At 36.6% G+C, this 72,089-nt stretch overlaps 2 protein-coding genes across 3 annotated transcripts; both read right to left on the bottom strand.

Moving 5' to 3' along the window:
* Nucleotides 1-5,106: 5,106 nt before the first annotated feature.
* Nucleotides 5,107-5,934, bottom strand: LOC117206892 (odorant receptor 22c-like). Its single transcript, XM_033446593.1, has 4 exons — nucleotides 5,827-5,934; nucleotides 5,662-5,763; nucleotides 5,434-5,589; nucleotides 5,107-5,347 (listed from the first exon to the last, which is right to left on the bottom strand). Exons 1-4 carry the CDS (start codon nucleotides 5,890-5,892, stop codon nucleotides 5,282-5,284), a joined length of 390 nt encoding a protein of 129 aa, XP_033302484.1. The 5' UTR covers nucleotides 5,893-5,934; the 3' UTR covers nucleotides 5,107-5,281.
* Nucleotides 5,935-14,634: 8,700 nt separating this feature from the next.
* LOC117206887 (SET domain-containing protein SmydA-8-like) lies at nucleotides 14,635-61,809 on the bottom strand. Of its 2 annotated transcripts, XM_033446587.1 has the most exons (8): nucleotides 61,627-61,809; nucleotides 57,980-58,234; nucleotides 54,273-54,509; nucleotides 51,133-51,286; nucleotides 43,471-43,627; nucleotides 28,059-28,411; nucleotides 20,998-21,098; nucleotides 14,640-15,339 (listed from the first exon to the last, which is right to left on the bottom strand). In XM_033446587.1, the coding sequence occupies exons 1-8, from the start codon at nucleotides 61,765-61,767 to the stop codon at nucleotides 15,196-15,198; spliced, it is 1,542 nt and encodes a 513-aa protein (XP_033302478.1). In that variant the 5' UTR covers nucleotides 61,768-61,809; the 3' UTR covers nucleotides 14,640-15,195. The 2 variants fall into 2 exon arrangements, with proteins under 2 accessions (XP_033302479.1, XP_033302478.1); XM_033446588.1 differs by lacking the exon at nucleotides 57,980-58,234 and having other exon boundaries at nucleotides 14,635-15,339.
* Between the last annotated feature and the right edge of the window lie 10,280 nt (nucleotides 61,810-72,089).

Here is a 72,089-nt window from a genome sequence, read left to right as displayed (position 1 = left end):
CTGCATATGCTGGTTGTCGGGGCGATTACTAACCGAAGGTAAGCGATTACATGACCAATTAGGTTGTCGTTCTTCTCGCAAGTAGCGTTCTACATCGGCTGCCTTTTTTTCAGCTTCCGGAAGATTCAAGGGTTCACTACTTAATAGTATTCGCCCTATGTCGCGTCTGAGTCCCTTTAGGTACACACGAACAGTCTTCTTCGTGATTTCTTCAGTCATAATTTTACGTGTTAGCGGTTGTGGGTACTCATTGGTTACTGCGTACAGCAAACGGTTGAGTATTCTTCTAAACCGAATATTAAAACTTTGCACTGATTCCTCGCGTCCCTGTCTCAACTCTCGTAATTGTTCTTGGTACTCATCCGAAGTCACTTGTGCTGCTAAGTTATTTCTCAGTGCGTCGTACAGATCACTGTAACACTCAATAGGAATGTTGCGAATACTTTGGGCTGCTTTCCCCACGATTTTTTCCACTTTTATTGCTTTTAGCCATAGATCTTGCTCCATACAGCGATCCTTCATACTTCTCACTTCTTTGATGAAGTCTTCAACTCCTACATCATCATCTCCGTTGAGCGTTGGGATGTAGCGTATTGCATCCTTAGCTCGTAGAGTGGGAGGAGCGGGCGGAAAATAGCCTCTTTCTTCCACCTCGGGTTGTTCGATGTCGAGGTGGACAGGTGGGGTGTCTGGAGCTGCTAACCCTGACAGTTTGCGTGCTTTTGCCATATTCACGGTGCGATTGATTGCTGTCGACGCACTTTCATTGTCTTCGGTGATAATGGAAGCAAATTCATCGTTCGCAGGGGATCCGAACCCAGTCCGTAGCGCTGCGACGGTTTTCCCGAGATTCTCAATTTCTGCTGCCCTGTGTCTGTTCTCTTCGTCATTTTGCATAGACAAACGTAACATTTCCTCTCGTAAAAGGGCAATGTTCTCGTTCTGTTTTTGAATACTGTCCCATATTGCTCGCAACATTGGATCAGTTGAGGTTGAAGTTTGAGATTCGTTTGCCTTAGACATTATTGCGCTGATTTATAATTTTCAGACGAAGACGAGTCTGGGCTACTGAAGCTAAATTTTCTTTCACGGTGACGTACAAAGGAATTCATTTTACCTTTTATTGTTACTTCACTTGGTTCGTGATAGTTACTTTGTTGTTGCGGATGACCGTAGTCCCAAATAATTCGATCGTCCGTAGATGATGAATGTCTTTTTGTTTCCGAACAAACACTTTTCACTATCCTGGCAGGATCGCCAAAATGTCACGTAAAATAAAAAAATAAAAAAGGAATTTGAGGTAAAAAATAAAAAAAGAAAACTTTATTTTTTTCTAACATCAATACACTTTACAATCTACTTCCGAATTCTAGGCGTGACTTTCTAAGACTGACTCTTATGATTTTACTTTCGATCGGATCCGATTACTTTCTTTTGTCATCCCTCAACATCCCCACCGTCCATGCATTTGCTAGGCGTCCGCGATCGTTGCCACGTGCTCTTTCTTCTAGAACCTTCGGTGGAAGGACCGTTGTGATGTTAATGGTTCATTAGGCACTTCAGCGATATACATTGTCGCCGAGTGCCGCCACATCTTTATCTCTATCGTCAGTCCGTCGGATTTGAAGTATGCCGGTCGTGACATCGGTATTGTCGAGCATACATTTCCTCTCCTAAATATCTTATAGTGCTACGTCCACTAATATATTAAATCCAATTATAAGAGCCCTGCTCTAACGTACATATATATCTTATCTTCGTGCGATAAGTGATTATCTATCTATCTATGCTCATCAGTGTAATCTAAGTGTTGGAAATATATAATTTATAATTCTGTGAATCACAGTGTTATACAAACTCAATCACCCCTATTATCTCACCGGAAATCAGGGGATCGATCAAGTCGTAGTGTCGATTGTTATAATCGTAACGGGAATTTACGACTCCCGTTGACGTCTCTCCTAGCGACTACGTCTCTCCGCGATTGGTCGAACAAACACGTAAAGTTGGTACTTGGGTTGTAGTAAGAACGCTGAGTCGTAACCCAACTACTAATTTCCCTTTATAAAACTTTATTATAAATGTTAACACTTACAAAATAACACCGAACCGGAGAAAAGGTGTTGTATGAGTACAGCAACTAGAAGAAGAACAAGAACTGCCCGAGCTGGGTGAAGTCTCGGTTTATATACGTTTTGGTTTTAGGATGTTGAGGGGCTAGGTGTGGGTTATGATGTGAAAAAGTGTCCGAAGGTCGGCGGTCGATGTCTTATCACTGATGTAGGTTGAGGTATGATTGATGTCACACGCTCGTCGATATATTGTATATGTTCCGTCGGGCAGATAAGACGATCTGCCTGCGACACTGTAGGACCGCGAGCGACGGTTAGAAATACAGCCTGTAGTAAGCCTCGTGGCGTAACACCTGTCAAGTTTGCAGAATGAAAACTAATCGAATTCTTTAGTTCGGCACATAACATTGAAATATCTGTAAGCATTCATTAAATCTGACACATATATGCATGTAATGATAGCAATCTGCCGCAATAAAATGGTAAACATGTTTATAACTTGATTAACAATACATTTCATAAAGCTTATTTATCCATGGTTCAGAACATGCATTACGTATTATAATACTTGAATTTATACTCACTTTCTTCAATTGAATCTCGTGCTCGAAGAGGAAAGCAATGCGCTCCTTGCGATTTAATTACGTTTTGTAATTGTATTTTAAATGTCTTTTAGAGGCTTTCATTAAATGTTTTGTTAAACTGATTAGTTAAATTATTACAAAGCGTTTAAGATGCATTTATATTCTTATTTACAATTACAATTCCGTGTCATTGATTTTTATTTAATAAAAAAAATTAGGAATATTCATCAGTCTTTAATACGATTTATCTTTGGTACGTGGCTAAATAAGCTTATTACGGCTACAGCAAAAAGCATCTTCGTATATACAGACACTCTTATAAAATTTAAATTATACTTAATAAAATTTGCAATCCAGATAGTTCATGCGATAGCGCTCGATGTAGCCTAGATCTTCGTAACCTGGGTGTAGACGAGGTTGTGTCATAACGGAGCCGCAAAAACCCATCGCGACGTAACAGGTAAAAGAGCTAAAGATACAATGGCTCATAATTATTAATGGTAGTTGATCGTTACTTAATCGGAGCTTTTACAAGCAATATTAAAAACCATGCAATCCAGTTATGCATTTATGAATTCAAAGATCTCATCGCTATAAAGAATACATATCTTTACTATTAATATGTATTACTATTATTGCATATATAATTAATAAAATATTATTTCATAAATTACATCCAAACAAAGTTAAGAGCTTTACACATTTCCGTTTACACATAATTTGACAAAATAATGTTTCGAACGAAAACTAATAAATTCTCAATCGGCTATAAATTTCAATGCATGAAATTTCCAAAAAATTGTTTTTTCGATAAAAGGTCAAGGTGACTTTATACTACGATCTTAAAATGACCTTGAATCTTGAAACATCCTGTAACAGCAACAGACATTTTATTCATCAATATTATAGGAGTTCTCAGTTGTTGTAACAAATATCGAATATTCAACGAATAGATACTATAACGATATTAAATCATTATTACAGTTAAATTTATATCGTAAATATATTATTTATTTTTAATACTTACTTAGGTTGTTCACAGTTTAAAGCTTATTCATGTTTTTGATTGAAGTGAACAATTTTGAAGATAAGAACGTCACTGAGTTGTACATGCATAATATATTATCTATACACGTTATTATACTATACATGCATTATTATATTATAGAATTGCTACCTACTTCAGCTTATTTGAATGATGAAAAAATGTTATTTGTAAATTATTCTTGATAAGTTCTCTTTTCTGCACAATACCTCTTATGAAACAACTAATTATTTATGTTACGATTTTCATACCTTTCATTCAATAAATATGCAAATAATATCAATATATGTATTATATTGTGAAATATAACTAATATTTAATAGTTTGGTATTTTTATATATTTCATGGTACCCTTTTTAATGTACGTCCTAAAATAACGTATTTCTGCGAAATTTTCATTAAATGGAATCTAAAATATCTCGAGAACACTTTTTAAGGAAGTTCATACGAATAATATTTCTTTCCATAACAACTCCACAGATATGGAACAGGAACAGATATTTTCTTAAACGGAGGTATAAGTTCGAACAGAATTTTTCAAGAAATGAAAGTTAACTGTTTACTTTGGTCCCTGTTCCCTATAGATATAAAAGCGCAATTTTACATTTTGCTAACAGAATAACTCAATTCATTACGAATATTTACTGTATCCTGTTACCTTTTAATGTTTCTGGTTATATAGTTGCATTTATTTGAATAACGACAATAATGATAATACACAACAAATAAATACAACAACAACATGTAAATAAGTTACAAAATGCATTTTCTTTAATAATAGCTTGTAAGAACCGTAAAGTAAATAGATTTTATTTCTACAAAACTTTACGAATAAGCTTAAAGCGTTTGATACAGAAATCAATCTTCTAGCACAATCTTATAATCCAAAAAGAAGGTACTACCACAAAGCGGTAATAAAAATTCAAATTATAATTTGAATACACATAATTTGATAAACACAATCTGCACACCATCAGTGCAGTATGTACTGTCACCCCAAATACATCCTCCGGAGGCACGGTGGACTGCGTCAATGTTGGAAGCTGCACTATTTTTATTCATCGACAATGTACTATTTCAAAGAAATGTAATATATATTTGGTGCAGGAGTATCGTAACAATATCATATAATGTAAACGGCCCTATCAGCTGCTACCTCTACTCTTACAGCTAAGGGTAATCCCTAAGCTTCACACTAAATGGTATATCAACCTTCAACATATACGCTCAGCTATAATAAATGTAAAGTATCCGATTGTTACGACGAACACTTTGTATTAATCATAATATTACGAATAATGGAACAAGAATTTTAACTAGTCATCAATCATGCAACTAATTATAAGTAATGTAACTGTTACAATATACAGAGTCACATTTTTTAACAGTGATTCCTGTTTATTCGCCTATTTGTGCATTACGCAACAAGTTCAAAGTTTGATATAAGTATTACAATTAGTTTTCACCGATATTATAGCGTTGACATTTTACTAATTGCGGAACTTACTTCGTAATCGTGATGCTAATCATAATCGTAACAAAAACTTCATTATATGATAAAATTAATACTCTGGATACGCTTATGTAGAATTATCTCCTATCGCGGCACGCAAAGCGGTGAAGATGGACATGGCATTGGATAGATACTGAAATGTCACCAATTTGTTATTCATATGTTATCCTTCGTTGATATATTTATCGCAATTGACATTTGAATATTAACTTGTCGTACCGAACAATAATAACGGAGAGAGAGCTCTGGTAACACGCAACTGACAGACAAAGTTACGGGTTCTTGAAATACTAATACGTTCAGTAAATTCTTTTGTATTTCTAACGTCTGTTTATACCATATCAAGTTGTATGCACTTCGTGAAACATTTGCGCTCTAAGAAATGTGATAGATCGATTGTAACAAATAAATTATATACAAATTACGATTACATAGAACATGACTTACCATTTCTCTTAAGTGGTCAGCAGGCCATGCGTACATGAAAACTTCCGTAAGTACAGTGAGAGATACGATTACGAACTGCAGTTTTAGAAGTAGTGGTGAATTCTATTTAGAAATAGTATTATCAAGTCGTTATATTATACGTAAAGTACAAGAAGTCTCACTTACCACAATTAATATAATTCCACCAAAAGTCAAGACAAGTGTGCTTATTATTATTGAAAAAAGTACCATAATACGGAAATTATTTAGCACTTCCTCTGCGTACCTAAAGGAATAGAACACTTACAACGAACGTAAATGTATCATTCGATCTATACTTTGTAAAATATTGGATAATTATATCGATCAGACTACAATTCATCGATTTCAATAATTTTCAAATAAGTTACCAGGGTTATTATTCTGACTAATTTCACTTATATATATAACTGTTGTTTAATTTTAGTTTTCGAAACATTTTTTGTTTTAATTAAAATTTAAAAATTTTATGTTCATTAAAATTATTTCGATACCTTTACTTTGTTGTAGATCAAATGTGCATTAAGTTTGGGTGAAATTTAGCCCTAGTCGCGAATTTGTGTTTTTGAATGATGTTTATTTGACCCAAAATACAATTTTAAATACATTTTGGTATTCACAATAAACTATGAATTTTGGTAATGATGTGTTAGGCAAGGGTACCGATACGCGACGGTACGACGTAGCCATACTATATTATGTGTCGGCGCTTTACATTTTTTGTGTTTAATACAAACTTTGGGTTTAAACCGCTGGAGAGCGGAGCTTTTATATGATTTTATTTTTTTTTTTTTTATTTTTTCTGTCCTGAAAACTTGGTCGCAAAACAGGACGCTTCGGTAGTCTGCTTTTTGGGTGCTGTGTAACTTTGGGGAGGGACGGGATGGGGGGAGGGAGAGGGGAGGGGTCGCGAACTTGTGTCCTTCCCTTCAAATGACTATGTCCTGCTGCGATGAAGCGTTGTTACGGACGATTCGGATAAGGACGGCGTGGCCGGAAAATATCATACAGTGTAGCATACCATAAGGGGAAGGCGTAAACCTCTCTAAGAATGATGGTCGATGACCGTAGTTCCTTTTCTTTTTAAACAGTGTTTTATTATCATGATAAATGTATATAATACATAACAATATTCAAACGTAGTTTCGAAAGACATCAATAATTGATTACGAAGTTTGAAAGAAATTTGAGAAGATAGATGGGAAGGAGGAGAAGGGTGGACCCAGAATTTTAACTTTAGGTATTTATTAGTTTCCGAGGTATTACTAAAAAAATGTCGGTATTACACATTGAATTCTGTCTATACTGTCTATACTATACAAATGAGAATTGAGAACACAGACTCTAAGAATTCAAGACCCGCGAAGAACTATTTCGCATAAATGTACTTTTGTTTGGTGACATCATATAACTACCCCCGTGATTATTACAATTACAGCGCAGAGATTAATTCTTGTTACCAATTTCCAATCTGCAAACTCGTCACTAATATAAGGCAGAAGGACGATAAAGAGTATCGACCTATTAAATAATTTACGATTTGGTGACGTAAAAATTCCTCAACAAGCAATACTAAGAATATTCAGCATTCGGTGCAACACTAAGAATATTCCCGACAGCAAAATTAATGGACGAATATCATACAAAAATGATAGATGATCACTATTGATCCACATTATTATATGTACATTATTGATTCAGTAGACGAGTTTCGCTAGATATGGAAAAAGATTACCCAACGATGTTATTTCTGCAAATGTAAATAAATGCAGCGAAATGTTGCATACAATAACGTTAACGTTAACTATCATTAATTATGTTACAACGAAACATAGCAATTTCTGATGGTTTGATGAACGGTCCAATGGGAATCGTAAAAAATTTATATCGTCAACATTTTGAAGAAATCAGCTGGAAAACGAAGCATTCCCTGACGCAGTGCTTATAAAATTTGACGACCAATCCATTGAAAGCAGATTCAAAGATATCAATGGCTACGTTCCGATATCTCTAATAGTGCAACATTGCAGGCGATGAACGGTTATGAAATTAACGTTAAACTAAGAATGTTATCCCTTATCTTATAAGCTGTAGTAACTGTATATAAATTACAAGAAACTACATTAACCAGGGCTATAATTGGTCTTGGCAGAAAGAATTCTTCAAAGGACAAAATCTACGTTGCTCTTAGTCGTGTTAAAACGTAAGATTGTCTAGCTACATCTGATTTAGCGCCTAACAAATTTCTCGATGACTCGCATGACGAAAAAGCACTTGCAGAAATGCAAAGATTACCAGGACTTCCTTCGGCAAAAAAGCACCTGAAGTATACTTCCTATGATCAATGTGTAAAGAAAAGACCCAAGTATCTTTGAAACGAGGAGTTAGTAATAAAATACGCGGAGCAAGTCAGCTTTGAGTAACAAGCCTATGTTTAGAAACGGGCGATGATAGGAAACTTTGTAAAGCAACCGCTTAATTTCATCACTTTCAGCGACGAGTTTGTGGAGAAACGCTGGGATAGAACCGAATGAAACGACGAATAATTCAGATTATTTGCAAGAACGATAGTTAAGAATAAAGAAGTTGAATAAATTTCACAAGCGAGAACAATCGTTGGACTATCCCTACAAGATGCAGGATGTTTCACGGTGACAGCTTCATCTAGCACAGAGAGATCGATGCGCATACATAAAAATTAAATGTTTGTTACAGACAGTAGTTGACAATAAACATGTGTGAAAAATTCTGTAATGGGATCAACAGAAGACATACTCTACACGAAGCAAATAGAATCATCTTGAGACGCAACAATTGCAGAGCTCTCACTGATCATACGTAACTGAAATTGACGATCAGCAAATTCTTTGCAATAATAGCAGTAAATAATAAATAAATTGGACAAAGTTTGCAAACGAGACTAATCTCAGCGCACTACCCCTACCAGGGATGCAATGCAAAAGGTTTTATCCTGATAACTCCATCGAATTCAAAGTAATCGATAAACGTACATAAAATTTGGATTTTTGCAAAAAATATAGTTTACAGAAAATTAAAACAAAAAGATTATATAACAAGGCCAACGGGAAAACATATTCTATGAGATGCAACAGGAATCGTTTTGGCTGATGAAGTCTTTCCATGAAAATCGATGAACATACACGAAATCAGTATAACATTCATCGGTGAAATTAGTGTTTTAAAACAGTTTAAAGTAAACAAATTGAAAAAGTTTACTTAACGAGATCAACGGCAGGATATGCCCTACAAGATGCGAAAAGGATCATCAAGATTAGCCAAGGTATTTCTTAGAAATTGACGAACATACATGAAAAAGAGGAAAGAAAATATCGATATAATAGAAATATCATTTAATCGGATAAAGATTTATTCCAATTAGAATATGTGTACTTGTTATATGTATTTAATTATATTATGTCGCAGATCGAGGAACATGTTTAATATACTGAATATAAAGTATTTTTTCATGCATTATTGTACATTTCTTTTCATATTGGCCTTTACAATGAACTTTCTTTCAAACGTTAAATATAAAAGTCTTTTGCTCTTTGGTAAATTTATCATTGACGCATAACTGAATAATCTCTCCCTGGGTGTAGGAGAAGAGATTGGTGTGTTATACCAAAGAAAATACACGTCGAATCAATGGGTAATACTTTAACATATGCAAATCACGACTTTCACGGAAGAAAAATTTTGTGACTTCCAATTCTGCATTAATAGAAACTCAATTATTGGTTTCAGGTTGTGATGATCCAAAATCGAAAAACTCATCATCTGCACTATCAATATCCTCTGACGGTCCCTAACGAACATAAGAAATGGAAGACAAGTTGCATAAAAAAATAATACTGCATACGTTATCACAATAATAATACGAAAATTTTGTCTATACGTACTTGTCAGCAACAATCGTTTGAAATTCTGCGTATAATTGTGGATGGTGACTCGTTTCGATGCAATTCAGCCATCCAGATTTAAATTTTGAAAGCGAGAACGTTATAACTGCAATTTGCTTAATCTCAATCGTGATAAAATAAAAAAATAATGCCAATCTTGTATAGAAACTCTTCAATAATCCTTGAACTAATGGCGCACAGTGCTTGTATTTCTTTTTTATTAATGTTGCTAACTTTTTCTAACATAAAATCTATAACACAATGCCATAATGTGGTTCTTTTTCTCCCAGGATGATATCTAAAACTTTTGTTAGTGGTGTTAGACATTGTAGATACTCTTCGATATATTGAAATCCAGTGCCTTTTGTAGTAGCTCTTTGAATGCTAATCACAATGACACTAATCTTGTTTCCTTTTGTTTTGTTGACGAAGGTACACCCGAGGACGTGTGATAGTCAGGATGGCCGTGTCGGAGATGAAAGGAAAGCCGAAGCCCTTCCTTGGAAATTTTGGGAACATCCTCTAGTACCTTATCCTAGATTTTATTATAGTTGTAATTGTTTAAGATTTGTAATAAGCGAGATTGGGTTCGAGGTGACAATCGGTCGCTGAACGTAGCCACGGTCACGGGATGGATGTTTTATCTAACGGAGGTCTGGGGTGGTTGTATGTGTTTTCCGAGAAGTGTGGTTGTGGCGGCATGCGGCCTCGAGAGCGGGCCGAGCCACGTGTGATGTTGCCTCGGAGGTGCCGATGCAATGGGACATACATTGTATTTAGTAACCAAAACTCCAGGCAGAAACTGCCTAGCAACGGCGTTTGGAACTCTCTCGATGCTTCCAACGAGTGTGCCTAGCAACGGCGTTTGGAACCTTCTCGATGCTTCCAAACGGGGATAGAAAACAAAATGCAATCGTACAGGGAGAAAAATCTCCACGAGGCTGGCATACTTGCGATTGCCTTGGAGAGTGATACATCGAGCGTTTTCGACGATCGCATTTGCGTCCAAGTTAGTTTCGCTTAGTAAGGAGTTATCCCGGTGACCGTGGATTCGTTTGAACTCAAACATTGCTAATAGTATTATTTAATTTAATTATTCGTAGATCGTATTATTTATTAGGCTTAGTGTTTGTTAGACTTATTATTAGTTGTACTTATTATTTGTTAAGCTTAGTGATAGACCTGTATATACGTGTAAATAAAATCTCGGCTTTGTGAAACGATGGCTAGTCCACATGAAGAGTCGTCGCGCGCCCACAATTCGAATCCTGATCCGACATATATATATATATATATATATATATACATATGTATGTATGTACTTCACCATAGATTTCCTGCGAAATTAAAAGATACTGACACGATAAAAAAATTATAATGCAGTGAGTTAGAATATGCAATAGTGAATACAATACATGTAAAATGAATTTATACCATATTTAGATTAACTAGTTATATTTATTGTTTTCTTGTGTATCATAATTACTTAGATGAAGTGAGAAGTGTTGTATAATATTAAATATTTATTTTGTATCTTTTATCTTAGGTATTTTACTCTACAATATGATAGTATTACATAATTTTTTTTACATTAAGATCTTATTAATAATATCATTGTATTACTGTAACACTAGTTACAAGAAAGTTATGATACAACTTTTTTTAAGAATTAAGGCATGATATCTTTATTATATTAGAAAATATGTTTAACCCTTTGCACTCCAAATTTTATTTCAATTTTGTTATCAGCAGCTCCTAACGCTTCTAAGTGTTTTATTTGAAATTTACTTTAACTAAAAAATAAGGCAATTTAAATAAATAAAGGAAGAAACAAATTCACTTAAATACCAGTTTTATTCACACTATTGTTGTATTTTGTAATTTTTAGGCGTATGATATATCTTGAAACAATTTCCAGGATGCAATCCTTGTTTTCTTTCACACATTTCACAAAAAAAGGTGGAACTGAAAGAATGTCGAGTGGGACTCAACAAAGCAGCTCCTGAAATAAAAACTGCTGTTGAGTCACACTCGACATAGGAGTGCAAAGGGTTAATACATTAATAAAAAATTAATAATACAAAATTTAACAAAGAAGAAATTAAAAGAAGACATTAAATTATATTTAAAATTTGTATTTCATATTGAATTTTTTGATCTCTGTTAAAAGTTTCTCATGGTAGTATTAAAGCTAGTAAGTATAAGTAAATAAAGATAATTAGTTTAAAAATTGTTATTTTAATGTTTGATCTCTGAATTAATTTTTTCATTTTGATGCTAATTTGAAATTTTATTAATTTTAAATGAAATCTTGTATTAGATTTAACTTTTGTTGAAAAATATAAGAGAACATTTTTTTCTATTGTAACTTTGGGAATATTTTGATTACAATTTTTTTCTATTTTCTTTTCAATATTATTTTTACTATCTGATATTAGTTATGAAAATCATTGTTAAAGCTTGGAAACGCGCACGTCGATTATATTAACTATTCGTTACAAACACGCACAAGGGCCGACTTCCGAAAATATGCATGCCTAACCGAATAGAATAGTGGAAAACCATAAATAAGGGAAGAGAATAAGAAGCGTATCAACGCTATGTTACAAACAGCACGCCAGCGACATCCATATACCCATTCATCAAACACGCACAAATGTCGAAGGACACTTGAATTCCTTTCTTTCTTTTTTTTTTATTTATTAAAATTTACAATCAATTCTCGCATTGAGAATTTTCAGTAATTTTTTCTGGCGTGGCGCAGTGACATGGCTAATTATTTATAATAAGTTAATGCTTATTATAGATAAGTATAATTTATAAGTAAGTATTATAAATAAGTAAATATTACTTAATTTAAATAACTAATTGAATCTAGCGTTTAGGTCTAGCGGGTAGTGTCTCTTCAGCCTGCGGATCTGATCCGACGTATCAAATAGTCTAGTGATTAGGGGTTTCGGTGTTTGTTGACTCTTTTGCTATATCTGTCGCTATATTTTTCTATTTCCTCTTTGACTGTTGGTATCTTGAGATCGTCATGTATTAGTTCGTTGGTGACATACCTGTTAATTGATGTAGGTTTGGGGTTGATAATTAATCGATTCACACAGATTCGATTTTCTCTATATATTTCTCCGCCTCGTACAACACGTCTTAACTCACAGGATACACTTGATCAATTAACACGTGGTCGACTTCTAAGACAAAAGAGCGTCGCTAGAAGTCGTACCAACTTAGCTTGTAGTAACTAGCGATCATACCAACCTAACTTTTCTCAACAATACCAGGGTGCATTTATAATGGATCTTAGCGTTTTCCATTGGAAGCGTTGAAGTATTTCAACGTTGGAATTATTTCTTGTTCCCTATAGTTGGATTCCGTAGGTCCAGACAGGTTTTATTATGGCCTTATAGAGGGTAATTTTATTCTGTGTGCTTAGTTTGGAGGATCGGCTAGTAAGCCAATAGAATTTTTTGAGTTTGTCCTTTAATTGCTTCGTTTTGTCTGTGATGTGATTTTTCCAGGTCAACCTCCTGTCCAGGATCATGCCCAGGTATCTGACTGTGTCCTTGCTAGGAATTGTTGTATTGTTGATGGTGACCTGGGGGCAGGTTTGCTTTGGGAGCGTGAACGTTACATGTATGGGTTTTTTTTCATTAATTTTGAAGCCCTATTTATGAAACCACTTTTCCATAGAGTCGAGATATCGTTGGAGAGTGGATAAAGCAATTATCGGGTTTGCGTCTATTGTCTAGAGCGTCAAGGAAGTTATCAAACTTTTCTTTGGCGATGGAGTGTCTGGGAGGGCAGTATACCGCTGAAGTGGTGATTGTACCATGGCAGTCTTCTATTGCTACGTTTGTTGCTTGAAGGTAGTCTTTCTGGAATGTTGGAAGTTCGTAGTGCTTAATGCTGGCTTTGATAATGACTCCGGTGCCGCCGAGGGCCTTTCCACAAAGACTGTTTGTCTGTTTGAAGGACTTTAGGTAATTAGATCGTAATGTTTATAACGGCCCTTAGGCTAGCTGAACATGTACTGTGGAGATGCATCGACATCTGGTAATTATCTCGCCCGAAGAATAGGGTCTGTGTGTGGCGAGCCACGGGACAGAAACCGTTGGAATATTTACTGTCGCGTACCGCTGCAAATATTTCTTTTAAGGAGAGCTATAGAATTACTTCATGCCTTTGTTAGTCAAAGCGTTCATCCCGTGACCGCGGCTACGTTCGGTGACTGGTTGCCGCCTCGAGCCCAAGCTCATTATCACAAATCTCGAACAAATACGTCTCCCACTAACAACTTTTCCTCGAGAGCGGCTAGCATCCTTTTCTAACCACCGATATGGAGATTGACCAATTAGCAGCAACGCCAAATTCCCTCACCTTCTGAACGAAGGCTATCCTCGACGAATCCAATGATCTCGTGTCCTCAGACACACCCCATCATAGCTTTCCTCTGCAGCATCATCGCGACGGAGAGTCATTCTCCGTGAGGTCGTATTAGCGAGTTACTTTGTGTCTGTACGCTCGGTGGATATTCCACGTTTTCGCAAAGAGTCCGACTTAGATTTTTGTGAGCACGTATATCTATCATCCCATTGACCGCGGCTTCGTTATTGAACCTAAGACCAACATCACTAGTATCGCGAGTGTCCAACCGCCGCGGTTGATTGTCGAGTCGGTAGTATCCATACTTGTATTAACAGACCGTACCTTCATTATAACCCAACGATGGCCAATTCCAATGAAGATTTATCAAACGCCCACAACCCTATTCCTGACGTTTCTCCGACATGTATATTATTTTACTATTTCATTAATAGTATTAGTAAATTATTAATAAATAATAAATTAAATATGAATTATATAAATTGTACACAAAATAGTAAATTATTATTTTATAATAATGATATTGTTGAATTTATTTATTTATTGAAATTACTTTTGAATTTACCAGAAACAATGATAGAAAGAACGAATTATTAATTAGATAAATAAATATTAGTCAAATTGTATCATGTTCGATCTCGCTTTCGTCGGAAAAGGTTCGTCAGTATCAAAATCTTTTTTCGCAGGGAACCGAAAAGAAAGAAGGTTTGCCGTTGCAACGGTGATATTCCCTGATACGTAAACTTTTAATCTTTTTCTATTGTTCCCGCCCTGTACTGTATTGTACCCCTACTGTATCCCTCTCTGTTGTACATTCGGTATTTTTTCAGTATTTTTCGCTACCGGCAAAACACAAAGCGTATGGAGAATTTATTCTATCGCCGTATCCCTTCCAGAAGAAGTAAGATTGGTGATTCGTTAGAAGTTTTTAAAATCACCTACCAAATTAAGAGAACAGGAATATAAATTATATCATTGATTCCATGTGTTAATTTTTCTAACATGCGCTAAAAATGAACCCCTCAATCAAAGAATGCTAATACATGATAACTACCGCTTGTAATCGTACTTATTAAAATTTTTTTAACAATTTTATTTCAATATGTTTGTTTGCTTACGAAGGCTATGTATATGTACAGTTTTGTTTTTCGTTTAATATTTACTCCCAAACGTAGAACTTACTGAGCAAACTACGTACTGATAAAGTTTATGTTACAGTGAATCGTTTTAAGAGCTTATTTATTTCGTGGAAATTTTGTTCTGCATGTTGAGCTATTTTTCCTTCCGGTAGAATTTTTGGTTCATACTTCAGCAATTGATAGCCATCAACTAAATACTTCTTTGACTCCTGCTGCAAAAAAAAAACAAACCGTCAAATATTTGTTAATGTAAAGTGCAAATAAATGATGGCAGAAATTTTTGTTCACAGTTTATATAATTGTCTGTTAATATTGTATAATTATCGTATTATGTAAAAAATGCTTCAGCCCCTTACCGCTCGCGTTAGAACTATAATTACCATTAGAACACGCGTATATTATCGAAAGGAATAGAAACAAGGGCGACCGAAGACAATACAAAAAATGTGTTTTGTAGATTAAATATGTTGAATATATGGTATATTTGTATTGTACGTGTAGAGTGAGGAAACGTAGAGAGAAACGATACACAAGTATAATATGTATCCCCTCCATAGTATGTATGATAGTGTTGCATGATGGCCTAGGACTCCGTTGAGAAAAAAGAGAGAAGTGCAATGTGAAATCTCGTGCCATAGGCCTCTGGCGAGTAGCCCACGCGGCGAGCAGAGTTATGTGAATATTCTAATATTCTAGTATTCTAATACTAGGGAGGGGATACATACTTGTTTGTGTTTTCGCTCTACGTTCTCTCTCCCTCGCACGTACAATACAAATATACTATATATTTAACAAAGACTAATGGTGTTGAATCTACTGATTAGTAATATTATAAAAAATTCCTTATTGACTATTTTTGACTAGTAGTTTTCAGAATCCACGAGTCAACAACTTATCGCAGATAACGTAATTTTTCACGTGCGGATCCATGATCTTAAAAATGATCAATTATTTATCAGTTATTTTGTTTATAAAAATAGTACTTACAAGTTGTTATACTCCAAATTTTTATAGAAAATTGCTCTGCGACGACAGTATCTTCAAAATGATTAATAAGTACAATATTCTACACTTATTACATTCGTTACGAAATAGTCGAATAAGTAGACAAATATCTTCGAACAATTGAATACTATACAACTTTTTGTAATGAACTTTGCAACGTACGGCAGTCAACTTGGATAAAATTTTAAGTATTTGAGGTCGTATTAACGTGTTAGTTTATTAAAGAGATAAGTGGTAAAAATGTAATAGTTAATTATATTAAAATCATTTTAGGTACAAGTACAGAGATAGTGTATGTCGGTTGTAACCGTCGCTCACTTGATTCTATCGTATGACTCGCTATGCTGCTCGCTATATTCTTCGCTATACTGATTCGCTCTAAAGACTCCTTTTCCTAGAGAGGATGTCCGTCTATTTATATTGTCCGGTGGATTTACAGAAGATCATATGTGGTTTCAGTTGACAATTATTCATAACGGCGATAATGTTTTTGCCCGGAGTTTGTTTATTCTTAAATCTCGCAAATTAAAACAGCGTTGATACTATAAGGCACAACAATATGAGTCACTCCCGATTCGAATCGTCCTATGACTCATGTGCCGCTACATATTCATGTTTATAAGAGCAGTAATAGGCCACATACTTAGCCTTATCAGAAATTATTTTAGCTTCTTTTCAAATTACAGACGATGAAATCAAGGTTTTCGAAAACTTTACATGATCTTTGAAACGGCATTTGAGATTTTGAGTGGCCGTCCGTTTATGGCTCGGATAGCACCTATCCCTTCTTTGGGAAATTTCGAACTACCTGTCCTCCCCGAGCTCTAAGTCTGATGATTCAGAGGTCAGGAAGAAACTCCAGGGAAAACCCCCGGTCGGGAAGGCATGATGGATGGAGGAGACCCAACGGCTGATGGGGGGAATCAGCGACATACTAGGACAGTCAACAGAGCGTCGTACCGTGTGGGTGAAATACTTCACTCTCAACAAAACATTACAACCGTCGTGTTCGGAACATCAAACTTTACTTTAATACAACAAGTGCAAATAAAGTGCCAAATTACACTAACACTCGATTTATTAAACCTCCTCCACCTTGAGCGTTAGTCGCTCTTTAGTTGATAACTTGCAACAAGCGGTCCGCAAGATAACATCACAGATACAGATTTTCAGAATGTTGTCTCAAAATTTTCATGTTATCTTAAAACTTGAAAATGAAATGACAACTAAATTATGGATACAATATTTCGATATGATTACAATAATAAAGCACTTCAATGAGGCTGAAAGAAGCGGTAACTGGAAATTACATTTCGGCGCTTTAAGAAGAATGAGTCCGCATTTTCATGTCAGTGGTTACTACCTTTATATAAAGCCTTGCCAATTATATTTGCAAGACATGCAGTAGCAAGAAACACAGACATACTCCATGTTGAAAAGTTTTCAAGCAAAAGATTTTTCACGGCTCGGCGGTTAAATAAATTTTGGTCGGGGATTACGTTTGATGTAACTATAGAATAAATCTTAATACGATCCGGAATGAAATGTGACATTCAGAAATGAGAGAAATGAAAAGTATGCCGAAAAAGGGGAATAAGAATGAAGCGACATAGACGATGAAGAATTTTAAGAAAAACCGAGATTATTGTAATCGAAATCAAATTTTAATTGATTTTTTTTGTGAATATCTCTAAACTTAAGACCGAGCGACGGTAATATATACGGAAAAGTTGTTTAGAACGACAACATATCTCAAGGTCACCGAAATCGATAAGGTGTAACCTTCTGTAAATAATTACCATAGTTTTTTCTGTACTTTTCTGCGACTATACTCCTCTTTTCTTAATATCCTTTCTTTTCTCAGACATTGATTTGTCGTCGATGATGACATCATGGGTAGTTATAAACGCTCCAGTCCCTTACCGCTCGCGTTAAAACTATAATTACTTAATTATAGGATATTACCGAAAAGAATAGAAACAAGAACGACCAAAGTTAAGACAAGAAAAGTGTTACGATTACCGAAGTCCCTTTCTACCATTTGTATCTTCCCGTGATCGGTAATTGCGTTCTTTATGCAAAGAATTTAGCGTTCCGCAACGTGTGCATTTATTATAAGTTATGCGAACAATATCATTATATCATATGTAAATAGTCGCACCCATCACATCGTGTTACCAATGGCGTTGTGTTCCGAATAAAATTCATTCGATTCGACCAGGATCGTGAATCATTTTGCTCTTCTCGCACAAACCTATGTGTTCTTCTCAGCATAGACTCCAACCTTTATACAGTCCGCTATAAAACTAAACATGTTTCAATGGAGATTTCTTTCCATATATTTCGCACATTTGTTCTCGGACAGAAATTCTTCGTGTTCTTCTTCGGACATTTCTTTATGAATTTTTGTATATTTAGAGTGAGTTCTACCGACCACTTTCCACACTTTAAGAAAGGATTTACCTTCTGAATATAATTTTGTAACAAGATCTCGTACTGGAATGTCACTTTACTTTCTCTCATTAGCCATGTTGGTGGTATGATCGCCAGGTTACGGACAAGAGTTAGTGTTTTATTTTTCGTTGCTTAACAATTGTTTTACGAATTATTTGAACACAATTTCGTCGGACTTCCTCCTCGATAACATCAATATTCAACAAATACATACTTGTATTATTTAAGTAAGTGTACTTTTACGTTTCTGTCAAAATACCCATAAATATTTATTTTATTAAAAAAATGTTTACAAATTACTTATTAAAATATATATGAAATATATGTAGAATGAGAGGACACGAATATGCCGAAAATTAACGTGAAGTAAAGAATATGAAAACATTAACTTAAATTTTATAAATGTTATTTTCTCAAATGTAGTAATTTTAGATGGTGTGACAACGTAATTTGGAAGTAAAGATATAAAGATTATCCTATTGTACATAGCACTATATATAAACGGATGTTCTATATAATATTATATATTTAAAAAGGGTGTTTGGCTACAGTTGTAACAAAATTTAAAGTGATTCTTGAAGCTAAAGTAAGATGAAAATCAAGAATAAAAAATTGCGTTTTCTTTGTTTTTTAGTTATTGTCAGTTAGAAACTAGCTGAAACATCCCTGTGCGCGAACAAACCTCTTTACATGAACGAAAGTAGTGTTATTAAATATAGTTTTGGGGTTGATATTTAATAGATTCACACAGATTGAATTTTACTTTCTATATTTCACCACCTCGTACAAAACGTCTGAACACACCGGATACACTCAGATAATTAACACATGGTCGACTCCTAAGACAAAAGAGCGTCGTTAGGAGTCGTACCAACTTAGCTTGTAGGAACTAACGATTATACCAACTTAACGTTTCTCAACAAGTAGGTCAATCTAAGTAGCGGACTGTACAGGAATTTTCGAATCGAACGATACATGGGCAGCAGCTTATCTTGTACAAGTTGTAGAGAAGAAAATTGTATATACGTATACAGAATGTTTTGTTTAACTGAAATTATTGTTCCAGTAGCGGGATAGGTTTTAAGGTCAACCATATATCTTTTAATACATTAATCGATCTATCTTATTATTTCCCATAAAAAGATATTAACTTATTTATGTCGAAAAACTCTTACATAATTTAATAGGTAGTTTAGCTTTAATTTATAAAATTTAACGTATGAAAGACAAGGAAGGATGTATAGCGGTATTTTTGTGTTTATAAAGTCATATCTTGTGTGAATCATTTCTACAAAGAATTTTTAAAATTAGAGAAATTTATTTTACCAAGAACATAGTTCCATAACATTTCTAATCTTGAGAGTTTATTAAGACTGTTTTGCCTTATCTTTAGCGATTTTGCTAATTCCTCGGTAATGAAATTCATACTAGATCCGATGTCCAGCAACGCTCGACAACGGATTGGTTGCTGTTTATCATTCAAAACGTTAATCTACGCTGTGATGACTAGATCATTGGATAATAATTCGGATGCTATTGGTCTGATATGTTCGGTCATCAACGGAGTCGTCGATCGTCGGCGTCATTGGTTATGTGTTCGTCTGTCACTGGGAGGTGGACTTGGAGACGCGGCTGTTCGTGGTGTTTCCGATCTGTGGTCTGTTGTGTGCTAAGCAGCACATGTCCTAGGTCCGGAAACAGTGTAAAGTCTTTAAATTTTGACGATAGACTCCGATTTTGCAGAAGCTAATCGTAATCGTGACTACATTTCCATCGAAATCGATTAATGTTGCTACGAGTTAGAAACAATGAAAAAAATTGTGAAAAATTGTCACAATTTTTGACCTGTAATTGTAACAAATCTAATGATTCTTACATTTTTCTAATGCCTATCACTTTTTTCTGTATCAATCGATTTTAGCGAAATATTCAGCATGCACGTGGCAGTAAACGTATTATTTAAATTTTCACTACAGACCCAGATAAAACTGTTGTAAAAAGGGAGTTTTACGACTTTTTTCGCAATTACACCTCATCGGCGTAAGAGTACAATTTGCATGCTTTTCATCGAAATCAATATTTCATAAACTACACATACCATATCATAATGCACATATCATAATAAAGAAGTTACATTTAAATTACAATACGTCCTCATAAATTATTAACTTTTTAAAGCTCTTGACTTTTGTCCCCTTTTTCTAGATGGTCTTTATCTCTTTCAAGCTCATTGTGTTTTTCCATTGTTCATATTAATGAAGAAATTAAAAATACCCCATTAAAATTTCTAACCAGGCATCTGTATTGTAATTTTATCAAAGATGGTAATTTTTTGTGTTTGTGTTATACATATTATTATTTAAATATGTAGTATTATTTAAGTACGTGTTAAATTTGATATTTCATCTTACCAATAATGGCACTAAAATCTCCATTTCTGTATGCCTCCTACTAAGGTCTGCGTGGGCTGCATGTAATTCGAAAAGAATCAGACCTCGAATTCGATTTTCAGCTGAAACAAAGACCTCAAATTATGCCTACTATTATTATCCGTACCATGTGGATGAGATACAATGAAATCGCAAAGTAAAGCATGACGTAAATAAGCGTACTAATTGATTTGATTGCAGATAGGATCGTGCTTATTTCGCACATACATACCTAGGCAACTGTATCAATTTTTGAAATTGCCAATTTTTATTGTTTTATGCAATTGACGATTTTTAAGAAAGCATACTACAGTTATATTTGAAATAAAAATAGAATTAAAATTAAAGATAATGTTTTTTCGTTACAGCTTTGCTTTCTGATAAATTTGTAAAAGTTTATCAATTGCATGTTTATTGTTTTCGCTTATATACACCTATCATGTATCCCTATAAGTGATATGCAGTGATATTTGTACCTATCATATCAAATTGCAAAGGAAGAAATATTAGTAGTAATATCATAATATCAACATATCTTCTATACAAGGATTATTGGTAATTATTTACAACGCGGACAAACTTGTCGATTTCACTGACCTTGAAATATGTCATCAAGGTCAACGTTCTGAGCAATTTTTCCCTATATACATGTCGAGTTATCATAAGGGTTAGGGATGTGTAACGAATCTTCAGTTGGATTACACATTGTTGTTATGCAATAGAGAAGACATTGACTAGTGCAAATATGATTATTACAGAATTTGACAAGTAACCCTGATAATTATATACTCGAGATGCCAATAGCAATGATCTTAGGCTCAATAACAAATTCACGGTCAACGGGTTAGACAATGTGCTTTCTTCCAAAGTCCAAGTCGAACTGAACTCACTGGCCCACAATTCAAGTGTAATTCCACTTACTCGTCCACAAGTAGAACTCCACTAACTTCTTCAGTCCAAATCGAACTACATCTATATACTCCTCTCCGTACCTCTCTGTACCCCTCGGGTCAATTATATTTTTAAGGAGAGCTATACAATTACTCCATACCTCTGTTAGATAAAAACGTCCATCCCGTGACCGTGGCTACGTTCAGCGACCCGTTGTATCACTTCGAGCCCAAGCCTATTGTCATAATTCTCGGGCACACATGATCGGATTAAATCATAAACAACTACTTCTAAGTTTTATTATTCAAGTACCGCTATAATGAAAGGTCTAAACTACAGTATTGGCAATCTTCCCAAAAATTCCAAAAGATAGGTCCTGATGTCCTTTTATCTCCGACATACATATATATCTGCAGTACGGCTTTAGTTTTCAAGTTACTCGTAAAAACGTATTCGATACTATATGTGATATTTTGCTGTTTACACATGTATGTTATTGGTCTGTGACACTCTACATTTCAGATAGTAATCAAAACAGTAATGCACATACAGAAAATATACAATGTATGTGGCAGGAAATCATAGCGATTATTCCACGGTATGGAACTTGCAAATTATATTGGCTACTTAGTTGAGTTTCTGTTTAGACGCCAGTATAATTTTGATAATCGAATATTCGCTTATTGTCAATATTGTGGCTGAAATATTCTCAATATTAACGGCAGTACCTAAAGCTTAATACGAATCTAAACTTATTTTACTCTTGCGTTACAGGCATATCTAATAGTTGTAACTGTTAAAGTAATAATCTGTAACGTTTTATTAAATATAAAAATTATATGTAACATAATAACAATTTTGTATGTAACAAAATAGCTAGAAGTATTAATGTACACCGCTCTTTTCTCTTATACATCTGAAACAGGAATGAATTTGTTTTATTGCACATTCATTCATTTAACACACACGCGATGCGTTCGTTTCATGGCGTTTTCCTTTTGTCTTCCTTTCCGTCATTCCTCGCAAAGTAACAAGTTATTAGATTTCTTTATTTGATTCTGCCATAGACGGCCTAGAATAAATCTTCCTGTTTCAACTCTCCATGAAATAATTTGATAAGGTTACATAAAAATGCGACCAATTAAACCATAAACAAACAACAAATTTAATAACTTGTTATAATATAGATACGAAAACATGCAAGTAAACAATACTAGAACTGTGTGTGTAGTGCGAAACACATCCTGTCAGAAGCAGTATATGACATAATATCTTGGAAACTAAAGCCGAGTGACGGTTGTACATATGTATAATGAAATAGTCTAAAATGTCGACCTTGAAAAACATTTCATGGAAATCGGTTATTACTGGTTCGAAATTGGTGATGATCGAAAATTTCTAAATTATTTGTCGTTAATGCAAACTTTTGCAAGTAATCACCATTTTTAAATATAATTGCATTCTGTACAAGATACGGCATTTAAATGAGAGCACTTGGATATCTCCGCTATTAAAGATCCTATGAAAAAGATTCTTAGGACAATGTTATTCAATGTTTCGACCATTCGCGGGGAGACGCGATCGCGAGAAAGCACGTCAACGGGAGTCGTAAATTCCCGTTAAGATTGGATAATCGACGCCACGAAATGATCGATCTCCTGATTTCTGTTGCGATAATAGGGGTGGTTGAATTGACTTTACACTGAATTAATAGATATAATTAATGTTTATTCCAACAACTTCTTAACTAGAAATGTACAATTAATTCGATTGATAGCTAGAATAACAAGGTGTTGTACGCGACGCACGCTTAGATGTTGAAGGTTCAAAAAATGTATGAAGACTGACTTTCGGTAACGATGATGCAGCGGAGGACACTTGCGATGGGTGGGTCTAATGATGCGAGAAAAGCTGATTTGTTAAGACCAAGTTCTTGTTGGGAGAGTGAGGGAAGGACTTCTCTGGTAATTGGTTAATTTTCTGAATTGGTGTGGAAGGGTGGAGGAAGGGTGTTAACCGCCCCGGAGACAAAGTTGCTAGTGTGAAACATCGTACATGAGAAAAACGAACTTCTTCTATCTTTCCGTAATAAACATTCCATAAAACATTCCATAATAAACATTAGAAATTCCTAAGATTTATGATCGGCTCTTAAGACTATTGAAGATACGCAGTGAAGGCGTGCGGACATCTGGTTGCCATCCTGTCAGCGGTGTGTGGCCTGGTCTAGGTAGAATGTCGCACGACGTAACAAGCTAAATGAACATTTTTATGAAATTTCCAAGTCAACGCAATTTTTTAATGATGGAACTATATATATGTCGGAGATGAAAGGACACCGGATCCTTCCCTTTGGAATTTTGGGAAAGTCCCTTAACACTTTAATCTAGATTCTACCATAGCCGTAATTAAGCAATTGTCGTCATTCAATCCGATTGTATTTGTTCGAGATTTATGATAGTGAGCTTGGGCTCGAGGCGACAACCAGTCACCGAACGTAGCCGCGGTCAAAGGATGAACGTTTTTACCTAACAGAGGTATGGAGTAGTTCTATAGCTCTCTTTAAAAGAAATAGTTGTAGCAGCACGCGACAGTAAACATTCCAACGGTTTCTGTCCCGTGGCTTACCACACACAGACCCTATTTTTCGGGCGAGATGATTACTAGATGTCGATGCATCTCCACAGTACATGTTCAGCTAGCCTGAGGGCCGTTATAAACATAACGATCTAATTACCTAAAATCCTTCAAACAGACAAACAGTCTTTGTCCCAACTACGGGAAGATAGGGGAAATTTTCTTTAACTACCAACATTGAAATTGACCAATTAACAACAACGTCACTTTCCCTCACTTTCTGAACGAAGGCTATCCTCGACGAATCCGATGATCTCGTGTCCTTGGACACACCCCATCATAGTTTTCCTCTGCAGCATCATCGTGGCGGAAAGTCATCTTCGTGATGTCGTATTAGCGAGTTACTTAGCGGCTTTACGTTCGATGGACATTCCACGTTTTAACAAAGAGTTAGTTTAGTAATACTTGTACCATAGCCAAGCAAGTCGAGTACGACTTGGGCTTTGGAAGAAAGCGCATTCTGTTATCCCGTTGACCGCGGATTCGTTATTGAACCTAGGATCATTGTCATTAGCTTCTCGAGTATCTAATTACCACGGTCACATTACTTGTCAAATTCTGTAATAATCGTATTTGCACTAGTCAATGTCTTCTCTATTGCATAACGACAATGTGTAATCCAAATGAAGATTCGTTGCACGCCCCTAACCCTAATCATAATGTGAACCCAACATATATATATATATATATATATATATATATATATATATATATATTTCATTTTTATATATCTTTTTCCTGTATAAAACAGGATTAAAGCATTTTAGGCCCAAAATTACTTGGTGTACAACGTAGTATACAAATGTAGTTTACGTATGACAGACAAGGTAGGGTATAAAATAGCACCGTGTTTATATTTTCTTCATTTTTCACACTGAATTTGATGATATTAAAATTGAAATACCTCTTAAACTAAGCATTTCTAAATAAAAATACTACATTAACACTTTTGTATGGAGGAGGGAGCATCAGGTCAATTGATATATAGAGAAATATAGAGTCCCATCTAAGAAAACATTTATGATCTCAGAATCTTAAAAATAAAATAACATTACTTTGTACATAACATTATTTTTAATTCTTCCGAGCCGAGGCTCCGAGCAACGCGAGAGACCAGCGAGGACATTCTATGGAATGATGCTGCGGTGTGCTAGCGGATATGAGAACGTACCTGATTCTAGGTCAGGGAGCCACACGAGAAGGAAGAAAGTTACGGCTCAGGGGATTTCGGAGCCCCCAGGCTCCGTCGGTGTTGCGGATAGTGCTTCTTCAGTCTCGCTCTGACGGTCATCACACGACTGGGTGAACAACGACGAGAGGATGGTCAGTCCCAGGGCCACCTCTCACGCGGTAAAAGCGACCAGGGATCAAGCGCTATTGGAGAGTGACACGGAGAGGAGATTAGAGGAGGCTTCGATTAGACTAATCGGAATGAAGGACAGCACTAAGGAGGAAGTTGGGTCAGGATAGTGAGATGGATCAAAGTAGCTACCTGACCCCCGATACGAACAGAACCAGAAAGGGGAAGCGCATTCATAAGATCGTCTACGGCCCACAGCACTGTATCGCATGCAGCGCCGTGCGTATTGGCGGGCACAATGCCGATTTACTACAAAGCGGAACTCCGGGCCAAGATGTATGAAGTAAAGGAGAATTACCAACAAGAACATTGTGAGAGTCGGCCTAGAGCAGGAATTGCCTCAAATTTCGTGGAAAGCATGAGGGCAGCGAAAGAACGTATAGACGACAAGTGGAGGGAAGAATGGAGCTCTTATAGAAATGACAATTGGACGAAGTAACTAAGAGGAGACGCTTGTACTTTCAAGAAGTGTAAGAAAAAATATTGATCATTGGACGATACAACTATTGACCGGACACGGGATATTCAACGTGTACCATAGGACGACCAGCATAGAGGTTCATTCCAGATGCTGGGATTGCGACACAGAAGGGAGGACACGGAGCATGCGTTGTTACACTGCCGTAGGTGGATCTTCGGCAGGACCAAATTGGGGAGCCATGTCGGCACGCCATTAACGACGGAAAATATTATTGAAGAGGTAATCAAGATGACAACTGGACTAAGTTCCAGGCATTCTACGAAAGAATTATTATGGGGAGACGAAAGCAGAAGATGGATATAGAAAAAAGACGAACAAGAGCCAATAGAAATGGAAATAATTGAAAAGATGTAACGAATGAGGGGTACATGCTAGGGTTAATCCTGAAGAATGCTGAAAGGCGCTTCCGGGGTTGGTACCTGTACGTTAAGAAGAGCGGTCAGACGAGGGGTTTTTAGTGGGTATGGCGTTCCACCTGCTGAGTCCCCCTTAACTCAGTGACGCGGGTCACTGGGTATGCATGCATTTTGCCCTCCTCGTGAAAAAAAGGCCAGGGAGCCACAGGATTATTGATTGCGGATGAGGATGAATATATAAGTAGGGTGTCACTAGAGTGAAGTCACTTGCGGTCCTTGACGTAAAGTCCGGGAGGTTCAAACTAGGAGAACCCAATGTGAAATCCGAAAGCCACTGGGAAAAACGGCGTAGATGAACTCAATGACGTGCTATTATTTATTAATTATTTATGGAGGGAAAGGATTAAAGGAAATATTAATACTTTGTACTCGAAAATTCTATGCGGTAACCAAAAAAAGTAGCTACGGTCAAGACATGTAGCTAAACCATGGGAGAAAGAGAACAAAGCTAAAGGCTAAAACATTATATACTGGTGGACACGGGAGATTGAGATGGGTGGGAAAGAACTGATCAAGAAAAGGCATATTTTGAAAACTTTGAAATAGAGAAGTACACTACACCTAGAAGAGTTTCGTAGTGCTGAGAGAAGGAATGGCTAAAAATGAGGGGAAATGACATGATGTACTCGGTTAAACTTCGGCCTAGCTAGGAAGTTAAAAGAGTTAGTTCGAAAGTAACTCTAGGTTATGCGCGCGCTCATGATCACGGTACCCGAGGAGGAGAGAGTGGAGAACGACGAATTGGAAATTGTACAATTACCCTCATCCCCCGGGGATCCCTGACGCCTAATCAACAAGAATTTGGTACTTTCTAGGCTGTGCAGTTTCTACGAATATTTACATTTTTTGAAAAAAAGAGAAATTCTCAACTGCTTCAGGCAATGCGCAATACGTACCCAGAAGAAAAAGTAAAGAAATACGAGGGTTTCTGTGAAAATGTTGGACGGACAGGTATACGATTGTATTAAATACATTATAATTTGTTAAAAAATACCCTGATCCCTCCATCACATGCCTATAACAATAACAACGGTGGCATCAGAAAATGTTAATCGAGTAAACAAATTAAATAACAAAACGTTCCCAGGAATTCCTTGAAATCCTACCATCATGTATTTGTATTTGAGTATTTTGCGTATCTGTGGTAAAGTTAATCAGCCAGTTTTAAAACATAGGACTCGTTGAATTCGTCAGAAATGAGTAAAGGTAATATGGAATAATTGTCGTTAGTTATCATTTCTTAAATAAAATACATTACCAGGAACGAGTGTCTTGAGCAATTTATCCAGTTTTTTGCATAATTCTATTTTCTCGATGAGAAGATCTGTTTCAACTGCTGCTAATCCTCCAGTTTGTTGTCCAATCAATTGAGCCAGAGCAATCGTTACATCAATATTGTAAAAATGATTTGGGTGGAGGGTACTTTCGTAACGACTTATAAATTCTTTACATGCAATAATGTCATTTTTCTTGATAGTTGAAAGGTATATACCAATATCTTCTAACATTTTTTCAATTTCCACATAAGGAACAATTGATTCACAAATTTTGCATATATAATCCTGTTCCTGTTCAAAAAATGTTTTGGGTAATATGTATCCTGGACAATTCCTGGAAAGAAGTAAACAGATCAAATCATTCTTGCATACAAATAATTTGAAAAATAATGTTCCCCAACTTTTCGTGGTATTTTTGTGTTAAAGAGAAAGAGTTTAAGACTTTAAAAGCTCATAGTACTTTTCAAGAGAATGTGTAATTATCATGGATTCTGAAAGCAACTCTTTTGTTGTAAAATTAACTTTTCTTATTTACAAGTATCTGACATTCTATTGACATCAGCCTCTTCGCAACATATTCCAAATAAGCCACAGTTTAGAGTTAGTTTAAAAGTACTAGGTAACGGAGTGAGTAACACCCTCACTCCTGGATCATCAACGTAAAAATGACTACTTTATGTTATTTTTATTTTTATTTATAAAAAATTGTATTTTAGTTTAAATGATGTATTTTTCTTTAGGTTTAATCACGATTATTATTGATATAAGCTAGCGTTCGTTTTTTTATATTTTTTTGTAAAAAATTAGCAACAAAATATATTCGAGGCCAGACACTGCGCATCCACGTGAGTGCACCACATAATCACGACTATCAAGCATAAATAGAGGGCTGGTAGTTCGATTCAGTTCCTCGATTAATGGCTTCAAGAACCAACTTAGAGATTAGATCTTTGAGAAACCAAGAGACTCACAGTCGGTTGGTTCGCTTTAAGTTTAATGAGCTCGCGAAGAGCTTAATCACCGAAACCCTAGAATTTACCTGATCCGGTTTTATCTGTCTGTGTAGAGCTCTCAAGATCAACTTGATTAAATTAGCCAGCGAAGGAACAATTTTAGTTCAAGGACACGCTCTGAGCTAAACCTAATGTTGATTTAAAGTTCATTCTACGTCTAATGATCTAGCGAGGAGCAGAGCTTCTTTGTAACGGTGTTGCTCAATAAAACTTACTGGGTTTACTGCGTTTGAGCTTTATCTACAAAGCTCGTCGGTCTAGCCTGCACATGTGCAGTCAATTTAATTAATAAGATAGATTTTAAGCATCTTAATTATCGTACATATTGAAAACGTTTCAGAATATTATAAACTTTCGTGTTCAAACTTTCAATATTATATCATAATCATTCAAATACTTGTCATTTTAGTTTATTATATTAGTACTATTGTATTTATTGTTTCACTATTATTGTTGATATTATTTTCATTGAATAAATCTCTGTTTAAAGATCTTAACTTTTGGATTTCTATTGTTAACAGTGCGCCACATGTACATTATTTCCACTCTTACGCCACTGATGCTAATAGTTCTTTTTATCAATAACAGATGCCATAACCTCTGGGAGCGTTTCTCCAAGATTATCGTTATAATATTTATTAATACCAACAAAAATTATTTCATAACAATCTAAATGAAGAAGCTAGAATTACAAGCTCTTTTGGATAGTAGAATTTCCATTATCCGAATTTATGGAGGAAATTAATGGAGTGATGACTGCTTGAATGAGGGAATTTGTGGATGGTGGAACACGCGTGTTTTATTATCATTATCGGTCCATTTTTCAAAAAGTATAATTCAAGAACAATTACAAAAAATACAATATAATATAAACGTAATATTTTTTTAATTCATTTATGGATTCCATATCTTTTTTACTGCTATATCAAATAAATTTGTTAATAGCTTGAGCTGCGTTAAATCATCCTATTTGTATCTGAAGACAGTGGTTTCCAACGTGGGAGGCGCGGAGTATTGCTACGGGAGGCAACAACATTTCTTAATAAAATATTAATTTTCATACCATAATATTTACAAATAAATAGAACTTCATATCGTAAAACACGTATATGTTATAGCAAAATCTTGTTATTATTCTGTTAATTGTAGTTTTCAGCTTTTTCTATTATTTAAAACGTGTTTATATTATTATATCTATAAAAAAGTAAAAGGTAGGGAGGCGCGGAAAGAAATTTTTTTCAGGGGAGGCGTAGTAGCATAAAGGTTGGAAACCGCTGTCTCGAAACACTTAGGTCCATTAATGTCATAAACGTTTCCAAATAAGAAGACTTTCTTATGTCTGAAGATTATTTTCTTGTGGACTTCCTTTTTCAGCATGCGAACTTAAAATGTGGGAAACAATATTTATCCAAATTTGAAAACTTCTTCGCATAATAACGTAGCTAGAATGAAAAACTGGCGTTTCCTTATTGCTGATTTATAGAAACAATTATTATACAGCAGAGTTTAGATACCTATTTCTCAATTCCTTTATAGTTTTTCTATACCTTGAAACACCTCAGTAGTTTTCAATTACATGTATCTGCTTTTTGACGTTATGAACTGTAGATCTAATCTAGACTGTAGTTTAATACTTAATACGACATGATTCCTGCTTGATATCATTATACGCGAAATACTAACGCGTTCTACCTCAAACATAATGTAATAGAAAGATATGAAATTATAGAAGGACATAAGTAGAAATATTGTGTAATTAATGACACGTTTGGGTAGTGGAACGTCTGAATAATAAAATATTCAGATAATAGGTCTTCAAATACTGGGAGTTTCACTATATTGACTTTTACCCAGAAAAGATACAAAAGTTGCGCACAGCTCGAACTTAGCTTACTATTTGGCTTTTTGTGTTTTATATTTAAACCAAAATTCGTCTGTGACTCCTGAATTAGATAGAATGGAGGTTATTAATCCGTTAGGAAGATACTTTCGTTTAGGTAAGAATCTGATGGAAGAATAAAAGATTTGTTGAATCCTCATGTCGGAAGTTGGCGAAAATACGGAAGAATTCTATAGAACAGTCGTCACAGGACCAGAAAAAAATATTAAGTCATCTAGTACATCGATGGAAGACATTTACAGGTAGATGGGAATAACCGATTTTTCTACTAAATACCATTCCGAAAATTCCTAATTTATAAATTTATTGGAAAAGCATAGGGAGAATTTAAATTACGGAATATGTATGTTATAAATACTATCTTGTGTTGGTAACCTTAAATGAATGTACAGATATACATTGAATGTAGTACTGTGTTACATGATGGCACAATAATGAAATTCATTTAAAATCGAACGAGTAAAAAGATTTGACTTTACATCAGGATTTTGATGTAAAGCATATATTATATAGGTAATACAAATATATTTATAGGTATACTATTTATATATTTATATATTTATAGGTATAGGCATATATTATATAGGTGATACAAATAAATAAGGAATTGCATATATATATGTCGAAGATGAAAGGACATCGGAGCCTTCCCTTTGGAACTTCGGGAAAAATCCCTTAATACTGAAATATAGATTCTATCATAGGCGTAATTAAACAATTGTCGTTATTCGACCCAATTATAATTGTTCGAGATTTGTGATAATGAGCTTGGGCTCGAGGCGACAACCAGTCGCCGAATGTAGCTGCGGTCAGGAGACGAACGTTTTTACCTAACAGGGGTTTGGAGTAATTCTATAGCTCTCCTTAAAAGAAATATTTGTAGTGGCACGCGACAGTAAACATTCCAACGGTTTCTGTCCCGTGGCTCGCCACACGCAGACCCTATTCTTCGGGTATGATGGTTACTAGATGCCGACGCATCTCCACAGTACATGTTCAGCTAGCCTGAGGATCCGTTATAAATCTCAAGATCTAATTAACTAAGGTCCTACAAACAGACAAACGTTTGTTTGTATTTTATATATGGGCAATGTCACGATTTGCTTTCTGTTGTCATTGTTATCTTGTGAACTGACGTTCACTGTAGCTAAAGCCGCTGGAGTACTTTCTGTGGGGTACATTAAAATAACATAACATGTTGTGAAAAACACCAGGGGATATGAACGAATAAATTCGCGAAGCATGCATTGGGTTCGATGCAGAGGCAATTCAGAGTGTAGCTCTCATGATTATTTATAAATCTCAAACGTCTATGATACTATGACAGTGAATACGATGCGAGTACTATGAGGTAAAATCTGTAGTATCGATAAACCGGTCTCTTACGAAAATCTTTGATGATGTTGAATTTCCAACCTGATATTACAAAAAGTATATTTTCAGGAAACAAAGCGAAATTATTCGTCGACTCGTATTTATGACTCATAAAGGTTAATTCCTCTTTACTCAGGATTCAATACTCTTTCGTATGTTCATATAAAAAATATAGCATTCCCATTAAAATATATAAATTGTCCTTGAAATCTTCAAAATGTCTTCACGTATTAAAAAAACAATACATGCACAATATAATGAGCCCCTCCAAACCCTGCAATTTTTGTATGTAAAATTATTTCATACGACGCATAGTGTTCGGAATTCGCCCAGCCGAATTTTTATAGAATGCACAGTGTGCTCCTTATCACTCTCCGGTTCTATCGGGTTCTTTTGCGCTGCGTCATTTAACACAGAACTGCCATGTGCTGACAAAGTAATGAGAATAATAGCGCACCTCTGCTAAAAGTCGCATCACCGATCCCGAGCCAATAAGGTGCGTAAGAGAGCGCAAACTAAATGCGCAATGAAAGTAAGAGTGATAGTTTTCCGAAACCGTTATCGAAAATAAATCGTTTAGCAGAAAGAACCATTAAATCATGCTGTTGCAATAAAGACGCGATAAAGTTACTGCAACTCGTATCCTCGATTTTCAAGTTTTCCAATAAGTTGTATCAGCCTACGATTCCCACTCAGAAACATTAAAAGTTATTGGAGGTGATCAAGATATTCAATTAGTAGAAAATTTGTTTATAAAATATGCGTTCATTGGTAGATTTAGTGTAACTGAAAGATATGCTTCAGACACTTTATTAGCACGATTAGAAGGGAGACATTTCTTAAGTAGAGTGATATTAAAAAGTGAAAAATATAGAGATCTAAGAAGGCGTGCTATTTGTACAAAGCGCGGGAAGAACAAAACTTCCTTATATCAATGCAGAGTATGCGATGTTAGCCTCTGTATAGATGAATGCTTTGAATTATATCATACAAAATTGAATCATTAGATATTAATTATTACTATTATTAGAAATATTATCTTTTTATATCCTTATTATAGTATCAGGGAGTTTGGACTTCAAATAAACTACTTTTCCAATTTTAATTGTAAGAAGTCTTGCATCTACACAGTCAGAATAATTATTACTTCATTACTATATCTGCGACTACCTGCCTTATATTGTTAACAATAATGATCAGACATATGTATAACATACATACAGTACAACATATATAATATATAATTTATAAAATATAATGTATACACATATCTAAGGAAATCCAATTGCAATAAAATCGCCCAATTCAGTTCAACTTAAATCGACTGTAGTTTATTATTCTCTTTGGGAGTACCAAAGATGGCGGCATGAAGAGCCGATGATGAGAAGATGAAGAGAAACCGAAATTATAGGGAAAATAAGGAAAGGCGACATAAGAAGTTGACTAGAGTATTGTGCCAGTGTATGAGTACAAAAATGCGCAAGAAGACTGGTAAAGGAAGGACAGAATGGGACAGGAAAGTGAGAAAATTCAACGTTGTCGACGAGGCAATAAGGAGGCCATATTGGGACTAGCGCCGAAAGCGCCACCGCACGGGTACTTCTCGAGGGCACGCATGGGTAGGCGCAGCCACCTTGCGACGCGCGCCTGCAGAGCCGTCACACGGAAACTGTGTCGGCACCTCACTATCACAGCCGTTCGGGAGTGGACAGCCAGGCCACCGAACGGGTTCCTGCGTCTGACGAGGATAATAATAGCAGGAGGGGGGGGGAGGAAGCAAGGAATGGAGTCTGCGTCAAAGGTGACCAGAAAATCCGAGAGGATTGCAGACAGGATGCACAGGCTAGAGGGTTCAGTCATGGACACGGTCTTGGCGCCAAGCGTCGGGTCATACAACGGAACAACCAGGGCGAGAATCTCGCAAGTAAGCGCGAGTTCTGACGTCGAAGAGCCGCTGACCTATGGGGCTTCGTCCTCATCAACGACGTCCAAGTTTTGAAGATGAGAACGTCCTCGACAGATAACATAGGGGCTGAACTAATTCAGCGGAACTAACACCTACATTAAGATCTTAAAGGAGGCAGCAAGCACCATTGCCGTTGGCACAATGGAGTAGATCAGGAGGACGAGGTCCGCCTGCGGCACTGGAGATGCTAAGCTGGATGAGATGCGTGTGGCGGTGATAGAGAAGGAAATCTAGGTCCTTCGGGAAGAGCAATCCGGAAGAGCAGTGTGCATGCGGCAGGAGAGTGCACGGCCCGACGCCTCCACTTCAGAGCTGGGGCGCCTCAAGAATAATGATGGGGACGGGAGGGGGGGGAAGTACCTCTCCGCCCTCGAGAAAAAATTTGCAGAGCTCGGGCCTTCGCTAATGAGGGCCCTAGAAGAACGCCTAAAAGACTGGTGACATAGCCCAGAAACACGGCCGAGGAATGCAATCATGGCTGCGTGTAACGCCACTCAATTATCTTCGTCCCCCGAGGGGTTAGGAGGGTGGTGAATGGAAGATTGTCGAGCCTAGGAAAAAGAAGAAGGGCATGGCGAGACCAGGTGCTGCCAAGGCGCCGGAGTTCTCGCCACTCCCCCAAAAGGAGGGCCGGTGCAGGCAAATAGGAAGGTGGTTCTCCCTCGCCTTGCGCGATCATCTGCGGTGACCCTAACGTTGGGCAAGGAGATGAAGACATCGTGCGCTGCTATGCTGGCGACGGCTAGACAGAAAGTCCCGCTAGCCGAAGTCGGCATTAAGCGAGGCGATAATTGGGGACATGACTCTGGAAGTTCCCGGGGATAAAGAGACAAGGCACCCGCGCTTGCAACACGGCTGGCCCCAGCCCTGGATCTGGCCACGGTAGGAGTCGCGGCTCCAACAAGAACGATGGAGATGAGGGTGACTGGGATCGACATCTCAGTCGGCAAGGAGGAGCTTCGGGACGCCCTATCTGTGTCCGGGTAATGTGGGGGCACTGGAGGTTCGAGTAAGAGACATCAGCACCTCCAGAAATGGCCATGGATCAGCCTGGATAACATAACGTGCTTACGACAAACTCAAGTGTTTCAGTAAGACGTCTATCTTATTAAAACTTGTGATTTCTATGGACTCGACCATTAATGTTCCAACTTACTGATGTAAACAATACGAATTATTCAAATTCATCCATCTTGAAATAGCTCCTCTCAACTCGAATTCTTTAAATTAACAATCTGACATTTAATTTATGATTAAAATCAAATCAATTCGTGAAACGCTGTTCTATTTAAATTATCGGTTACACTTTATTAATTGATGTTTCGGCACACTGTGTATGGAAACATCGCTATATTATGGTGGTATGCTAACTCTTCAAAATTGTAACAAGCTAGGATGCACTGTAATCCACCTCAGTAGATCTCTTTATGGGGTGTCCACTTCTTGGCAGATAAGACGGAAGGAGATGAGGCATCTCCCTTGCCAATAATCCTCCGACTCTTTTAAGGTAACCTTCAAACTCTTAGCACTCCCTTTCTGCAGTGCTGTACTACAACGAAACTATCTGGTGGAGATAGAAGGAACATTTCCTCTTCTGGATGAGATCTTTTCAAAAATCTTATCTTTTTTATCTATGTAATCTTTAAATTAATGGGCAAATTCTCGTACGCATGTTGCCATGGGCGAAAATTCTATATGCATTAGCAACTCTGTATATCGGAATTCGTTTCACCCTCCTCAGCTTTTTAGAATTGCGCTTTAGAACTCCCAAATATCTCACGAGTACTTTATACCTTATTATTGGTTATTATAATACGACTAGCTAAAAAATCGGAGACCAGCTGAATTCTCTTTCTAGTTAGCAAGAATATCTCCGCTTTTGTTTCGCTATATTCAGCTGGTATTCGTCGAATTAGTCAAAGATGCACGCAAAAGACGAATTTAGTTTTCTCCTTATTTTCTCAACGTTCTTGTCAGTGATCAGAAGGGTTTGTGGCAGCACTCGACAGCACAAATACCATCACTCGACACTAACTAGAGTCGGACGACGGCAACGCACTGGTTAGCGCCTTAGGTTACGAACGTTCGGGACCCGGGTTCAAATCCTGGCGCCCGTACTCCGATTTTTCTTCCACAATTCTTAAATAAGAAGAAAAATACAGCAGTACAGCTCCCTATGAACAGAAATTTTATTCATACCTGTTTTAAAATCAATTCAAATGTGTCTGTACTCAAATGTAGTGAAAACAATTCATCGAAACTGTTTTGATTACTTGTGAGAAATTCCTATTATCAGCTTCTCGTACCCTTAACCCTTAAACCCTTAAATAAATCGCAAGCTTAGCCACTTTGTGAAGATCGTCGATGGATCCTCTGCTTTTTCTAATACCGATCTGAAAGTTTGCAAGACTATGAGGCCCCAGAACGAGACAATTTGGTTTCAATTACACATTCCCATATCTACGTAATGCTTAAAAAGTTCTCTAATGGTCGGCAATCGGATGGGGAGGAAAGGACTCTTCCTCCTCTGTTTCTTAATAAGAACTAGGCAAACCTCTTTCTATTTTTGGGGAATCTTTCCATAAGTAAAAGTATTGTTATATAGAACGCAAAAGTCCTATGGCCTGTTATCAATCAGAAGTTTCACAATATTTCTGACTTCGGGCTAAATAGCAAAATAGCTGCTGTCTAAGGCGACTATCACGAATTGATCAACAGGAATTGCCGCAGTGTTCCATCATGTATCCGTTACGCCTCGATACGCAACGAAGAAGCGCCCAACCCATCTTAGTAAAATCACTTTTGCGATAACCGATCTATAAGGCGTTCCTCAGATCGTTGTCAATTAAACAGTAGAACTATTTCTGGAAATCTTGTTTACTTTTCAAGATATCTATGCGTAATTCATTCCTTTTGCCCTTAAATATAGGTTCCAAAGCAGTCACATCCTGGATTCTTTTCTTTTCGAGTCCTATGAACCCAACGTCTCGCGCTATTCGTTTCTTTTCTAAAGGTAGCAATTTCGTCACTTCACCAGTAATTCGCCCAGTTTACTCTTTTGAGATTAATGTCACATAAATCCTGTATTGCTATGTTGTATCTAACAAAATGATCCAATTTTTGTTCTTCATGGGTGCTCCACTCTGAGATCGTATTGTCGTAAAGAACAAGTAGAGCCTCGCTGTCGAGATTATTCAGATTATAACCATATTTCGAATTAAAATCCTCCGAAACAATTAATCGAAAATCGGATCTTCTAGCTTCGATAATGTCGACCTCCGATATGTACAAATATAATTGAAATATTGCCACAATCAAATGTTCGGTGAAGTGTAACAACTAAAAAATCTAGCGTTATCCGAAATTTCGAAGACAAACCCATTGTTACTTTTGGCAGAGCCCGCACCATAGTAAACATTATTATGTCTTGTTGCCTAAATTGCCATATTGCCGCCTTAGTCAGTGTGCCAGCCGTTACTTATGGAATGCGGTTTTATGGAAAGCTCAATTGCTGTCTTATACAGCAACTTGTGGGCTAACTTGTATCTATTACAGTTTACTTGGAAAAATTTTATTTTTGTATCATCAACGATGTTGTCTGATTAATTAATTCCCTATAAATAAGACAAGGCAGAGAGGCCGTTACATGATTTATTTTACCTTCATCCATGTTTCTCTTTTTACATATAACGCACCTTTGAGGCGTGGGCAGTTTTTCTGATGTATCCCTCGGCGCTACTTCTTCCACGTAACTCTTCTCCATTTAATATTTAATTAAATTTAAATTCAGCGCTCGTACGATCAAATCCGTAGCAACAGGAGCATCAAACGACTGGCGGTACAATCTGAATAGGAAAATTTATAAGGCCCATTTCAATCCTTTTACCTTCTTTTATTTTATCCCTAAATTCGCCTGAAATCTCGGCCAGAGCAGTTCGCGTACCATTGAAGCTTCTTCTTAACCCTTAGAGTGCTGAATACTCGAGGCCTATGCGGTCCGTACGGACGGCGCTCGGCCAGCGCTGACGATCGCTGTGGACGGAGTACTTTTCCGCTAGACTGAACTTTGTTGATTGACTATTCAAAGAGCAAATCGTAATAAGTTATAGTCATTCTTTTGCACGAGATTAAATGATTCGAGAGCGTTATTTTGTAGTATTAATTATTTATTATAAACATTGAAATTTACAATAAACTAGAATTTGGGTAATAAACTAGAAAACAATAAACTAGAAAACTAAATTTAGTAAATATAATACAAGTTAATAATTCAGTTGTCTGTGAAAAATTTTAAACAATTATCGATACATAATCCGACATCGCATTTTCTGCATTCGTATCGCGTGTCGCTCCTTCTCTTATTTTTCAAACAAACAACACATTTTCTTCTTGATAATTGTGTTGTGCCGGCACGATTAGGGCATTTTGATGGAAAATGTCTATCAATTAAACAAAATGGTAAATCCTCAGACTTTCCCTTTCCTCCTCCTACCATGTTCCTACGTTGGAAATATTTTCGTAAAATGTGTCTTATCAACACTAAATGAAATTCACTAAATTTTTGTTTCGAAGCAGTAGATTTTTGATATAAAATATTTATCTCACACAAACGTAATAGTATTACTTCTGCATAGGTGTACGGAAAAATTGACTAACGCATATATGTGTTCTTCTTCCACACCGATAGCTTTCGCTAAACGCATATATGCGTCCATAGCACTCTAAGGGTTAAGGCCCCCCAATTCAACGTCTTCCTCTTTGTCGGTACGTAGAGCGACCGTGGTATTATTGACTATTTCTCCTTTCTCAATGATAGAATCAAGATCTCTACACTGAAATGTAATCGTCTGATTCATTGCTTTAACCACAGTGTCTTCGCCCAGTACTCTCCTTATATCCTCATTCAAGGCAGTTATTCTTCTTCATCTCGATGAGAAGTGTTCCTATCCTTTTTCTATATTTTCCAGTATTTTCACCAATCTTTAAGGTGATAGCTCATTGTGAAGCTCAGTAAAATCTTTACCTTTATCGATTATAACAAGAATTGCATCGTTTTTCGTTCAAAGTCTTCTTCTGAACTGAGGTTCTCTTAGAGATCCCGTCGTAAGTCTATCAGAGTTGACTTTATCTCCCTTTTGGACGCTACTGTGTATTGTGAATTCGACTTTTTATGCAATTTCAATGCATAAAGAGAATGAATGAACGAAAAGAATATATGTACAGCGCCACTTAAAAGATTTAAATTCAGTGATAGAAAAATGCACTTTTAAAAGTTTCTGTTTACAGAAATATAATAAATCAATATAATAGATTCTCTGCTTATTATCAATGAAATTTAATTTAAAATATTTGTTTACTGACGAATAACAATTTATTGATATTATATACTACGTATTGAAGAATAAAATTGAACTGTTTATTTTGTTTTGACTCCTCTTAAAAGGGAAACAATGATCTGACCCAAATCTCTGATCTTCGCATTCTCTTGACTCATATGTTGAATTTTGATTAGTTATATCGAAGCGATCTTCCTCGTTTGTTAGTGATATTTGTTCTGTTGGCAGATAGAATAAGATATCATAGTAATAAAAATATTAACTGGGATATAACAAATTGAAATAGCAAAACACAGACGTCGGTCAAGAAGTGTGTGATGTAAAATATTTTCCGAATATATCTGACATACATCGGATACATTTCACAAATACAAACATTTGTTCTTACGTCAAATAAGGATAAAGTACTGATATATGCATCACAAGTTAAACGTCGAGATAAATAATTCTGTAAGCATTTCCCGTGACCATGAAATTGTATTATACAAGCTTTTCAACACTTCGGCAACCGAATAGGGAGATCTCCCTTTTTGACTTTAGCAACGCGTTTTATTTTTTTTTTTTTTTTTTTTAGTCCGTTACGACTAAATAAAGTTATAATCGAACGATATGACACTGTAAAAAAATATTGAAATGCATCATGAATTTTTAATTTCATGTTCAAGTTGTGTTATTTATCTTTAGTCGTCTTGAACGTTTTTAATATTACCTATATTTTTTTATACTTTTAAACACAATGTTTTGTATAAACATTGAAATCGTTAAATAAAATCATTACCACAAAATATAATTAACTACTTAGAGAATTTTTAGACTTTTTTGTTTTTTAAGTACTGAAAATTGGTCCTCGATACTTGAAGAAATGCGCAATGGAAACGTATAGCTCGCTGTGACGCGCGCTGGTTGGCTAAATGTTGAAAGATTTATATTCGAAATATAATGTAATAGTTTGAAACATCCTCTATATCTCCGCGAATACAGGAACAATTACGAAATTGTGCTTTCTTTCCTAAATTCTATTACAGTAGAGCCTTCTTTATCTGAACATCCATTATCCGAATACAGTATTATTCGAACGTTCTGCTATCCCAACATAGTACTTCTCAGTAATAAATATCTTTTTCCATTTCAGGTATGTACATATTGAATTGGTGTTCGTATACAATGTATTCTTTCCTTAATTCAATTGAGTGATTGCTAATTGTAAGAATTTGGTACAGAACTTGTTGCGATTTATCAACTAGACGGCGATGAGCCCGGTGCAAACTGTTATCTTGAGGTCGCGGTCCTTGAACGATATTACCGCTCAAGGTGGAGGTAGACTAACGATGCAGAGTAATCTTGTGTTTAGTTGGTTTATTTGCAGTTTAGTATACATTGCGATGGTCGGAGTTCGCGTGAGACCTCTACTTTGTGAGAAAAATTGAAAACAGTACTCCAAAATTAGGGTCAAAGCTGGCCCCGTCAGCTTTACTTAATATTTACAAATATCTGCAAATTGATATTGCCAAACTATTGTATATCAATGTATTAGTTGAAGCCCACGGAATTCATTGAACCTAACGGGAATCGTATAGTTCTTGTAATTTTCCTATAAATTGAGGTCAAAGTTAAAAAATTGCAATCGTGTTGAACAGTTTAATCTAACGCTGCGTCTCCCCACGAAGCAGACGGTGCATTCGGGCGCTGCCTTACAGAAAAAACCCTGAATATCGGCGCCAGTGTCAACGTGTTAATTTGCCTTGTTTGTGTTATGTGCGTGCCATTCAATTGGATATTTGGTGTTTTCAGTTTTCTTAGTGTAAATCTAATATGGTGGCATTTACTGGGGTTTGCTTTTATTTGTTTATCTTGTAGCCACTTTTCTATTTTTGTGATGTGTTCTTGTAGTAATTTGACTGCTGTTTCTGGGTTAGTGTGCCTGACTAGTACAACTGTGTCGTCCGCGAATGTCAGTATTTTGCTATTAGTAGTTGTTGGTATGTTGGCCGTGTATAGTGTATATAATGTTGGGCCCAAGATACTTCCTTGCAGTAGCCCTACCTTCATGTTTTTACTTCAGAATATACATCCTTTATTTTTACTACAAAGGTTGGGGTTAGGTTGGGTATGATTTGAGTAAGTAATGGATTTATTCCGGGAAGTGTTTTTTGATTGTTTGTAAGAGGCTTTCATGGTCCACTTTGTCAAATGCTTTCTCAATGTACATGAAAAGGGATGTACAGCATTGTTTCTTTTCTATTGCTAGTAAAATTTCGTTGACGAGCCTGTGCATTTGCTCTATAGTGGAGTGTTTGTTACTGAATCCAAATTGGTAATCTGGTACTAATTTTTTTTCTCTATTGTTGGTTTTAGGCGATCGCATATTATTTTCTCTAGTATTTTGGAAAGCACAGGAAGTAGTGATATTGGTCTGTAAAATGCAGTTTGGTGTGTGTCTTTGCCTGGCTTAGCTAACATTATGATCTGTGCTAGCTTCTAGAATTCTTAAAATTGCATTGAATATTATTGTGATTAAACGTATTGCTTTTGAAGGAAGGTTTTTAAAAATTTTACCATTGATTAGGTCGATTCCTGGTGTTTTATTGTATTTTGTTTTCTCGATTATGATTCTAACTTGTTGTGCTGTTGTATTAAATATGTCTTCGTCTCAGTGACATTTGGTTTTACTGTTGTTAGTATTATATGGAGTAAATGTGTTACAAAGGTGGTTGAAGAATTCTGCAGCTTGCTCTTCGTTGCTTCTGGCCTATGTGTTGTCTGCTTTTCTGATTGCTGGGATTAGTTTTATTGGCTTCCTTATTTTATTCGTCGCTTTTCATAGAGAGTAGTTGGCATTCGCGTGCACAGAGAGTGTTTCTATGAATTTTGAGAATTCGTTACTATTATGATCTTTTATTTTACTTTTTACTTTCTTTGCGAGTTTGTTTAGATGTTTTTTGTTTTCACGTGTTCTATGTTTTTGCCATTTTGCTTTCGCTTTCCTTTTTTCTCTGATTTTGTCAAGGATATTTGGTTTTGTTTGGTTTATAAATAATAGTTAGCCATGCTGCTTCTTGCATGATTTCTGTCAATGTTGTTACTGCCTGTTCGATGCGTTTGGGTGTTTTTAATGGAATATTGCAGTTGATTTCGCTCTTGATTAGTTCTTTAAATGTTTGCCATTTGGTACTCTTATTGCAAAGCGACTCTGATTTGTTATTAAATATTGGTTTGCTTGTATATTCTATTATTATCGGTGTATGATGGGAGCTAAGCTCCAGACTGGGTGTTACTTTTAATTTGTTTGCGTTTGCTCCTTTTATACCTGCAAAATTAAGGAAGTCAGCAATTTTGTTTAGATCTGTCTGCCAGTGTGTTGGTCTTCCTGTGGATAATATGTTGAGATTATTAGTTCTAATAAATTTTTCTAGTGTTCTACCTCGGGGCGTGTTAATTCTTGAGCCCTATAGCGTGTGCTTTGCATTGAAGTCTCCCGCTGCGATGTAATTACTTACGTTGAAAGAATTACGTGTCTTAGCAGCAAAAAAGATATGGATATTCAATATTTAGAGAAGCTATCGATTAATCTTAATTTGTATTTGAAATAAATGAAATTTCACACAAGAATAGTGATTGTTGTATTATGAGAAAATTCCATTATCCGAACAGTATGCCTGCTTATAAATTCTCATAAAGAAGACTCTACTGTACTTGCATCAGTTCTGTACAATATTGTAAAGTGGGAAAATATTTTTATTTATAGTAATCCATTCTTCGTGTTCATAATAATTTGTATAAGACTTGATTTTTAATTTAACTTACATTCGATTGCACCTTAAAGCGTTAAACATTGTTCCAAATTCTGTGGGATCCTTGCATCGATCACAAGTACATTCAAAAAATTTTGTTTTAAGAAGATGGTGTCTTCTGTTTGCAGTACCCCACAATGGATCCGTATAACATATAGAAATGTGGTCTCCTAAAATATTTCATACAAATTTATACAGTTATCTACAAGATTTAGGCTAAGAACAGACAATTTATTCGACGCGATTTTTGAAGAATTGGTCACATCGCCTTATACTCGATAGCTGAATTGCTTACAGAAAAAGACACAGAATTTCTTAATTACGCACAAAGATTTTCAATTCTACCATCGCAAGCGCTTTTATTCTTTACACCGTTGATTTATTTTCATCCATGGAAGGTACAAGTACACACAAGAAACAGTTCTTTAGCATAAATGTATGTATATATGTCCGGTTTACATTAGAATTAGGGTTAGGGGCGTGAAACGAATCTTCGTTTGGGTTACACGTTGTCGTTATGCAATAGAGAAGACATTGACTAGTGCAAATACGATTATTATAGAACAGGACAAGTAACCGCGGTAGTTCGGTACTCGAGAAACTAATGACAATGATCCTAGGCTCAATAACGAATCCGCGGTCGACGGGATGATAGATGAACGTACTCACAAAATCTAAGTCGGACGCGTAATACTCACTGGTCGCAAAGAGCTACTCCTTTCATCAATGAGATCGCGAGCGAGAATGTCTTTCCCGTCCCGATGATGCCACAGAGGAAAACTATAATGGGGTGTGTCTAAGGACACGAGATCATCGGATTCGTCGAGAAAAGCCTTCGTTCAGAAAGTAAGGGAAATTGGCGTTGCTGCTAATTGGTCAATCTCCATATCGGTGGTTAGAAAAAGATGCTAGCCGCCCTCGAGGGAAAGTTGCTAGTGGGAGACGCCGCTCGTTGAAAAATATGTCTCCCCTATCTTCCCGTAGTTGGGACAAAGACTGTTTGTCTGTTTGAAGGACTTTAGTTAACTAAACCTTAAGATTTATAACGGGCCCTCAGGCTAGCCGAACATGTACTGCGGAGACGCATCGACATCTGGCAATCATCTTACTCGAAGAATAGGGTCTGCGTGTGGCGAGCCACGGGACAGAAACCGTTGGAATGTTTACTGTCGCGTGTCGCCACGAATATTTCTTTTAAGGAGAGCTATAGAATTACTCCATACCTTTGTTAGGCAAAGCGTTCATCCCGTGACCGCGGCTACGTTCGGCGACTGACTGTCGCCTCGAGCCCAGGCTCATTATCACAACTCTCGAACAATTACAATCGGGTTGAATAACTACAATTGTTCAGTTACAGCTATAGTAGACTCTAGGTTACAATGTTGCGGGATTATCCAAAATTCCAAAGACTCCAGTGTTCTTTCATCTCCGACATATATATATACACGAACAGAGCATACAGCTGGAACCACTCCGATCACTGCATCTTCACTATTTCAGTGAAAAGTATTTCAGATAAAAGTTGAATGGTTTCAAGGAGGACAGAATTTGACGCGATTAGTGTCTTTGTAGGAGAATGCGTAAAATACATATGAAGGCCAGATCCGTCTTCTTAAATGAAATCATATAGCTTTTATTATGTTAGTCTATCCAACTCATAATTCTATATAAAAAAGAATTAACCTATTAATATTAAAAACCATTAGTTTATAAGTGGCATAACTGAAGCCACTGCAATAACTCTAAAAATAGTAACTTGAATTCAAGCAGTTGACAAAAATCAAAACTTGACCTTCTGCGCATCTTGAAACCATTCAACTTATATCTGAAAAATTTGTCACGAAAATCATGACATACACAGTGATCGAAGTGGTTCCGGTTACCTTCATTCCGTATATTAAATATTGTCAGTAGATGTCCATATTACGTATTCATAGGAAATTTTAAAGTGTAAAATTACACAAAGTGCGTATAGTGTGATAAAAGAATTTTCTACCGAGATTCCTCCCTACCTATATTCTCAAGAAGATGAATTTGCATAAAAACACTCAATCCAATTATTAGCAAATTTCTATCGTAACATATAAAGATGTCCACATAGTTGATGATTTGTTTATGTTTTGAAGAATGGCTGTAACAGAAGCTAATATTTTAAATTACTTATTGTCTTACTTAGAAAGAGAGGAAGAGATAAGCATGGATATTTACATAAATATTGGAAAATTATTTTGCTGTAATTTTCTTCAAATGACATTGTAATATTTTCAATCAACATGAACTTCACTACTCGTATATGTAATCAACAGTTTGTAATTGAAATCTATTTTGTAATAGTACTGTGACTAATTTCTATAAAATTTATTTGGTATTCTCAACGTCTTTTTGTCGACTCTCGTCGCCGACTTTCGTGAAAACTACCCTGTGTGTACAGTTAAGAAACAATTAAAAGAGCCTATTACTTCTTTAAAAATTGCTTTGCGTGTTCTTAGTCATAATGATGCTTCTATATGTATATATACAGGTCATTTATATGTCGGCGATGAAAGGACACCAGAGCCTACCCTTTGGAACTTTGGGAAAAACCCTTAAAATTATAATCTAGATTCTTTAGTCAATCCGATTGCATTTGTTCAATATTTGTAATAGTGAGCTTGGGTTCGAGGCGACAACCAGTCGCCGAACGTACCTGCGGTCAGGGGGATAAACGTTTTGTCTAACAAAGATATAGGGTAATAGTATAGCTTTCCTTAAAAGAAATACTTGTAGCAGCACTCGGCATTAAACATTCCAACGGTTTCTGTGCCGTGGCTCGCCACACGCAGGCCCTATTCTTCGGGCAAGACGATCATCATATGTCAACGCATCTCCACGGTACATGTTCAGCTAGCCCGAGGACCCGTTATAAATCTTAAGTCCTTCAAACAGACAAACAGTCTTTGTTCCAACTACGGGAAGATAGAGGAATTTTATTTTTTTCTCACGAACGACGCTTTCCGCTAGCAACTTTCCCTCAAGGGCGGCTAGCATCCTTCTCTAACCACCAACATGGAAATTGACCAATTAACAGCAACATCAATTTCCAACACTTTCCGAACGAAGGCCTCTCTCCACGAATCTGGTGATCTCATGCCCTTAGACACACCCCATTATAGTTTTCCTCTGCAACATCACCGTGACGGAGAGACACTCTCTCTCGCGCACTCTCAGCAACTAATTACACAGCGTTTTGATCAGTGAATTTCTCACGCTCTAACATAGAGTCCAACTTAGACTTTGACGAAACAATAAATTCGTTATCCCGTTGACCGCGGATATCGAACCCGAGGTTATTGTCATTAGAGTCGCGAGTGCCCAGTCGCCGTCGTTAATTGTCAAGTCTGTAGTATCCATACTTGTGTTAATAAACTGTATCTTTGTTATACCACAACGATGGCTAATTTTAATGAAGATTCATAAAAACAGCCACAACCCTACCCACAACGCCAACCCGACATATAAATATGTGATATCAAATTATTTGTAAATATCAAAACGGTAAAAAAGGTTAATATATAGAAATACTGGATAAATGATAAACAATTTAACTTTACACTACAAAATGTTTATGTAGACGTCAGCCGTTTTGCCTCAGCGTACACATTTGCCCGAATGACAGACAAAACGTTCAATAACATCATTTGTTAAGCAGAGTCGAAATGTTCAACACACATATGCACACGTGTAATATAGAGTATTCTAGTCACTCATCGTAAAACATTGCCAGCGTATTCTATAATTAAGAATAAAAGAACCATATAAACATAGGCTTATAAACTTTTTATTAAAAAGTTGTAATGATGATACGAAATTAGCGAAATTTTCGTTTAAATATAATAGGCAACGAGTACCAACAATGTCGCACCTCAACAACGTCGAGTAATTCTTTGGTTCAACCAGATTTTTAATTGCGGGCAATTGTAAACGACGAAATTCATGTAACAAGATTTAATGCACGCCAGGAATCAATATAAAGAAATCAATGAGAAGTTTGTAATATAACGAGTTTACGTTTTTTGCATTTCGACTGGAACAAATAAAGCTGATATAAATATCGTCAATCTGTATCTTTTATCGAACGAAAAATTAGTCGGTTGTTTCGCCTTTGTGTTCTAATTTTTTAGAAATGCATTAGCACAACATTTTTCCCCTTATTTTTAGTCATAGCATATGCCAACACCGTTTTGCACAAAAGACTGGAATATGCCGTACTATTTGTTGCTCAGAAAATGATATTTGAGACTGCAGAGTAGCAAGAGCATTACTCTGCTACTTCGCTCACCATCACACGATGCCGTATGGTCTTACTTGTAGATGCAAAGTTTTTAACCGACACGCATATCTATTTTTGTGATTGGGGCTATCCAAAACAACAAAAATGAAAGCTACATTCTTTCCAAGTGCCTTCTTCTGAACAACGAGTTATATACAGGGTGTTCGACTACAGATGTAGAAAAATTTAGGGGGTGATTATTAAAGCTAAAATAAGATGAAAATCAAGAATAAAAAGGTCGTTTTATGGAGTAATGTGTAATAATACAAATTGTTGAACTGAATCTCACTTCTAGGAAAACTCTACATCTTCTCTAGTGTTTAGTTTTTGGCACAACGATCCTCTTTACAGCGGCTTTTCTGGTTTCTATTATAGTGCCGCGGAAAGATCGCCGACATACGGATAATGTCGATGATAAAGCGCAAATGCCGACAAGTCGAAAAGGTCGGAAAACTTCAATAGGTCTAACGGCCATCGATATATTTTAGCACCGCAGCCATTGATGTTCAGTTCACCGGAAAGTCCAGAGTCAAGAGTCGTTAATCGAGAGTTGTCATATCATACTACTGCATTAAGTGCACGTTAAGTAATCATCGTTTGCGGTTTAATCCACTGTAATAAATCCATCTATCAATACATTATCATATCGAATAGAAACCATTGGAATTTCTAATTTCTAACATTTTTGAATAAAGCATTTCTATAATACATTAATTCACACGTTTGCTCTCTCTATTCCGATATATATACGTCGAATCATGACCGTAACACGGGTCCGGGTTGCTATCATAGTAAGGGTTTGGGGTATGTAACGAATCTTCACTGGAGCTATCCATCTTCTTACACCACTGAAGTGACGTTTATTGACACAAATAAAGATATTACAGAATTGGCGAAGAATCACGATGGTTAGACACTTGTGACATTGGTCTAAGACTCGATAAAGAATCCGCGGTCAACGGGTTAGTAGGCTTATTTCTTCGTGAAAGTCTAAGTTGGAATTGGCACCAAGCGTGGAGTAATCACAGATAACAAGGCGTAGTTAACTCGCCCAAGAGCTCGTACACCAGCAAGAGTGACTTTCCGTCACGGTGACGCTGTCGAGGAAAACTATGATGGGGCGTGTCTAAGAGCACGAGATCATCGGATTCGTGGAGAGACGTCTTCGTTCGAAAAGTGAGGGAAATTGATGTTGCTGTTAATTGGTCAATTTCCATGTTGGTGGTTAGAGATGGATGCTAGCCGCCCTTGAGGGAAAGTTGCTAGCGGGAAGCGTCGTTCGTGAGAAAAATAGATTTCCCCTATTTTCCCGTAGTTGGGACAAAGACTGTTTGTTTGTTTGAAGGACTTTAGTTAATTAAATCCTAAGATTTACAGCGGCTCCTCAGGCTAGCTAAACATGTACTGTGAAGATGCATTGACATCTGGTAATCATCTTGCTCGAAGAATAGGGTCTGCGTGTGGCGAGCCACAGGACAGAAACCGTTGGAATGTTTACTGTGGCGTGCCGCTACAGCTATTTCTTTTAAGGAGAGCTATAGAATTACTCCATCCCTATGTTACGTAAAAACGTTCATCCCGTAACCACGGCTACGTTCAGCGACTTGTTGTCGCCTCGAGCCCAAGCTCATTATCACAAATCTCGAACAATTATAATCGAGTTAAGTTATAGAGGCTAAAATATTGGGGGTTTTCCGAAGAATTCCGAAGAAAGGCTCCGGTGTCCTTTCATCTCCGACATATATAAAAACCTCAACACAAATTAATGTGCAGCAAAATAAAAAATTATACTTATAGTATTGAATAACTCTTTTAAGTTTCTGGTAAGTAGGTATACCCAACAATACTTTTGAAAGAAGCACCTCAGCTATCGTGCCTGACCCTGGTTAATTTCGAGAAAACTATACAAAGAAAATGAAAGCGTTGGTAAAGAATATCGTAAACTTTTTTCTGAACGAACTCTCCACTGCTACCTTGTTATGTAACATGTTGTAGTCAGGAGAATTGTATAAACATAAAGCTGGAGTTAATTGTAGATTCAATATAGGTTTAAGTTATTCCGCTGTAGATTTTTTCGGGCTTCTTCACTTTTAATTTTTTGAATATTTTTATTTCCTTTATTTTTTTATTCTTTTTATTTTTTGAATTTCTTTTGTTAGTTCCAACGCGAGTGATTTGGGTGTGTGATGAGTATGTAGTGTATACAGTGCGTGTTGTATGTACCGTGCTTATTGTGTATTTTGTTTCCAAGAAAATGGAGCATATATTGAACACGTACTGTAACATAAAACGATTGCTATTTTCGTTACAATTTTTCTATGTACAGGCTGAACACTTGTGGCGCGTGTGTGGTTTTTCTGTGTAACATGTAACAACAACAATAAACATTGTTTATATGTGTTACTATTTATTAATTTGAGGTGGTGTGTCGCGATAGGTGCGTAAGAAATACTCAGATGTTTTAACGAACAATTGCTTATTAAGAACGAATTAACAGTCAGAGTCAACAAATAACAATTAACAGATACGATTAACAAATAATTGGTAACAATTAACAAGTAACAATAGACACCAAGAGATCATTCGACGCGTTGCTATGCAATGGTACTGAGGAGTTATACATTTAACGGCGTAAGACAGACTGACTGCCCTTTTGTTCTGGATCGAACGGATTCTTCCCTTTGTTGCCCATCGATATCCCCCACTAACATGCATCCATTAGCTGTGCCGCCGCGGCTGGCATGTGTATGCTCCTTCGAGAATTGGGCGGAAAGAGCGTGAAGATATCGATGGTACATTGGGCATGTCGGTGTTGCGTTTTGACGGCGTCGCGCTTTGTATCCAGAGCCGTTGGAAAGTTCCGTGGCCCATGCCGCTACAAATTATTTATAAACACAAAAGATTAGAGAAGACGTTAATCTTTCTACTTGAAAATTTCATGAGTTTTATGTTGTTATGGATTTTAATTAGTAGACTGGTATAATACTTTTAATCTACGATTTTTCTCATAAAATGTTGCGCGGGATAGTTTACGTCTTCGAATGTCATGATCTTCCTCTCTACGACTTGTACCGGGTAAGCTGTTGCACACATATCGTTCGATTTGAGAATCGCTGTGCAGCCTGATGGCTGACCGGGCAGCTGACCTATTCTCGTCCATGTGAGGAGATTTGCATGCGTATAGGGGCATTTTAGGTAATTTTAACTAACAATAACTAAAAAACAAAGCCGAAAACGCAATTTCTTTATTCTTGATTTCCATCTTTACTGTTCTTCAAAAATCACCCCTTAAATTCTTTTACACCTGTAGCCGAACACCCTCTATATTACTATACTTTATAGAATATATATATATAATATAGTCACCTTTTGCAATAGGTACTGCAGCATGAATAATCAGCCCTCCAGTATCAGTGAAACTTTTCGAGCAATTTGCTTTACAGTTATGCTCAAGTAACGATGTCAGTTCGTAAACTGCTACGTATGGTGGATCAGTAAGCGGAACTTCATGTCCATTAACCTGCAATTTAAGTGTTTGTCATTCACTTATTCAGATATATTTCTAAACCGATAGAATATATGATATGTTTGTATTTGATCAAGATAATTAAAAGAATGCTAATTGAAAATAATATACGGTCGGATCCCGTATGAGACGATGCTTCTCTAACGTGGACTAAAAATTACGCCAATGCTTCCATATAACGCGATTAAGAAGCTGCAGGAAATGACTCTTTTCTAATATGAAAATATGTAAGTCTTTGAATTGACTCGATGCACGGTTTTGCATTAACTCTTGTGCGATAATGAGTTGGTATTGTGAACAGTTATTATTGTGGGTCGCATATTATTTTGTCATATTAAGAAAAGACTGCATATTTATTTAATTATATTCTTTTGCGCTCTTGAATTCTTGCGTTATAATTCTAGCGTTATAGGAGGTGCTATTGTACTACATTGTTCAGTTATATACACAGATTCATTGATCAATATCCGAAACAGGTCTTTACGTCTGAAAGTTTAAGCTTTCAAGCATTAACTCAAGGATCTGTCAGGTTAAACACGATGCGTAGACGAGAAGTCAAGCCACATTTTGTACTTTTGCTGCGAATTCGCCTCAAACCGAGGAGTAACGGGCACAAACCCGGCCATGATACTGAGACGCGATCTAATGCGGTGCAAATATCCATCGAGTACAACGTAGTAATTGAAGTCATTATCAAGCGATGAACTGCTTAATTCTGTATATGAGTCACCAATTCCCCAGTCTCGTCAAAGAAACGGGAAGTAGATAAGAAGTGTTTACGCAAAGCGACTAGTTCATAGTGTCGTATATTTGATTTCCCAGTGAGAGCGTGTCTATGATAGGAAACTTGCCGTTGGCAAGTCTATATAACAAATGGCACAGAAAAGAGCAGCAATTTGCAGTTGAAAATCATTGAAGCTAACGAAAAAATTTCTATCATTAACCGCAAGTGAACAACAATTTAACAGATCTTATAGAAGCTGGTACCCTTGCAGTTAGAAGTGTTGAGGTTATCTATTAGAGGAACGCGTGGACGAATGTGTAACATACACAATATACCTATGTTTCACAACAACTATCCATTGACGACTAACAAGGTGTTAATACAAATGCGGAGAACTTAGAAAATATGAACAAAGATAGGCACAAAACCAAATACCCCCCTCACGTTCAGAAATCACGTAAAAAGTACAAATTGGTTGAAGATACTAAATTACATCATAAAATTTAATTTCGGCACTGTGACAACGAAACCAAGTTATTGTGAAAGAACTATCCAACGCGGTAATTTAAATCTGTTTTCAATTGTGTGTTAATTTATAGTCGGCGAATTATAGCTTTAATATTATTTTGATAAATTAACTTTTATTATAATATAGTCAAATAAACTAATATTTTAATAATATTTCAATAAAAAAATAAATTACAATATAAATTAATAAACTAATTTTTCCTACCTTTTTCAGTTCTTCTCGTTTGTTACTTCGAGCTTGCGTTAGTATATGTGAACGTTATATGAACGTGCACTCTGTACAGCTGACACGCAGTGTACATTATGTTCATTATCTTCCTTTATTAAAATTGTTTAGTAATAAGCAACAATAGATAACGTAGACGACAATAAATAATAACTCAAAAATTGTTTAATACTGTTGTCTATACAGTATAGTGCAACATAATATAACACATTTTCGTTGGTCTTTGTACATTTGCTAAAAATATAGAGCTTAGAAATTAAAATTGTGCGGTGTGCGAATCCGCGGAAGCCGATAATTGCTTTTGTCGTTGTAAACACACACGCAGTTGGCGTAAAAAGTATTCGTACAATAACTAATTTCAACAAAAATTTTGTAGAACATCGTTTATTAATAAAATTTTAACAAATAAAAATTATATACGCATTCTTACAAGTCTGTAGAATATGTAGAATATATAGAAAATAAAGCTGGGATATCTATGCCCTCCGTGAAAATATTAACAAATATCTAAAAAATGGCAAAAATATATGCGTAATAAATATTCGTAGTTACAGTTTATGGGAAAAAATTATTAAGACGAGTATAATTATTTTAGTACTCAGCAGATTTCTTTTGATTTTATTATGACTTGAAGCCGTCGTGGCATTGAATTTGTCAAATTGACAAAGATCCTACTTACAATATTTTTCCATTCTTGTGAAAGTATCCTCATTGAATCATTTCCAGACGAAGTATGGTGACTCCGTATTTTGCGTTTTAGGTAGTCCCATATATTTTCAATAATGTTTATATTTGGGAATTGTGGAGGTATTTTAAGTGTTTCGGAACATTGTTCGTCTTTCAAACCTATTTTCTCTGCACTTTGATGCAGATTGTCTTTTATGCTATGAAGCGGTAACTGTAGAAATATTTATTACGCGTAGATATTTTCCTAGATATTTATTAATAGTTGAACAACAGAGATAGAAAATTATTTTGTGAAAAATCTTATTTTCTGAAAATTAGTTTGGAGGCTTCTAGGAATACGTATGTGGCGGCACTCGACAGCAAAATACCACGGCTCAACACTAACTAGAACCTGACAACGGCGACGCAGTGGTTAGCGCCTTAGATTACGAATATTCGGGACCTGGGTTGAAATCCTGACCGATTTTTCTTCCACGCATTTAAAAATGAGAAGAAAATACAGGGATACCCCAGCAGCGACATCTATAGCCAGCAACTACAATTATCACGGACACCTATATACCTCACATATATAATTTCTATTTGTTAAAATTTAGTTACTAAACGTTCTACGAAATGTATTACAAACGTGTACTAAATGTTCTACTATAATTTTGTTAAAGTTGGGTTCTATACAAATACTTTTCGTATTAACTGTATCTGGGAATATTATACGTTACGGAAACATGCTTTTCGAGAATATTTATTGAATATGTGACATTTCTATTCGTCTTAATATTTATAACGCAATTGTAATATATTGATTGAATTTCTACCTGCAAGATGCCGACGATTTTTGTCATTTCCTCCTCCGATATATCATCTGTTTTGAAAAATCTTTTAATAAAGCGAACAGTGTTTGACAGCTCATGGGAATTTATTCGATCGCAATGGCTTTCGAGCGATAGTAATTTCTTATAAGATTCTAAATTAACATCCTTCGATGCTAACGCTCTTATGACAGTTATACATTGATAACTTGGATGTGGATGGCCAAATTCAGTTATAGATACCTGAAACATTACATTATTATATCAGTATATATCGTTAACAGATCTCTTTCATACATCTATCGATATATAAAATAGCTATAGAGTTTCTTCTGACGTAAGAAATAGCAATAATCTAACAAGAAGCATCACCCGAGAATGACACGCCGATTTTGATGAAACTTTGCATATTTATTATGCAATCAAAAATATTCCACACAAATTTTTTATCGATGATCGATTTACCTGTAGAGACAGGAAACAGCTTTTAAAATTGTTTACTAAAAACATATTTTCTGGAATGTCTCTAAAATTATGAATTTTGTGCTTTTGGACGAGTATGGTTAAACTTTTGCTCGAAACTCGAAAGGAAACTCTCAGTCACTACCAATATTGGTTCGTAAATTGGTTCCGTAGCTCTTCTTGTTCTTTGTTAGGAAGTGTAAAGTGTTAGACTTTTAAATGGAGATAAAATATTTAATCCCAACTCCGAAACTATGATACCGTCAACGTCTCCAACGTTACTTCGGATTTGACGATCACGGCAAAAGTATTATAGTTTAGAAACCCTAAAAAAGTGGTTTTCGGAAGTGAAATTAGCTCAAATGAAGATGCTTGATTTTGAACTGTTGAAAAATGAGATCAATTATATTCAAGAAGAATTTTGTGTATTCAAGAATATTACGAAATCATATTTTCAAAGATGTAAATATAGATAAATTATTAGAATATAATTGAGGTGTATGTGTTGTCCGTGATGATTGTTGGTAGCTGCTGGCTGTAGATGTCGGTGCTGGGGTACTGCTGTATTTTTCTTCTTATTTAAGAATTGTGGAAGAAAAATATATGACTACGGGCGCCGGGATTCGAACCCGGGTTTCAAACGTTCGTAACCTAAGGAGCTAACCACTGCGCTACCGTTGTCCGGTAGAAGTTAGTGTCGAGTGGCGGTATTTGTTGTCGAGTGCCGCCACGTAATGTTTTTGTAAGTTGATTTGTGCATAAAATCATTTTACGCTAACTGTAAGACACGCGTCTCGTATACGCTAAATCGTCCAGAGTTGCTGCTACGCCCGACCGAAAAAGTCCTCGAGTGCGAAGGGTTAAATCAACCTCTTCAGTACGATGCGCCATTATAGTGGTTTTCGCGGATGTCATCTTATATTACGACGCGCCACTATAGTGGCTCACTCTACTGACTCATTCGCTCACCGTTTGAACTAAATGATCTATTTCACTTGTCTTGTTTCATACGCATTTGCCCTCACAACGTTTTATAACAGAATTAACAATGTAAAGACAGAATATATAGTCTTTGTTTTTGGTACGCCAGTGTCGGGTGTCAATTGTTGCTTTTCATGAAAATAAATTATTAGTTCATTATTAGTTGCTCTTTTTAACATGCCGATCCGTATCCTTATAATTTTTTAGAATCTTCAACCTCAAAATGTCGCTTCAAAATAGAAAACTAAGAGCAATTTGAAAGACACTATCGCGTTATGAGTGTGAAAATTGTGACGTGGTCTATGTGTCGTACCGTGCTTTAAAATATATCACACTCAACTGTATTATTAATTATTAAAGTAAATTATTAAAGTTACAGTATATGCATCATATCTTTAAGAAAAATTATAATTTAGTTATCCTTCCAAAACTTCGTTTCAATGCGCTTGCGTAGGGAGCAGCATTATCCGTCACACATTGCAGTGCTGTATCGTCCATTTATGTAGGATTGAAACAGTATAAAATACATTAATTGTAAGCTAGAAAATACTTTTTTAAAAGCAGGAGTAGCGTTCGCATCTTAAAAAACAACAAAATGCATTCTTTTAACGATTAATTCTGCAACATTCCCGATTCTGGATTATTCCAAAATGCTCTGCACAAGTAACGACCCCTTCTATACTTATTTGAATTGTATATTAAAAATCATTACTTTTTTTTTTAAATATTTTTTGTTAATACTTATTGATTTTCGTGTAAACGCATTGATCAGAATTTCGATTTTACTAAGATTTTACTTTGATTTTAAATTACAATTAGATCAATTTAAATTCAAATTGGATTAGGTTTGTTACTGCAGACAATTGCTACGCTTGGATTGAAAACTTAAGAAAAATTAACCAGTAGAAATGCGATATACAGGGTGTTTCACTTAAAACAGGCAATCTAAATATTTTCTCTGCCTATGCATAATACGAGACATATTCCTTACGTAATTTAAATGATTTTAAGTGGCGATTTAGATGGAAGAACATTTTTTAAATAAATATCCTTTCATATCTTCTTTTCCAGGTAACCCATGTTTTTCTACGTATACATAAATAATTTTTCATATTGTATGTTATAGCTAACATTACTGTATATTCACCCACGTACAATAGTACGATCTTCAAACGATCTCGGACTCTAATATTTTTTAATTAATGGAATTTAGTTTTTGTGAGATTGCAGGTTTCAGCGATAACAAAAGATCGATCGTCAATTTGAAATTGTACAGGAACAAATGTTATTTCTGTCTAGATATTCAAGGATTTGGTAGCTGTTAAATCTCTCATTGTATCGATAAACGATCTGCAATGCATTATTCAAAGCAGGAGGAAGTCACAATGGTTTTATCGTGATCTGTATACGCAAGTGTTGATGGAAACAAGCGTGCGAGACGTAAATCTGTTACTCGGAATAGAAGTCGGAGGAACATCATCACCAATTAATCAAATTACGAGGTTTGTGAGAATCACGTATCGGTATAAATTCAACATTAATTTGGTATTAGCGTGTCAAACATATTCCGGATGCCTGATTCATAAAAATGTTATCCTTTCCATCTATTTTTTCATCAAGGCCTCCACAGAAATCACATTTCAAATCGCATATTGTAGTATAGTGGACGAAAGGCCTAAGAGATATCGGGCGAACTACAAACAATAGTCTGTCCATCAATCGAATAGTTTCGCGGAAAAAGCTTGCGTGACCCTGACCACGAGCGGTTGCGGAACACGTGCGTGATGAGGCTAAGACGAAAGACAAAGGGATGCTAAGGGACAAAGACGAATTAGCAGTCAGTGTTGATTGAGAAGCCAGAGAGCGTGAATCGAGCGTTGTCGAGAGAATGTAGTCCGCGTGACAGAGAGCGATGGAACTGTAGTGACGAGAGTTGCAAATCAACTATTTAGTTGTTTTAATTATAATACGTTATTGTGATTAGTTCACGTTAAACAACCATCGTTTCCTGTTTAACCAACATCTGTTTAATCCATTTACTTTAAATAAACTAATTGTAGTAAAGATCCCGCAATATTTTTAAATGCTGTATACGATAAAAGTCGAGCTGCTGTTATATATAGAAAGAAGTTGTTTAGAATGTTGACATTTTAAAAAAAACCGATGGTTTCAAAAAGTGTGAGTATTGGAAGAAACGGTTTGCAGATTCGTGTTTAGCTTACAAAAATAAAAATAGTTAGGTTATGTTAACAATGAAGTAGTGTAATTACCTTATGATCTCTGCGAGAAGAAGAAAAATTACACTCTAATCCATGATCTTTGCAATCTTGACAAAGAGGCCAACCACATTTTTCACAAGCTACTGCAATGGTTTCGTTCAAGACCGTGTAACAGCGAAGGCACACAGGAGCGCAATTATACATAGGACCTGCTATCAGAGGTTCATCATCTTTCAAAACAATTTCCCCAACTTTGATATTTCGTGTGGCTATACAATGACGACCCAATAAGGAATCTTCTGCTAACTGTAAAACGAGGTACGTAATTAATTTCGAATTTTTCTTTGCAATTTGCTCAAAGTGGTGTAATAATTAACATTGGTAACTCGCAAATGACAATATTCATTGAGATGCTATTACGCCATGATTATAGTCCGTATACATGTTTATAATACTACTTCATAGATCAATTTCATATTCCTTGTATAATCTTCTAATAGTCCGAGTTTCGTAAAGCTTCGTCTTTCGTATCTCTACGATGTATTATATTATAGTTACATTTACTTTGCATAACGTTGAGCCTTTTATTACCCTCATTTTCATACACTGTTGGAATATCACATTTGTTATTTACGAAACTGAATATGTATCTAGTAAAGCTAGTATTATCAGCAAACACAAATACTTTAATGTCTACGAATGTTGAGATACCGACTGCGTATAACGTATATAAAATTACTCTTAAGACACTTTCTTAGAAAACTTCTACGTTTATGCCCGTCTATATTTTCTTATGGAAACATGCCCTAATGGTTTGTAACACAATCTTACATACCATATACTATCGAAGACTTTAGAAGTGCTGACCAGCATTACTTATTCTTTAGTGCGCGATTCGTTTTATTGGGTATTTCGTACATTTATTGAATGATTGGGGTTAGGTTGGGGTTATTTATTCCCTTACTTGAATTAGTATTATTACGGACTGTTATTCGTCTGCTTCGTTCTGAGGTGTTATGTTCATGCCTAGTACACGCATATATCGGCAATTAAAAAACGGAATTCCTCCTTGAACCTAATTCACTCTCCTTTGTGGGCAGTTATTCGTGAGTCACACGAACCATCCAGAAAGGTAAGATCGCTAATTGATTTGTTAATTAAGTAAACGTCCACACTGGTTATCTGATATAAAGAGACGAACACGTCTAACAATTCAGGTCTTTTTAATTACACTAAGGAGATTTTTCAAATAGAGATTTAGAGGTTTTTTACACAAGGTTTTTCATAAGCTTTTAAGCACTCTTGTGCCAATTCCGTGTCAGTTCCCCTATAACATTTATTTTTAAAACATTCATTTATAAAACTCATCTAGTAATTATCAGGCGTCATCCGACGAATATCTTCACCCCAATATAGTACCTTTGTCTCTAGTGGCATATTAGTGAATGGCGAATTACAAGTCTCGCAAAGTTAGATAAAATTATCTAAGCCGGACGATAGATTATTTGAATTTGATTCGAGACAGAACATTTTTTACTAAATATCTTTATAAACAACAAATTATATACAAATAATTGATTGAATATTTGAGTCATAATATAACATAATAATTATGTAATATTTTGCACTCCATTTTATTTTTACCGCATCGCGGCTTTGGATTCCGAGGTATGAAAGAAAAGATAAATTTTGATGATTTTTGAATCTATTATAAAGATCCACATTTTGCATAACTTTTTCCTGTATATGTAAATATCGGCCAATCACTTCCGAGATATTCGCAAAAAATTATCAGTGAATTTTGCCTACAATTGTGCGGCCGTAACAGCGCGCATGACACTATTAGTTGCCGGTCGTTTACAGGGTGGGTCGGAAATCGCAGTACGACGGGACAAGGATTGATTCTACACGAAAAGATAAGTAAGTGTAAGAAAGTGTTAAATGTTTGTAACTGGATCAGCGGGAGGACATGTCCTATAATATGCAAAAAACTCATCTCGATTGGTCATGCCGTTTCAGAGAAATCGGTCAACATACAAAAAGAAAAAAAAATATACCCATTGAATTGAGATATTTTTTTTCTTTCCCAAAGTCAGTATCAAGACTGACGCTTATGTTTATTATATGACTTTTCTTTATTATAAGTATTTCTAAAATTTATGATTCATGGTATGCTAAAGTGTGCAAGAATACAAGGTATACTAGCATATTAAGCTTTAGAGTCGAAAATTATATTTTACAAAAAAATTAAATAAAGAAGCACATTCTTTACAGATTTACAAAAAATTTTATCAAAGATACAGATTGTGCCAATACTTCCATTCGGCACTGTACCATGTTACAACTACATATTTCCTCATAGATATTATATTAGGATAAAAAATATTTTTCATTTTCGCCTGCATCATTTTCAACTTTCACTTGTAATTTTAAGTAATTTATAACGTATCAAACTATGAAAAAGTAGAAAGTACGATGTATACTTGAATTTCTTATAACTAGGTACTATAAAACACAGAAAATTTTAATTCAGCATATGTAAAAATGTTAAACTCAAAATTCGTTACGTTTAACATTCGCCTCTTTCCGTGGATCCTTTGAATGCTATATACTCGTATATATACTTTGTAAATCTTATAACAGTATCATTGTTAAAAATATGATAATAAAAATTTGTTTAAAATATGTAATGTCGTTAAAAATTTAGTAAAACTCTGACATTACAGTTCCAGAATTTATAATTAGAAAAGAAAATTAGTTAACTTGAGAAAATCGTACAAGAGTAATAAATAAATTAAAATCGGAAATATTTAATTATTTAATGTTTTATCTTCAAATTTCGAATAATTAATACGACTCAGACTTAATATAAATTTGAAACAATTGTACATTATATTTATACCAAACTATCCTTCGTACATAATTAGCTTCAATAAGGAAATGGTACATTTCAATGAATCGTCGCACGCTATTCAAACGTCTAAACATATCGTGCGATGTTGCCACATCAGCTGCACTGCGTAGCTTCTAAAAAATTTGCACGTAAACCTATCTTTTCATTAGCATATAAGAAATGGTTATTACATTCACAGGACAGTTTTACAGAAATTAATAAATACACCATCATATTTCGATATAATTTGGTGCCAATTTTGGTATGGTTCTTGAATATAGTTTTCCTGTTTCAGAAGAAAAAGAAGAACGAAGAGCCTCTTTTCTTAATTCCGCCACGTGTTACTGTGTTAAAATACATCAGATTTCTCGCAAGGTTCGTGTCTCAAGTCAAGTCTCGATAGTTTCGTTTCAAAATTGAGAGTAGTCTTGAATTTTGAGCTTTACCTAACAACTACTTCAGGCAGCACTGGAACTCGAATTTCTTTCAAATTTCGGTTAAGGTTCTAACCTTATAAATAAGATAATCTTAACCAAAATAACGCATTGACTTTAGACGATGAAAACCATACTTAAATCAAAAACTGTGTTCTAATTGTTCGATGGATATTGTGACAAATCATTTTCAAACATCGTGTACAAACTTTATAACGCATAAGAAACAATTTTACAAGGTATAATAAATTTGATTACATTAAAGTAATCTTGCTTTTTCTCCTAAGAACTAAGACTAAACTTAATATAATATAATTATATAATTGAATTCATAGGCTAGAAAATATTAGATTAGTACGAAAACTACTAACCTTAAAACTTTTGCAAGCTTTTGCGTGATTCCTCCAATCCTCTTTCTGATGTTGCTTACTGCAGTAATAAACATTTCCACAGGCACTACATTTATGAATTGCATTTTTCCCGCAAATCGCACAAGTAGTCTGAGATTCCATTGTTAAAACTTGTAACAATTTCGTTTACAAAAATGCATATATTACATATTACATATGTTCTTAATTATTTTAATATTATTTTATGTGCTAACATTTTTTATTTATAGTAACAGAGATTTAAATCATTAAATTATAATCTCTCGTTATTAAATAATAATTTGAAAATATAGAAATTCCAATAATATTTCGAATTAGTATGATATATTTAATACATACTATGACCAAAGAAAAAAACTTTAATATTGAAAGTACAACAAATTTTCCATAAAAATAATAGATATTTTTCCTTTTTCATCACAGTTTGATTGAGTTACATATTCACGTATAATATTGTTAATTGAGCGATTAAAATATATAGTCTAAAAAATAGATAAGCGAAAAATATAATTTAATTATACAAAAATTTATTAATTTGAAGTCGTTAGAAATGGGATATGAATATAAAAAAAATGTATTTAGAATATAAAAATGCACAAAATTTAATGAAACACACGGTATTGTGATTAGCCGTGCAATTAAATGCATCATCCTATTGAAAAAAAGAAATGAAGGAGGAAAAAAGTTTGCGATTTCAAAACTTACCTCAAATAACTTTTTAATCGTAAGAATTCGAACAAAAAATTTTTAAATATCTTCTTTCATTTAATGAATTTCATTCACTTATAACTGTTATGTACTTTTATAATAAGTTTTATATAATATAAAATTTAAATAGAAGTTTAGTTCACATATATTCTGTTATAAATTAAAAGTACGAAGTGATTCATTAAATTCTGAAAAAAGAGCTAATATTAAATTATGTGGGGCTTAAAAAGTATTAGTATTACAAATGTAGCTATTTAAAAATAATTGAAACAAATATACGAAGTGATTCATTAAATTCTGAAAAAAAAGCTAATATTAAATTATGTGGGGCTTAAAAAGTATTAGTATTACAAATGTAGCTATTCAAAAATAATTGAAACAAATATACATTTAGTCGAAAAAGTAACTTAAAAATTATACAACACACGACGCGATAAACTACTTTGTTATTTAAAACAAGGAGCGTCCGCTTTTGCACGGTGATATAGACTAACTAAGCGTATTGCTTGAGAGGAAGTTGATGTCCAGAATAGAATCTATTTAGAGAAGAGCAACAGTACTTGTGCCTAGACATGTACGCTAGTAATTATATGGCTAGGTATAATGCGTGTAGCATAGTACATCTACACATCTTAACATCAATCCATATTTCTAACACATTTTCAAAACGGAGAACATTGAATGATTTACACGTGCAAAGATAATTATTAATTTTATAATGGAATCTATGTATCCAAAAAATATATAAAATCGCGCGTTTCTTATTTCTCTTTTTTTCTTCTTCAACACGTAGCGTATTATTTATTGTTAAAGAATAGATGTATGTAATATCGTGATGTAATATGTTTACAAAAGTGGACAATAGAGATGTTAATCAGACAGAAAAGACGATTGTGGCTTAACTTGAACTATTCATACCAAACGTACAGAACACAGCGCAATCCACACTCTCTCGGCAACGCCACTCGCAACCTCCGTCTCCGCTCGACTCGCACTCGGCTTCTCGACTCGCACTCTGTTTCTCGACTCGCGCTCTGCTTTTCGACTAACTGTTGTCGCATTCTATTGCCCTTTTCCTAGGCCCACCGCACACGTGTTCTGCAGACGCTCGTGGCCAGGGTCACGTAGGTCTTTTCCACGAAACTATGCACTTGAAAAGACCGATGACACATTGATGGGCCCGACGGCGCCTCGGCTCTCGCGACACTGTTCATAGTTCGTCCGATATTTCCCAGGCCTTTCGTCCACGATACTACATTCGGCCATCCTGCAATAACATCTGCCCTCAGATGTTGCCTTTTATCTCGCTGTCATCAGATGCGTCACTTTCGGCGTTTAGGACCCAAGGTTTCATAAAATCGAGGTGTGCACGGGTCCTTCCTCAGGTACTGCTTCGCACGCTTTCTTCTTTTCTTGTAATTTCGCAGGTTCCCTTCTAGCTTACCTATGTTTCGTTCGGTTAGGCTACAGTCAAGGCAGTTGGATACCACGTGTTCGACCTTTTCGCGTAACCCCTTGAACCAGAAGTCCTTCTTGACCATAGCTTCTGTTTTGGTAACCTCGAAATGCCCACGCTCGTGCGCTTGCCTGACTACCTGAGCCCGCATCGCCTTCGATACTACTATTAGCACATCGTCCTCACACTCCTTATACAAAATATTGTTTCTTACTACCTGCCCATCGGCCTGACTGCACGTTGCGGCGTCCAAAATCCTACGGACTTCGATGTCCTTGTTCTGTGCCCTTCTCAACCGTGCAATCAGCCCGTCTTCACTCTCCGTTACATACATAGTGCTCGGCAGGGGGTTCCTACTCAGAGCGTCTACATGCTGCATACTTTTCCCGGGCCGATGACACACTTGATACTTAAACTCGCCTAGTAACAAGGCCCATCTAGCCACACGCACACACAAGTCTTTCTTTCTCATCGTCATGGCGAACGCTTGACAATCCGTAACAATAGTAAACGGCACACCTAACAGATATACCCTGAACTTTTTCAACGCTTTTACTATCGCTAGCACCTCTAGTTCGTAGCTGGTGTACCTCGCTTCTGTGGGAGTTGTTTTTCCGCTGGCAAAGTAGACCGGATGGAATTTACCGTCGTTCAGATCCAGTTGCATTAATATTGCTCCGTAACCCTCTGCGGACGCGTCAGTATGCAACTCGGTCTCTGCGCCTATTCTATAGAGTGTTAAAACAGGCCCGCTGGTAAGCGCTGCTTTCAAGGTTTCGAAAGCTTCTGATTCCCGATCCCCGAACTTGAAGTCTATCTCCTTTTTCAACAGATCGGTTAAGGGTTTGGCAATCTTCGCGTAACCTCTAATGAATTTTCGGAAATATCCTGTAAGTCCCAAATACTCGATTTCCCTCTGCATAAAACGACATTTTTTCCAATTTATGACTAGCCCATACTGCCCAGTTAATTCTACGACCATTTGCAGGCGTTCCCATGCCTCCTCTAAATTCTTTGCAAGGACAATGATATCGTCCATGTACACGATGACAATACCCTTATCCACCAGTTCTTTGTAGATCTTCGATATGTACTTTTGGAAGACAATAGGGGAAATTTTCAGACCAAACGGCAACTTCAGAAATTCGTATTGCCCCGTGGGCGTAACAAAAGAGGTGTACCTCTGGCTATCCTTGTCTAGACTTACGTGGAAAAACCCGTTTTTCAGATCTATTGTTGTAAACAGCTGGGCGCCCTGCAACGCGTCTAAAACGTCTTCAATTAACGGCAACGGGAAATGTGGACACTCAATGAGTTCGTTAAGCTCGCGAAAATCGACGCAAACCCTGATGGAGCCATCTTTCTTTCGGACTACCACTATCGGACTCGCGTACTCCGAGTCTGACGGTTTGATGACACCCTCGTTTATCCACGCTTCCATCAGATCATCTACTTCCTTTCTTTCCGACGGCGCCAGTCTTCGCGGTCTTCGCGCTACCGGTTTGTCGCTTTTCAGAACTATTTTCGCGGTTATCCCGGCGTCCCTCTTCTTCTCCGGCCTATACCCTTTAATAATATCCCGAATGGCTTCACGGTAATGAGATTCTCGTACATGTGACAAATCGATCTCGTCGGATTGTTCTATCGCGTTTACCCTCAGTACATCCGGCGCGTCCTCGTGACCGTCGGTCTGATCGTCGAGTCGTAAAAATGTCACCTCGCCCCGTTTGACTCGCAACTCTACCTGGTCTAAAAAGTCGGTACCTAAGAGTAGACTGTGTCTTGTCATTACCTTATTCGAGACAACATGCAGAGTGACAGTAAAGTCGCACCCGTCGACCGTCATTACCCTTGTGAACTCACCCCAGGTACTATTGCCAACAGAACCAAAACCATCGAACCTAAGTTTGCAGTTTCCCAGAGGTGGTGATCCTAACCTCGCATACTCATCCGCTCGTATGAACGTAAGGTTACTACCTGTATCCACTAATGCCACAAACCTACAATCATCTATCGCCACTTCCTTCACATACTTCCCCTTTTCGGATCTTGACACTACGCAAGTCTCTTTCGGTTGTGCCGTACACCTCGCTGCAATATGTCCAAATCCGCTGCACTTGAAACACCTAACACCTTCTCCCCTCTCCGGACACTTAACACTTAGATGATCCTCACTACCGCAAATGAAGCATCTTCTTTTCTTCATTGCATCTACAGATTGACTGGGCTTCCCGTTCTACTGGGTTTTAGCCGACTTCACAATCGACTTTGCTCTGCGACTCTTCTGCTCTTCGTACATTACTAACCTCTTCCTCAACTCTTTGATTGACGTAGCGCCGTACAATACAGCCTTATTGTTCTCGTCGTCTATTATTCCATCCACTATGTATTCCACCTTTGCTTCCTCCTCCATGTCCACTTGGCTAGCTATTTCGAGCATACGGTACATGTAAGCCAAACATGCTTCATCACTCTCCTTTTTTGTTTCTTCAAGTTTCTGATGTACTTGCCTACTGTTGACTTTCCTCGAAAATTCTTTCACTAGCCCCCTCTTCAACTCATGCCAAGTCCTGGCATGACACTCGAAGCTCGCAAATATTTTCGCTGATCCCTTCAGCAGCTTCCTCGCGTAGACTGCCTTCTGCCCATCCGACCACATGCACGTATCAGCGACTTCCTCGAACGACTCGAACCATCGTTCGACATTTTCACCTCTGTTGCCACTAAACGACTCTAATGCATCTTCGACGTCTCTAAAACTCAGTGTCGAACCAACACATGCCCTTCGACAACATTCGTCACGGTCCTGATGCACCCTTCGCGTATCTCTCTTGTATCCTCTTGCGTTTTTCTTGTCATCTTCATCCTCACTTTCGTCGTCGCTTTCTTCTTCCGACGATATGTCATTACCATCCATGGCCGCTCGTAGCCGTGCGCGTAATTCTACTTTTCTTCCCGTCGTTTTTAAACCCAAACTAGCGAGGCGCTCCTTCAACTCCTTCGTATTCATTTTCTCAACATCCTCACCTTCGTTACAATCACGCTCAGCTCTCTGTACACTTTCTAAATCTCGTTGACCGGTTAGCTCTTCACCGCCCGTCGATCCCTTACGATACGATTGTCCAGCCCTACACGCCCGATTCAGCCTTGCAATCAGCACTGACCTCGCACCCGATATAGGGAGGTTCATTCGCGCGAGCTTATTCCTCAGCTCCTCCAGCGTCGAACCCTCTTCACCCGACAATCGTTCGTCCCCGACGTTGGCCATTTTTCACACAACACAAACTTAAACAGTCAACGATATCGTCTTTTACCGCACCGCGTACCGGTAAATTCACAACTAGCTCGAATAGCTCTGTTAAACCGTTTCGTTTTCTGTCTTGTCCAATCCCGGAGGGGCCCCCAAAAATATGTAATATCGTGATGTAATATGTTTACAAAAGTGGACAATAGAGATGTTAATCAGACAGAAAAGACGATTGTGGCTTAACTTGAACTATTCATACCAAACGTACAGAACACAGCGCAATCCACACTCTCTCGGCAACGCCACTCGCAACCTCCGTCTCCGCTCGACTCGCACTCGGCTTCTCGACTCGCACTCTGTTTCTCGACTCGCGCTCTGCTTTTCGACTAACTGTTGTCGCATTCTATTGCCCTTTTCCTAGGCCCACCGCACACGTGTTCTGCAGACGCTCGTGGCCAGGGTCACGTAGGTCTTTTCCACGAAACTATGCACTTGAAAAGACCGATGACACATTGATGGGCCCGACGGCGCCTCGGCTCTCGCGACACTGTTCATAGTTCGTCCGATATTTCCCAGGCCTTTCGTCCACGATACTACATGTATGTACATCTGTATTGTACGAGCGAAAAATGAAAGAGAGAAAGACAAAAGGAAAACGCCATGAGACGAACGTATTGCGTATGTGTTGAATGAATGAATATGCAATAAAACGAATTCATTCCAGTTTGAAATGTATAAGAGAATAGAGCGGTGTACGTTAATACTTTATTATTCTGTTACACATAAATTTTATATGTCGGGTTTACATTAGAATTAGGGTTAGGGGCGTGAAACGAATCTTCGTTTGGGTTACACGTTGTCGTTATGCAATAGAGAAGACATTGACTAGTGCAAATACGATTATTATAGAACCGGACAAGTAACCGCGGTAGTTAGGTACTCGAGAAACTAATGACAATGATCCTAGGCTCAATAACGAATCCGCGGTCGACGGGATGATAGATGAACGTACTCACAAAATCTAAGTCGGACGCGTAATACTCACTGGTCGCAAAGAGCTACTCCTTTCATCAATGAGATCGCGAGCGAGAATGTCTTTCCCGTCCCGATGATGCCACAGAGGAAAACTATAATGGGGTGTGTCTAAGGACACGAGATCATCGGATTCGTCGAGAAAAGCCTTCGTTCAGAAAGTAAGGGAAATTGGCGTTGCTGCTAATTGGTCAATCTCAATATCGGTGGTTAGAAAAAGATGCTACCCGCCCTCGAGGGAAAGTTGCTAGTGGGAGAAGCCGCTCGTTGAAAAATAGGTCTCCCCTATTTTCCCGTAGTTGGAACAAAGACTGTTTGTCTGTTTGAAGGACTTTAGTTGACTAAATCTTAAGATTTATAACGGGCCCTCGAGCTAGCCGAACATGTACTGCGGAGACGCATCGACATCTGGCAATCATCTTACTCGAAGAATAGAGTCTGCGTGTGGCGAGCCACGGGACAGAAACCGTTGGAATGTTTACTGTCGCGTGTCGCCACGAATATTTCTTTTAAGGAGAGCTATAGAATTACTCCATACCTTTGTTAGACAAAGCGTTCATCCCGTAACCGCGGCTACGTTCGGCGACTGACTGTCGCCTCGAGCCCAAGCTCATTATCACAACTCTCGAACAATTACAATCGGATTGAATAACTACAATTGCTCAATTACAGACTCCGGTGTTCTTTCATCTCCGACATATATATTATACTACATACAGGGATACAGTATTTGTACAAAGGGACAGGTCCGAACGAAACTTCTAATATTATAAAAATATATATATTAACTGTTTTCGTATGTATGTACAGAACAGGTGGCGAGTTCATCAACCCTAATGTAGTAATGTAGTATCGGGGAGAAGGGCCTAAGAAGAAACGTCGAGCCAACTATAGACAATGTCGCGAGAGCCGAGGCGCTGTCGGCTCCATCAATGCGTTATCGGGTCCTTCAAATAAATAGCTTCGCCGAAAAGACCTACGTGACCCTGGCTACGAGCGTCTGCGGAACACGTGTGCGGTGGGCCTAGCAAAAGACACAAGAATGCTGCAACGGCCAGAGAGGCAGTTGAGAAGCGGAGTGCGAGTTGAGCGGACACGGAGTGTGCATCGACGTGCGCGATATTGTAGTCGGTCCTCTTGTATTTGAATATCACTTATTAAAATACATTAAACTTTAAACTCTACCATCATCACTTGTCCTTACTCTAAGAATCCATCAGTTACTACAGTAATAATTTATAATAAGTTAATACTTATTATAGATAAGTATAATTTATAAGTAAGTATTATAAATAAGTAAATATTACTTAATTTAGATAACCAATTGAATCTAGCGTTTAGGTCTAGCGGATAGTGTCCCTTCAGCCCGCGGATCTGATCCGACGTATCAAGTAGTCCAGTGATTAGGGGGTTTCGGTGTTTGTTGACTCTTGCTATATCTGTCGCTATATTTTTCTATTTCCTCTTTGACTGTTGGTATCTTGAGATCGTCATGTATTAGTTCGTTGGTGACATACCTGTTAATTGATGTAGGTTTGGGGTTGATAATTAATCGATTCACACAGATTCGATTTTCTCTATATATTTCTCCGCCTCGTACAACACGTCTTAACTCACAGGATACACTTGGTCAATTAACACGTGGTCGACTTCTAAGACAAAAAAGCGTCGCTAGAAGTCGTACCAACTTAGCTTGTAGTAACTAGCGATCACAGCAACCTAACTTTTCTCAACAATACCAGGGTGCATTTATAATGGATCTTAGCGTTTTCCATTGGAAGCGTTGAAGTATTTCAATGTTGGAATTATTTCTTGTTCCCCATAGTTGGATTCCGTAGGTCCAGACAGGTTTTATTACGGTATTATAGAGAGTAATTTTATTCTGTGTGCTTAGTTTGGAGGATCGGCTAGTAAGCCAACAGAATTTTTTGAGTTTGTCCTTTAGTTGCTTCGTTTTGTCTGTGATGTGATTTTTCCAGGTCAACCTCCTGTCCAGGATCATGCCCAGGTATCTGACTGTGTCCTTGCTAGGAATTGTTGTATTGTTGATGGTGACCTGGGGGCAGGTTTGCTTTGGGAGCGTGAACGTTACATGTATGGGTTTTTTTTTCATTAATTTTGAAGACCTATTTATGAAACCACTTTTCCATAGAGTCGAGATATCGCTGGAGAGTGGATAAAGCAATTATCGGGTTTGCGTGGGAAGCTAATAGCAATAGTGTCGTCAGCAAATGTTGCTATTGTTATCTCTGTTGATATAGGTAAATCGGAAGTGTAGATGGAGAACAGCAGGGGTCCAAGGACACTACTTTGGGGTATGCCAGATTCTATTGGGAATGTTGTGGAAGTGACATCCAAGTATTTAACCATGAATTGTCTATTGGTTAGGTAGGACTTTAGGATGGAGTAGTAGCTGTGTGGTAGGATTTTTTAAAGTTTGTATAGTAGTCCTTAGTGCCATACTTTGTCGAATGCCTCTTGGATGTCTAGGAATACCGCTGAGGAATATTTTTGCTTTTCAAGGATTTGGCCAATAATGTGTGTTATGCGATGGATTTGCTCTACTGTTGAATATTGTTTCCGAAAACCGAATTAACGATCTGAGAATGTTTTCAAATCCTCTAGGAGTGGAAGGAGTCGATTCGTTAGCATCTTCTCGAATAGTTTTGACAAGGTAGGTAGAAGACTAATTAGGCGGTAAGAGCTAGATTTATATATTGGTTTCCCGGGTTTAGGGATGAGAGTAATCAGTGAAATTTTCCGGGCCTTAGGAAAGTATTCAAGGCGAAGAATTGCGTTAAAAATCGATGTGATGAGTGCAATCCCTTTTATGGGAATTTCCTTGATTGCTTTATTGCCTATTAGGTCGTGCCCCGCTGCTTTCTTGGGATTTAGGCGACTGATTGATTCTATAATCTCTGCAGAAGTGAAGGGTTCAATAGGTGAAGACATTTGAAAGGGAGAGTGCAGGTATTCAGTGATGCCCGCGGCAGCTTTGGAGAAATGGGATTTAAATACTTTAGACAAGTATTTAGCAAACAGGTTGACTTTTTCTATAGGGCTACGCGCCCATCCACCTTGCGGACGGCGGATTGGAGGGATTATTTGCGGGGGGCGCGTGAGTTTTCTGGAGGCCTTCCATAGTGAGTAGTTGGAGTCAGCTGTGGGGGACAAATTGGCGAGATATTTATGAAAACAGTCATTTTTATAACTTTTGATGATTTTGGTTATCTTTCTAGTTGCGTTGTTTAGTTTGCGTTTGTCATCCGTGCGTTTGCGTGTTATATGGGTCTGCCATACTCTTCTTAGTCTACGTTTTTCGGCTATTTTCTTTAATATGTAATGGGGATATTCACGTCTGCTGATAGAAGTGTAATATCGTAGAATAGATTTGAATTAGAGATCGGTTGAAATTAGAAAGCACCGTGTACGTCGTCTTTCGTGGTTTGTTTACATCCAAGAGCGCCTAGTAACAGCGACGCGAGAAAGGATAAGCAGTGTCAAAACAGAGGTACGGTTTCATATTTCAAGGAGTGGCAATCGATAGGCCAAAGTATGTGAGCCGAAAAGTGTGTGTGTGTGAGAGGACGAGAGCAAGAGCGAGCACGACCGGGCAGGATTGTATTGGCGAAGAGCAGAGCTAATTGAGTCGTTGAAGAGTAGAGTCGTTAGAGGTTTCGAGTTGTCGAAGAGTAGAGTCGTTAGAGGTTTCGAGTTGTCGAAGAGTAGAGTCGTGAGAATTGATAGAGTTGTTAGAGAGAGAGAGTGTGTGTGTTAGATTCGTTGTGACGAGAGTGATCAAATAACTGTAAAGTTATTTGATATAGATACGAGTATTGCATTTAGTTCCGTTAAATAAATATCGTTCTCTGTCCAATTTATATCTGTATATTCAGTTTAATATTAATAAATTGTAAGTAATCGAAAAAAAATTTCTATCCTTATTTTTCGATATTACAGAAGTCTTAGTATGTGTGGAGGAGCGGATAGCGTTTATTATGC

Source organism: Bombus bifarius, unplaced genomic scaffold (genome assembly GCF_011952205.1).
Source record: "Bombus bifarius isolate JDL3187 unplaced genomic scaffold, Bbif_JDL3187 scf7180000008010, whole genome shotgun sequence".
NCBI lineage: Eukaryota > Metazoa > Arthropoda > Insecta > Hymenoptera > Apidae > Bombus > Bombus bifarius.
The sequence above is the reverse complement of the archived record's forward strand: the minus strand, read 5'-3'. Positions and strand labels throughout refer to the sequence as shown.

Bases quoted from the DNA above. Each gene is read 5' to 3' on its own strand.
- LOC117206892 (XM_033446593.1), bottom strand. From the start codon at position 5,892: ATGGTACTTTTTTCAATAATAATAAGCACACTTGTCTTGACTTTTGGT. The intron at 5,764-5,826 runs GTAAGTGAGACT...ATTTCTAAATAG, and splicing joins GTGGAATTATATTAATTGTG to AATTCACCACTACTTCTAAA. The intron at 5,348-5,433 runs GTACGACAAGTT...GTGACATTTCAG, and splicing joins CTCTCCGTTATTATTGTTCG to TATCTATCCAATGCCATGTC.
- LOC117206887 (XM_033446587.1), bottom strand. From the start codon at position 61,767: ATGGAATCTCAGACTACTTGTGCGATTTGCGGGAAAAATGCAATTCAT. The intron at 58,235-61,626 runs GTTAGTAGTTTT...CTCGTTTTACAG, and splicing joins AAGCTTGCAAAAGTTTTAAG to TTAGCAGAAGATTCCTTATT. The intron at 51,287-54,272 runs GTAGAAATTCAA...CTTAAATTGCAG, and splicing joins AAATCGTCGGCATCTTGCAG to GTTAATGGACATGAAGTTCC.